General features: G+C 39.1%; 2 protein-coding genes across 2 annotated transcripts; both read left to right on the top strand.

Moving 5' to 3' along the window:
- Window positions 1-29548: 29548 nt before the first annotated feature.
- LOC145097740 (protein GLUTAMINE DUMPER 6-like) lies at window positions 29549-30892 on the top strand. The gene is made up of 2 exons (XM_079035383.1): window positions 29549-29975; window positions 30701-30892. Exons 1-2 carry the CDS (start codon window positions 29625-29627, stop codon window positions 30707-30709), a joined length of 360 nt encoding a protein of 119 aa, XP_078891509.1. The 5' UTR covers window positions 29549-29624; the 3' UTR covers window positions 30710-30892.
- A 6608-nt stretch (window positions 30893-37500) lies between these two features.
- Window positions 37501-38274, top strand: LOC145099786 (uncharacterized). The gene has a single exon (XM_079037292.1). The coding sequence runs from the start codon at window positions 37501-37503 to the stop codon at window positions 38272-38274; it is 774 nt and encodes a 257-aa protein (XP_078893418.1).
- The last annotated feature ends 33815 nt before the right edge of the window (window positions 38275-72089 follow it).

Genomic DNA, 72089 nt, shown 5'->3' with positions numbered 1-72089 from the left:
AGCACTTCCTGAGCCAGGACTTAACCTCCTGCAGAGTCGGGACGTCGTTTCGTATGAGTAATATGTCATCGACATACAAAACGAGAAAGCTAACTATGCTCCCACTGGCTTTGACATTTACACACGATTCATTTTCGCTTCGTACAAATCCAAACTCTTTGACTTTCTCATCGAAGCAAAGATTCCATCTGCGAGACGCTTGTTTCAGTCCATAAATGGACTTCTCAAGCTTACACACTCTATTCGGATGCTTCGGATCCACAAACCCCTCTGGCTGAGCCATGTAAACATCCTCAGCCAACTTTCCGTTAAGGAAAGCGGTCTTGACATCCATTTGCCAAATCTCATAATCATGAAATGCGGCAATAGCTAGCATCACTCTAATAGACTTTATCTTCGCAACCGGTGAGAAGGTCTCATCATAGTCAACTCCGGGAGTTTGAGTAAAGCCCTTCACAACCAATCGCGCCTTATATGTATGTACGTTTCCATCCACGTCGGTCTTCTTCTTGAAGATCCATTTCCACCCAACGGTCTTACGTCCGGGCACATTATCAACCAAATTCCAAACTTGGTAATCATACATGGATTGGATCTCGCTATCCATTGCCTCTTTCCATTTCGCAGACTCCGGGCCTGCCATGGCTTCCTTATAGCTATTAGGTTCATCAAGGTTTATTAGTGTACCATCACTAATATACGTGTCCCCTTCGGTAGTAATATGAAAACCATAAAAGTGGGGTTGAACTCTAACACTTTCAGAACGTCTAAGAGGTAAGGATTCGTCAATCGGTTCAACCGGAGTTTCCTCCTCGGGTTGAGTGCCAGCGGTATAGGTTCCTTCATCTATCGACTCTTGAATCTCTTCAAGCTCGATTTGCCTCCCACTGTCTCCTTGGCTTATGAGTTCTCGCTCTCAGAAAACTCCTATCCTCGCAAAGAAGACAACATTGTCCTTCGGTCTATAGAAGAGATATCCAAAGGATTTTTGCGGGTAGCCGATGAAAATACATCGCTCACCACGAGGTTCGAGCTTGTCGTGAGTATCTCGTCTTACGAAAGCCTCGCAACCCCAAACCTTGATATGTGCCAACGAGGGAGCTTTCCCTGTCCACATCTCGTGAGGTGTTTTGGCAACCTTCTTAGTAGGGACTCGGTTAAGGATATGGGCGGCAGTCTCTAAGGCATACCCCCAAAAAGAGATAAGTAGTGAAGCACGACTCATCATAGAGCAAACCATGTCCAACAAGGTTCGATTACGCCTTTCTGCCACACCATTCAATTGTGGTGTCCTAGGTGGCGTAATTTTTGTGAAACTATTCCACACTCATTGAGGTAATCGTGGAATTCAAGACTTAGGTACTCTCCTCCTCGATCAGATCGAAGCATCTTGATTTTCCTGCCCAATTGATTATCTACTTCATTCTTGAACTCTTTGAATTTTTCAAAAGTTTCTGACTTTTGCTTGATTAAGTAGATATACCCATATCTACTATAGTCATCGGTAAAAGTCACATAGAAGCGGTTCCCATCCTTCATGGTAGATCTAAACGGTCCACATACATCGGTATGTATTAGGTCCAATAGACCCTCACCCCTTTCACACGTACTTGTGAAGGGTGACTTAGTCATCTTTCCAGGTAAACAAGATTCGCATGTGTCATCTTCCCTAAGGTCGAATGACTCCAACACTCCATCCTTTTGGAGTTGGGCTATGAGTTTCTTGTTGACATGTCCAAGACGACAATGCCACAAGGATGCTTTATCCATACTATTGGAAGAATCCATGCATAAAACATCATTTCCTAAGTTATCTACAATCATAATGGTTTCATAAATTCCGTTACATGGTATAGCTTCAAAATAAAAGACACCATTTAGATAAAGCCAAAATAGAACCATTCTCATTATTAAAAGAAAATCTAAAACCTTGTCTAAACAAACCATGAAATGAAATGATGTTTCTAGCCATTTCTGGCGAATAGCAACAATTGTTCAAATCTAAAGATAAACCATTCCTAAGCACTAAAGAATACACTCCAATCTTGGTCACAAGCGATGATCTTCTGTTCCCCATGATTAGATTTATTCTTCCATGCTCCACGTCTGTATTCCTTCTTAGTCCCTGCACATTAGAACAAATGTGGTAACCACAACCGGTATCAAGAACCCAAGAAATATCATGATATGAACCGTTAGATTTAATTGTGTATATACATGCGAAAGACGGCTTGATCTTTCCTTCCTTGATGACTTGCAGGTACCCTGGGCAGCTTCTCTTCCAATGTCCTATCTTGTGGCAGTGGTGGCACTCTGCCTCCTTCGGGTTAGGGCAGGATTTAGCAGGATCAACTTTGGTCCCACTAAAAGAGGCACCATCTTGGGGCTTAACCTTGCGATGGTTCTTAGACGAAGTCTTCCTCTTCTTTCCCCTTCCTTGTCCAATAGCCAAAACAGGAGCAGCGGGTGGATTGGGAGTTGGTGCAACAGACTTATCCTTGAAGTTGCTCTCAGCGACCCTCAAGAGACCTTGGAGCTTGCTCAGGGTGACCTCTTCTTTGTCCATGTGGTAGGTAATCCTAAATTGATTGTAACTTGGAGGCAAAAAGTGAAGCACCATGTCGATCGCCAAATCTTCCCCAAAGTCAACAATCAACTTGCGAAGACGGTCGACATACCTTTGCATCTTTTGCAGCTGCACGGTAAGAGACTCTCCATGACCCATTTTAGCGGAAATCATGTTAGTGAAAATCTCATAACGCTCTTGTCTCGCGTTTTGGTGGTATCTCTCTAACAAGTCTTGGTGCATCTCGTACGAGTACATGTCCTCATAGGACTTTTGGAATTCGGAGTTCATAGTGGCTATCATGATGCAATGTACCTTCGTTGCATCACGCTCGTGAGTTTCAAAAGCGTTCATCTCAGCCGAAGTAGCGATTTCAGGGTTGATTTTCTCGAGCTTCTCATTGAGGATATACTCCTTGTCCTCATAGCGAGCAATAGTGCGAATGTATCTTATCCATTCGCTAAAGTTCATCCCATCGAAAGTGACCTTTTGACAAAGGCCCATCAATGTGAATGAACTAGCAGCAGCGTTGTTTGCGTTTGACATCTACAAATAGAAAGGACAAAGATAGATTAGAATATGTATCCCTAATTATCACTCAATAAGAAAATTAGGGCTAGGATCCAACAACAATATTTACATATTAGAAAAGGGATGTCGTAATCTAACATGCAAACAATTTGAAGGTAAGTGAATGACGATTCACTAATTCTCCACCATGAAAACTTAACTTTAAGTTCTAAATGTATTTGAGAATTCCTAGGTTTAGATGAGATTCATTGAAACATTTCAATGGCATGTTTAAACCTCGATATGCCCCTCTTGTTTGTGACTGGGATACCGAGGATAACAAAGCGGGTGTGAATTACCATGCAAATTCACATGGTGCCTCCATTGTAACGATCACCTATTCGATGTGCCGGTAAACCACACACGCTCCATCGAACTATGATAAACAATGAATCACCCTTTGCCACCTTTGCTTAGAACCAATTAGTGTGCCGGTAAACCACACACGCTCCACTAACTTCTTAGCAATGGTGCAAAGTGTAATTTCATGGGATTGCATCAATTCACTTTTCCTAAAGTAACTAAGATTGGGAAAATTTTGAAAAAACATGTAGTTACTTTGTATTTCATATTATACTTTTAATGAGAGGATGAGGTTGCCATATCCCACCTGTTCGGCTAACGACCCTCCACCGATCAAGCAAGCGGTGGGTGTGAGTGTACACCCATTAAGCGGCATTTTGTAGGCCACAACCTTATACCCACCTTATAGATCGGCTTCGTGAATGAGGTCTACTAACGGTAAGACTAGCATTTTAGTTATACATATATATATATATATATATATATATATATATATATATATATATACATATTAATCTTGTAATATTATATTAGTATAGGGTTGAATTTTTAAACTTGTAAAATTCTAGGGTTTGAAATTTAAAATTGTCTAAATTAAACTTTTAATCACAAAACATAAATTTCAAAACTTGAGGGAAACTTTTAAACATTTAAAACATGGAGGATCAAATAACAAATAATCTTAATTAACAATTAATTCCATAATTATCCATATTTGTTTTGTTTAATGATTTCTTGCAAAATAATTTACCAATTTAATCAAAATAGTTAATTAATTATCACATAAGGAAATTAAATATTTTATTACTTGATAAATATCTTTAATTAGATCAAGATTATAGTCATATATATCAAAAAATCGGATTAGGGTTGATCTAATATGATAAAGGCAAGTTTCCATAAGATAAATATCAAAAAATCCCGATTTTGGCCCTTCCTGACACTCGGACTCGCTGAGTTCCCAATTGGACTCGCCGAGTCAGGCCAACTCGCCAAGTCCACAATGGGACTCGCCGAGTTCAAGACTCAGATACACAAAATTCGAAATTTGCAAGGAAGAAACAAACAATCATGCATCAATTTAATAGAAACCAATCTAGGCTCTGATACCACTGATGGGTTTTGGCCATATGAACATTCCTATGTGCACATACAAACCCTAATGCTTGGATCTAGGTTTCTCTAATTAAACATGCATTGGATCCAAGACTTCTAATAGCTAATAGAGCATAAGAACAATACAAAATCAGAGTTAGAAGCTTACCTTGAAACACTTGTTTGATAGGTTTTTTTGGGAAAACATACTTATATTTTCAAGGAACAAATGACAGATTTCCAGTACAAACATGGTTATAAACTCACCAACTTAAATGTTGATACACTTTAAAAACCACTTGTATTCTCAGGGAACCAGTAGACAGGCACACACATAGGTTTTGAGAATACAGAGCTTTATAAAATCACGTCTTTATACTTTTGCTATACACTTTTGATGTCATACAAACTATGTATTGAACAGATGTAAAAACTATACTTTATCAATGTAATGGTTGTATTTGCTTTGATTACTATTATACAATTGTTCTGATACTATACATGACATCCTCTGCCCCTGAACATTTTCCCCGTTCCGGTTTGGGGGTGTGACAGACATTTACGGATTTAAGGAATCGGGTTTGCCAGCTGATGCTTGATTTATTAGTCATTGTGTTCATCGATGATATATTGGTGTATTCCAAGACCAAGGAGTTACATGAGGAGCATCCTCGAGAGCTTCTAGGGGCTTTGAGTCGAGAAAGGTTGTATACCAAGTTCTCGATGTGTGATTTTTGGTTAAGAGAGGTTCAGTTCTTAGGACATCTCGTTAAATGGGATTTTTGTTGACAAAGCCTAGATTGAGGCCATGATGTAGTGGGAAATTCCGAAGTCTCCCTTGGAGATCAGGATTTTCCTGGGTTTAGAAAAGTATTATTGGAGATTTATTTAGGACTTCCCCAAGATTGTGTGCGACATCCCAATTTTCTTGGCCAGAAAAAACCAATTCTATTTATGCATTATAAAAATCAGAGTACTTCTTTTCATAAAAATGTTGTGGAATTTGTTCCCAGAAAAATACGATAAATACGTTATCAAAACATTTTTGAAGAAACGTATCTTATTTATTTTAAAACGTTTGGGATGTCATCGTCAATACAGGAACATAAGCATAAACGGAACTTACATTTATTTACACTAGTGATCTACATCTCTTTAATCTCGCAGTGTAATGTCACTTCATATCGACACCTGTGATATAAATCAACTGAGTGGGTTAGGTTGGGAAACCTAGTGAGTACATAGGGTTTTCAACCCACAACAATATAATTATTATGTTCAATCATCAAACAATTAACCCAATTACCCAACCCCATTCTCTTCTTTATTCCTAAGTACCCTCCCTAAGGATTTACCCTAAGGGTCGTCTCCTACATCATATTTTACCTCTCATCTTCTTACATTGCATCTCCTTATATGTTTGTTCCAAAGGACTTTCCTTAAGGATCATCGCCTACATCGCCTAGACAGTATTGATTCAGGGATTACTCCCTCAATACGTGCCCACCAAGGGTTAGGGTATCATCGCATGAATACGTAGTTACAACATCGCCTGAACTCGTAATTCATAGTAAGGGTTAGAGTATCATCGCATGAATACGTAGTTACAACATCGCCTGAACTCGTAATTCATCACCTACAGGTTATGAGCCTGCTGGTGTTTCCACAGGATTGTCTATAATAGTCTGTGGTCGCCATCTATACAAGGTTGTAGTATCCTACATCACCGATTCATCATCACCTATCTATCCTCACCTAATTATCATCACCTATCTCTCATTATTTTATTTCATCACACACCAACTATTTCATCTACCCATGTTTTATCCCAACATATTACTAGATATAAATATACAATTTAAATCATTTAAAACATGTATAAAATCATTCATCCAGCATAGACAATAAGTATTCAGATAATATGCACACATAGCACGTAATTTATGTAAAATACTTCATATCTATGTGTAAGATGAAAGGGACCATGCACTCACTTGATAAGGTGGTGATTCGGCACTCGGAAAGCACTTCGTTACTCTTAAAATAATTATCCCTTGACGAAACTTAATATCATTACCACTAGAGTTTCGTCTAACGCTTGACGAGACTAATTTAATAGTCTAGCTATTATTACTATTATATAAGCGTTAAACAATACTTATATAACCCATAATAATAGCTCAAATACTCCTTATAAGGTCCTAATAAAATTACTATATTGAAACATAAGCTATACTAAAGATAGGATAGGTACAACTCACTTACAACGGGTTTTCTCGAAAACCGGGCTTCGTTGGAGTAGCGTTCCCGAGCCGAAAGGCTCTTTTCTCGGGACTCTGGGAGCCTCGGGGCTTCCTTCGGGTGCTAGGGGGTTTAACTAGTGTAACATCCCAAAAATACGAGCCAAAAATTTCGTTTTTAAAACATGTACTTAGCAAAACATTTAGGAATAAATCATTCAATGATCATTTCATTTCACAAAAGATGTTGCACGAAGGAAAACATTGTCATAATCAGAAAAGTGTCAGAGTACAATTTCCCAGGAAAATATCAGAATTCGGAATACAAGCAGGTGTGTGATGTACCGCTACCGCGCCAGCTCCTTCCCCTTCAAAGAAGAGGTACCTGAAACCAAAACTAAAAACTGTAAGCACGAAGATTAGCAAGTTCCCCCAATATACCACATACCAGACAATCACATATCATACATACTGCCGGGCAGTTCTGGGGTGCCCGACGTACCCGATACGGCCATTCTGGGGTGCCGACCTACCCGTGTCAAGCCATTCTGGGGTGCTGACCTACCCGTCGGTCCTAACAACCAACGCTCGGGGACTATTCCCCTCCTACTACCACTATCACATATAACATACCATACCAGCATATATCATATCATCACATACTGTCAGACATATCTGGGGTGTCTGACCTACCCTTCGGTCCTAACAACCGAACTCTACTACTATCACATATAACATATCATGCAAGCATATAACATACCAGGTAGTAGCAAACCTAGATGATATCACAAAGACAATCATCCAACATACAAATCCTACTGGTGGGCCGGCATTATGGCCATAGACCCATCGGTACTGGAAGGTAACTCATCTCGAAATAGTTGCTGATCTATGTGGGAATTGACTCTCCGCTGTTGTTGCCGCTCTGTAAATCCTCCGGCTATAATTCCTACAAAATACTCAGTCAAATACTGCTAACCAATTTCAGGGTAAATTGACCATTTACCCTTAACAAATCAAGAGATAAATCACAGTCGACTGCCAGTTGACCAGACTCGCCGAGTTGGCTTGCCAACTCGCCGAGTCCCTATCCTCTTTGTCTGACCATGAGCCCGTCTCTACTCGTCGAGTTAGGCATTGACTCAACGGGTTTTTCCTTCTATCCAAATGACAATAGTCCTTCATCCTACTCGCCGACTTGTATGAACAATTCACCAAGTTCATCTTCATCCGAAGAACACTCTAAGCTGTGACTCGCCGAGTTGTATGAACAACTCGCCGAGTTGTTCGTGAGACAAGAAGATTGCCTTGAACTCGCTGAGTCATGGCATTGACTCGCCGAGTGACATCATGAGTGGGTCTGGCTTCCGACCCACTGAGTCACACCCAACGACTCACTACTCCCAACCCGCAAATGCGAAAAGGGGGAAACTCGGGGACTCGCGACTCAACTCGCCGAGTCAGATGAACAACTCACCGAGTCGGCCACATGCAAAAACTATACACGCGATTCTTCTTGGATCTAGCTCGTGTCATTCATAGATCTCGGTTTCTAGGGCATGAATAACACGTAAATTTTTCCAACTTTACGTGTAAATAATCACCAATAAAGGATTTAGGGCTCAAAATGCACCAAAAGAGTAGATCTAGGGCTTTCATGCAATATAGATCCATAAAGACAGTAGAGCTAAGCTCCTGGAGCTCAATCTCACCTAGATCTAGAGGCTAACCATTTATTACAACCCACAAAGCACAAACAAACTTGGGGAAAGGCTCAAGAAGAACTGCCATGGAGCTAAAAGGGACTATAAGCATGAAAACAGGGTGGAAATCAAGTTATAACTTAAGGAAAACACTGAGATAGCTCAAAGATGCCTGGCCTCCTCCTCTTCTTCTTCATCTACTCTCCTTCCCACTCCAAATCTTCAAGAAAACACACCAAATGCTTCAAACTCACAAGGAACAAGGCTTGAACGAGGTATAGAGCTCTGAGGGTGAATTGGGGCAAGCTTGGGGCTGAAAAAGGGATTTAAATAGGGTGTAAACCCTTGAAATGTAGGGTTTCATCAGACAACGGTGACTCGCCGAGTCCATAATATGGACTCGCTGAGTCGCCAACTTAAACGTGTTCTGGATCCCGTCCCTACTCGGCGAGTCAGACCTACGACTCACCGAGTCCAGGGCTAAAAAGAAAAACACTAAGATAAATTTTACGTATCAGGAACCAGGTGCTACAAATCTCCCCCACTTATTTTAGACTTCGTCCTCGAAGTCTGCTGCTCGATCCTGAAACAGCTCGGGGTAATGCTCCATCATTTCTTCCACCGGCTCCCAAGTCCACTCGGACCCCTTTCAGTGCTGCCCCTGCACCTTCACTAACTCCACCCTCTTGTTCTTTAGATCCTTCGACTTTCGGTCGAGGATCGCGACTGGGCGCTCAATGTAATTCAGGCTGTCATCAACCTGTATATCTTCTAACGGCACCACCGCTGAATCATCCACGAGACACTTCCGCAGCTGGGAGACATGGAAGGTGCTATGGATCTGGCAGAGCTCGGATGGCAGATCCAGCCTATATGCCACCTTGCCCACCTAGGCTACAACCCTGAACGGACCAATGTATCTCGGGCCCAACTTACCTCACTTCCTGAATCGAATGACGCCTTTCCAAGGAGACACTTTCAGGAGAACCATATCCCCGACCTGGAACTCTAGGTCTGATCGACGCCTGTCGGCATAACTTTTCTGCCGACTCTGCGCAGTCTGAAGCCTGCTCCGAACCTGCTGGATTTTCTCGGTCGTTTTGAGCACCACCTCGGTGCTCCCCATGACCCTCTGGCTAACTTCACGCCAACATATCGGGGTTCTGCACCTCCGTCCGTATAACATCTCAAATGGAGGGTGGTCAATACTTGCATGGTAGCTGTTGTTGTACGAGAACTCAGCCAACGGAAGATAGGTATCCCAGCTACCACCGAAGTCTAACACGCATGCCCGCAACATATCCTCTAAAGTCTGGATGGTTCGCTCACTCTGACCACCCGAATACGGGTGAAAGTCGGTGCTAAAGTGCAGACGAGTGCCCAACTCATCATGAAACTTCTTCCAAAACCTTGAAGTGAACCGCACATCTCGATCCGATATCAGTGACACTTGCACCCCATGCCGCGCCACTTTCTCCCTGATGTAAATATCGGCCAACTTTTCGGCCGAGATGCTTTCCTGAATCGGAATAAAAAGGGCGCTCTTGGTCAATCGATCCACGATGACCCAAATCAAATCTACTCCTCGCGCCGTTCGGGGCAGCTTTGTGATAAAATCCATCGATGACCCAAATCGAATCTACTCCTCCCATTTCCACAACGGGATATGCAACGGCTGCATCTTGTCGTGCGGTCTCTGATGCTCAGCCTTGACCTTCCTGCAGGTCAAACACCGCTCGACGTACTTTGCCACATCCCGCTTCATGCAGCGCCACCAATAGTCTAGGCGAAGATCCCTATACATCTTCGTCGCCCCTGGATGAATAGAGAATCGGGATTTGTGCGCTTCCTCCATCAAGATCTGGCGCACGCCTCCATGATACGGCACCCACACCCTACGGTGTAGTGTCAATAACCCCCGACTATCATAATCGAAGGAGGTGACTTGACCCACTATTTGCTCAGTCTTCCGATGTTCCTCCTTCATAACCTCCTATTGAGCCTCCGGAATCTGCTCCAACAGGGGAGTCACCACGGTCATTCTCATGCAAATATCCCTGATCGACGCTGCCTTGCGGCTAAGCGCATCGGCGACCACATTGGCCTTCCCTGGGTGGTAAAGGATCTCGCAATCATAATCCTTCACCACGTCCAACCACCGACGCTGCCTCATGTTCAGATTCGACTGATCCATGAGGTACCTCAAACTCTTGTGGTCCGTGTAAATGGTACATCGAACCCCGTAGAGGTAATGCCGCCAAATCTTGAGGGCGAAAACCACCGCCCCCAACTCCAAATCATGCGTCAGGTAGTTCGCCTCGTGAGGCTTCAGCTGCCTCGAGGCATAAGCAATGACATGCCCCCTCTGCATCAATACTGCGCCTAGGCCTGAGATCGACGCATCACAATATACCACAAAATCCTCTACGCCCTCGGGCAAGGCTAAGATCGGCTCCTCGCACAATCTCTACCTCAGAATCTCGAACGCTGCCTGCTGCTCAGGCCTCCAACGAAAGACCACGGCTTTCCTAGTCAACCGTGTCAGGGGTACAGCTATCTTGGAGAAATCCTGAATGAACCTCCGATAGTATCCTGCTAATCCTAGGAAACTCCGAATCTCAGATGGAGACTTCGGAACCTCCCACCTCATCACGGACTCCATCTTGGCCGGGTCTACTAAAATCCCGTTCTGGTTGACGAGGTGCCCAAGAAACTGCACCTCGCGCAACCAAAATTCACATTTGGAGAACTTGGCGTACAAGCTCTCCCTCCTCAGGGTCTCCAAAACCTTTCTCAGATGCTTCTCATGTTCCTCCTGTGTCTTGGAATAAACCAAGATGTCATCAATGAAAACTATCACAGACCGATCCAACATTGGTCTAAAAACGCGGTTCATGAGGTCCATGAATGCGGCAGGAGCATTAGTGAGCCCGAACGGCATCACCACGAACTCATAATGGCCGTAACGCGTCTGAAACGCGGTCTTCTGCACATCCTCCTCTCTGAACCTCATCTGATGATAACCTGAACGCAATTCTATCTTGGAGAACCAAGATGCTCCCTGCAACTGATCAAAGAGGTCATCAATCCTCGGGAGTGGGTAACGGTTCTTCACCATTACCTTATTCAGCACCCAGTAATCTATACACATCCGGTGCGACCCGTCCTTCTTCTTTACAAACAGGATCGGGGCTCCCCAGGGTGAACTGCTCAGTCGAATAAACCCCTTGTCTAGCAACTCTTGCAGCTGCGTAGACAACTCTTGCATCTCAGGAGGAGCCAACTGATAGGGTGCCTTGGCTATCGGATCCGTACCAGGAACTAGATCGATCCTGAACTCCACTTGGCGCTCCGGAGGTATTCCAGGAAGCTCCTCTGGGAACACATCCGTGTAGTCTCGCACCACTAGAACCTCGCTCACCATCGCCTTACCCGTCTCCCAGGTATCCATAACATACGCGACATACCCCGCGCATCCCTACTGAAGATAGCGCCTAGCTCTCGCTGCTGAACATACTACAGGCCCGCGCTGTGGCCTCTCGCCGTGAATCACTAACTCTCCCCCACTCGGGGTCCTGATCCGCACTAGCTGTTGTGCGCAATCTATCACCGCCCCCATTAGGGCTCAACCAATCCATGCCTATAATCACCTTGTTCCCGCGCAACGGGATAGGAACCAAATCCACCAGATAGCGCTCCTCAAATAACCTCATAACACAATCCCTGAACACTGGTGATGCACGCACCGACCGATCATCGGCAATCTCTACCTCTAAAGGGCAATCCAACATACCCGAAGACTCGGTAAACCTCTTGCTAAGCGCAAGGGAAACAAATGATCGGGTGGCACCCGAGTCGAACAACACCTGAACAAGAATACCGTTCACATGGAACGATCCTAATGCATATACACAGAGCACATATCAATAACATAACATCTTTAAAATAAATTAGAGAGAAAGAATCATACCCGTCACCACATCGGGTGCGGCGCGTGCCTCCTCTGCCGTCAGCTGAAACGCCCGGCTCCTCACCACTGGAGCCTCTACTTTGCCCTGCCGGCCATCAGTAATCCGCAGGGTAGCTGGAGTCAGCGCCTTAACCGGCGCTGATGCTGTCAACTTGGGGCAATTGGCCTTTTTGTGGTCCCTCTGGTTGTAGTGAAAACACAGCAACTCCGATGTCTGAATCACAGGTGCAGGGGCTGAACAATCCCTGCTGATATGCCCCAACTTGCCGTACCTGAAGCAGCCTGACGATCCCAGTCTACATGCCTCCTCATGAGGCCTGCCACATTTCCTGGAGCGGCTCGGTCCTGACTGGCCTTTCGGCCTACCATCGGATCCCTTGGGCTTCTTCCTCGAATCCCCTCCTGTCTGTCCCTCCTCTGACTTCCTCTTCCTGATGTGCTCCAGGTCTATCTCCCTCTCCCTTGCCGTGGCAATCATAGAGTCCAGGGTAGGGCAAGCTGAAAAACTGACATGCTCCCGAATATCAGCTCGTAGCATATCATGATAGTGGGTCCTCCTCATATCCTTGTCACCCGCATACTGCACCACCAGCAACGCCCTCTCCCGGAACGTGGCGGTGATCTCCGCCACAGTCTCGGTCGTCTGTCTCATATCTAGGAACTCCCTGGCCAGCTGCTGAAGCTCGACAGCCGGCGCAAACTCTGCCCTGAAGCTGGTCATGAAGTCTGACCAGGTCATAGCCTCGACAGCCGAGGCTCCCAACGCGTCACCGATGGAGTCCCACCAATCCCTAGCTCGATCTCTCAAACATCCTGCTGCATACCTCACCTTCGACCCCTCAGGTCAGAAGCTAGTCAACTGTGCAGACTCAATGTCTGCAATCCATCATCTGGCAGCTAAGGGGTCCTTCGCCCCATGAAAATCCGGCGCACCACTGCCCCGAAAGTCCTTGAAGGACAGCGTGCGAGATCCCGACCGGCCAGATGCCATGTCGCTCCTGAATGTCCGGAGGCGATCCTCCATCAACTCCAATATCCCTTCCTTGATCGACCCGAAGATGATCGGGGTCGACTCAAGGATGCCTCTGGTGATCTCAGACGCGATGAACTCGCGTAGCCCCTCATCTACTGGCTCGGAACCTAATCCCGAACCCGATCCCTCTCCTGTACTGCCTACTGCTGGCCTCGATCGTAGTACCACCATTCTGAAATACAAAAGAAATAACAACTGTTAGCGATACTGATACCTCTGGAGGGATCACACCTACTATAAGTTCCCCGGTCTTATCTTGGCATTCCTCAATTCGGGTACGGATCCTCTGTTTTCAGTAGTACGGGCCCATACTACCTTCCACATCTATCCGTACCTTCTCCAAGGACTGCCTTGACTCCACCAGGTCCCTTTCACTACCGCTGATCTCTGCTACTCTTATCCTAGGCTTACTCTAGGAAACCTCTGACTCCACCCAACCCAGTCCTCAGTTGCTGAAGGCCTCTTGGTGGCGCCAATTAGCTATTACCTGAATACAATCACGTGTGACGAGGCTCGGATAATCCTTCGAGTAAGAGACTCATCCCTACCACGGTTAGGACTCAAACAAAAGCTACGCAATAGGGTCAAATCCAACACTCTAAGATTATTCAACCCTTATCACATGTGACTTTAACGTATTCACCTAACAGCTAACTCCCATCACTTCAAAGCCCACATAGCACAAAGCAAACAACATTTGGACATAACGAAAACAATCTCAATCAACTCTATCCTCGTAGGGAAAAACTGAACTAGCATACAATGCTAAACTCGCACTATCAGGCATAACCTATACAAGCCATCCTACTGCTGTCTACTCAATTCTAGCATGCAACCTTTCACACACTGAAGCACATAAAGCAGGCACATAAGGCATCACTCCTAGATCCTTAGTCCTATTCTAGCATGCTGTTCTACTAAAACTGATAAGCATAACATAAGCTTGTATGGGTACTTTGGGGAATACTTACTTGAGCTTGGCCGGTCGCGCACATCACACACTTCGTTCTTTCTTAGAACCCTTTACAAGCTTTTTAGAAAACATTTTCTTTTTCCAAAATCTTTTAATCCCTCAATTTGAGTTCAAAAACCCCCAAAGGTGTGTTCGAATCCCTCAAACCAGGGCTCTGATACCAACTTCTAACATCCCAAAAATACGAGCCAAAAATTTCGTTTTTAAAACATGTACTTAGCAAAACATTTAGGAATAAATCATTCAATGATCATTTCATTTCACAAAAGATGTTGCACGATGGAAAACATTGTCATAATCATAAAAGTGTCAGAGTACAATTTCCCAGGAAAATATCAGAATGCAGAATACAAGCAGGTGTGTGATGTACCGCTACCGCGTCAGCTCCTTCCCCTTCAAAGAAGAGGTACCTGAAACCAAAACTGAAAACTATAAGGACGAAGCTTAGTGAGTTCCCCCAATATACCACATACCATACAATCACATATCGTACATACTGTCGGGCAATTCTGGGGTGCCCGACCTACCCGGTACGACCATTCTGGGGTGCCGACCTACCCATGTCAAGCCATTCTGGGGTGCTGACCTACTCGTCGGTCCTAACAACCGACCCTCGGGGACTATTCCCCTCCTACTACCACTATCACATATAACATACCATACCAGCATATATCATATCATCACATACTGTCAGACATATCTGGGGTGTCTGACCTACCCTTCGGTCCTAACAACCGAACTCTACTACTATCACATATAACATATCATGCCAGCGTATAACATATCAGGTAGTAGCAAACCTAGATGATATCACAAAGACAATCATCCAACATACAACTCCTACAGGTGGGCCGGCATTGTGGCCAGAGACCCACCGGTACTGGAAGGTAACTCACCTCGAAATAGCTGCTGATCTGTGTGGGAAATGACTGCCCGCTGCTGTTGCCGCTCCGGAAATCCTCCGGCTATAATTCCCACAAAATACTCACTCAAATACTGCTAACCAATTTCAGGGTAAATTGACCATTTACCCTTAACAAATCAAGAGTCAAATCACAGTCGACTGCCAGTTGACCAGACTCACCGAGTTGGCTTGCCAACTCACCGAGTCCCTATCCTCTTTGTCTGACCATGAGCCCGTCTCTACTCATCGAGTTAGGCATTGACTCGACGGGTTTTTCCTTCTATCCAAAGGCCAATAGTCCTTCATCCTACTCGCCGAGTTGTATGAACAACTCGCCATGTTCATCTTCATCCGAAGAACACTCTACGCTGTGACTCGCCGAGTTGTTCTTGAGACAAGAAGATTGCCTTGAACTCGCCGAGTCATGGCATTGACTCGCCGAGTGACTTCATGAGTGAGTCTGGCTTCCGAGCCACTGAGTCACACCCAATGACTCACTACTCCCAACCCGCAAATGCGAAAAGGGGGAAACTCGGGGACTCGCGACTCGACTCGCTGAGTCGGCCACATGCAAAAACTACACACGCGATTCTTCTTGGATCCAGCTCGTGTCATTCATAGATCTCGGTTTCTAGTGCATGAATAACACGTAAAGTTTCCAACTTTACGTGTAAATATTCACCAATAAAGGTTTTAGGGCTCAAAATGCACCAAAAGAGTATATCTAGGGCTTTCATGCAATATGGCTCCATAAAGACAATAGATCTAAGCTCCTGGAGCTCAATCTCACCTAGATCTAGAGGCTAACCATTTATTACAACCCACAAAGCACAAACAAACTTGGGGAAAGGCTCAAGAAGAACTTCCATGGAGCTAAAAGGGACTATAAGCATGAAAACAAAGGAGAAATCGAGTTATACCTTAAGGAAAACACTAAGATAGCTGAAAGATGCATGGCCTCCTCCTCTTCTTCTTGATCTACTCTCCTTCCCATTCCAAATCTTCAAGAAAACACACCAAATGCTTCAAACTCACAAGGAACAAGGCTTGAACCAGGTATAGAACTCTGAGGGTGAATGGGGGCGAGCTTGGGGCGGAAAAAGGGGTTTAAATAGGGTGCAAACCCTTGAAATTTAGGGTTTCATCAAACAGCTGTGACTCGCCGAGTCCAGAATATGGACTCGCCGAGTCGCCAACTTAAACGTGTTCCGGATCCCGTCCCTACTCGGCGAGTCGGACCTACGACTCGCCAAGTCCAAGGCTTAAAAGAAAAAAACTATGATAAATTTTACGTACCAGTAACCAGGTGCTACACCTAGACTTTAAGGGGCTTAAGGGGAGCTAGAGAGAGAGTTTAGAGAGAGAAAGTGGAAGAGGAAAGGTGTGAGAATGAATGGAACCCGACACATCTATTTATAGTGTGAAATCCTGATTGACTCGCCGAGTAGGAGGACCTACTCATCGAGTTGGGGCATGTGGTGGCCTGCTGGTGGTGCCACGTGTCCAATTCTGGTGGTGCCACGTCACCCCCTATCGCGTATTAGCCTTCAAACTTAGAAAAATCATAACTCTCGCATACAAGCTCCATTTTTTACGTTGTTTTTTTCAACGCGTAGGTAAAATCAAGATCTACAACTTTCATTTAGACTCCGTTGGCTAATTCTCGACCAATCTTAAATTTAACAGTAGGAGGCGTTTAGACTATTAAATGACCGCGAAGAATTCGTAACTCCTTCATACAGAATCCGTTTTCGTCTATCTTTTTACTATTGAGTTCCTTTTAATGAGATCTTCAACTCTCATTTAGGTCGCATAAGCCAAAAACTGCTCGAACTATAATTCGAGTTTCGGGTCATGCACTGCTAAGCCGAATCATAGAAAAATCATAACTTCCTCATACGATGTCAGATTTGGGTGTTCTTTTTATGGATTTTCTCGGTTTAACGTATACTACAACTTTCGTTTAGATCACTAAGGCTAAAAAGTCATCTATCTTAAATTCACTATTTACGTCTCCAGGTGTCGTGCCGGTTTTGCCGTAAAACTTCGACGAGCCATAACTTCTTCGTTATAACTCGGATTTAGGCGTTCTTTATATGTATGGAAACCTTGTGAAATATTCTACAACTTGGTTAATATTATTTATTCTAAATAATCTTTTGTTGAAAAGATGTTTTCGACCCCTATTGCCTCTAAATTGACTAGCCCAGATCTGTGGGCGTTACAATTCTCACCCCCTCAGGATGATTACGTCCCGAAATCATCAACGAAACAGGGCAGTATAATGACTCCATACGTTATCTCTTCATCCTAGGTAATAACTGTAACTTCTATGTTGCTTCGAACGAGTATCTAACTCTTGGACTCCTTGACTGCAGGCGGTGCTCGGTCTTGCACCTGCTCGTTAGACTTTCAATCATGAACTTCGTGTCACAACCTCATTCTTTATCAGAGACTCCTTCTTCTTCTTAACAAACTTAGGATAAGTTAATCTGATTACTACAATTGATCGATGTGTCATATTCTAATGACCTATCATCGTATATAGCAATGCTTAGACTCAGGTCTCTTAGAGTCAAATTCCGGAATGGAATATGCCTTCCTTCATGGTCTAATGTGATAGAATCACATTTTAACATGTAGCATTTCTAGCTACCAACTTCTGTAACAACGAGCGTGATACTTCTATTGATCGCTTTGATTTCAATCGTTTGGTTTAAGTCGGACGTTACATCAAACTTGGTTCTCTGAACCATGTAACCTACTCATCGTAATCGGACTCAATGTGATATGACGACTACGGTCGGGATAACAACAATCTTCTTAGTCATTACCTTAACAATGGTAACGACATACTTGAATAAAATGAAATCAATTACTAGCTTCTTGGTAACCTTGTGACCTTCCCTGATCCAAGTGTGAGTCATGTGCTTCCGGTAGTATAGGCATCTACTACCATTCACACCTACTCATACTCATCCCACGTATTGCTCGCAGTTCTCCAAGTCACCATACAAGAAAATCACATAACAGTTTAACACATCAGATAACAAAACGAGGGCTCTATTATTTCTCGAAATTATTACATAAGTGTTCAAGTTCGCCCTAGACTATGCCTTTAATAGGCTACATAATACGATACTATGGCTACTACATAACTTGATCTTCGGATATGAAGTCCTCATCCTTGATTCCTCGCATGTTTTTCTGCTTTGTCGGGGATCATGTGGAATGCCCTTGGTTTTGGCGGTGCATTTGGTCTTGCTGCTACGTTTTTCTTTGGACAGTCCTTTGAAATATGCCCATTACTTCCACATTCGTAGCTCTTCTTGCTATCGAATGTACAATCTCTAGAATAGTGACCGGTCCTATCACACTTATAGCATGTCACTTTTCCATCGCATCTTCCGAAGTGCTTCTTCTTGCACTTCTCACACCACTTGGCTCCATTCCTTCGGTCGTCCAGGTTAGACTTCGAGAACTTTCCCTTATTATCAGGTCTTGAGGATCCTTCAAACTTCCTCTTTTCACCAACTTCAGCTTTCTCCAGACCCTTTTCCCTTATTTGGGTCACAACATTCTTGGCTGCCCAGATGGCGGCTTTCAAAGTGGTTGCTTGTTTGACCATTGGACCAAAGTCCGCTGGTAATCCATTGGCAAACCTGTTGACCTCGGAAAGTTCCGTTGGAACTAGGTAAGGATCAAGCTTCATCTTCTCCGTAAAACGTGCAGCGTACTCGGTGACACTCATTTTTCCTTTCTTTAGGTTCTGAAACTCGTTGATGATCTCTAGTAGATCCTGCTCAGAGCAGTACTGCATTTTCAGTTGCTTTAGGAAATCTTCCTAAGGCATCTTGCTTGCTTCTCCTTTGGGCATCGTATCTGCCAATAGCTTCCGCCAGCTCAAAACTCCGGTCTTTAGTTGTCTGACCGCAAAGACGGTTTTCTGTTTGTTGCTACAGTTGCAACTCTCAAACACCATCTCCATCTCGGAGATCCAGTCCATAATTTCCACAGGCTTCGGGCTCCCTGAGAGACTTGGTGGTCTTGCACTTAAGAAATTCTTGTACATTCGCCCATCCTTTTCGTTTCTCCTCTCCGGGCCATCCCTTCGTTCACCTTGAGTCCCTAGTTGACTCACTTGGCGGCTGTAGTTCCCTTCCTCAGATTGCTCGGGAATTGGCTCAGTCGGCTCAGCATGTATGGTAGGTTCGTCCCTATTTTCGTGGAACATCTGTCTCATTTCTTCCCTTTGTTCAGCTAGCATAGCCCGAATCATGGCTTGAACTCCAGCCATGATGATTGGCTCGGGTACATCTTCTACTATGACAGGTATTTGTTTAATCACCGGGGGTTGATTCCTATTCTCATTTGCATTCACGTTTCTGCTACGGGTCCTTGCCATCTTGATCTATACACCGAACAAGGCGAATCTAGATCTTTATTAAGGATTGACGTTTAAATCATCCTTATCACTCCGAAACATTTACATGCTAGTTCTAATATCGTAGTCGTACGTTTAGAATCCTAAACACATAAGGTTTCCAGATCCGGTCGGCAACAGACCATAGATCCGAATAAATAACAGCATATTAGGCATAAAGCATTTAGCACATAAAAGCATTTTAGGCGTAATTCCTAAAATAAGCTAGTGCTCACACCTCACAATCATCGCTTAGCATTCTAAGTTTAAGTCTAGAAATAAATCCATATTCCTAGCTAGTTCGCTTAAACTAATGCTCTGATACCAACTGTGACATCCCCATTTTCTCGGCCAGAAAAGACCAATTTTATTTATGCCTTATAAAAATCAAAGTACTTCTTTTCATAAAAATGTTGCGGAATTTGTTTCTAGAAAAATACGATAAATACGTTATCAAAACATTTTCGAAGAAACGTATTTTATTCATTTAAAAACGTTTAGGATGTCATCGTCAATACAGGAACATAAGCATAAACGGAACTTACATTTATTTACACTAGTGATCTACATCTCTTTAATCTCTCAGTGTAATGTCACTTCATATCAACACCTGTGATATAAATAAACTGAGTGGGTCAGGTTGGGAAACCTTGTGAGTACATAGGGTTTTCAACCCACAACAATATAATTATTATGCTCAATCGTCAAACAATTAACCCAATTACCCATCCCCATTATCTTCTTTATTCCTAAGTACCCTCCCTAAGGATTTATCCTAAGGGTCCTCTCCTACATCATATTTTACCTCTCATCTTCTTACATCACATTTCCTTATATGTTTGTTCCTAAGGACTTTCCCTAAGGATCATCGCCTACATCGCGTAGACAGTGTTGATTTAGGGATTACTCCCTCAATACGTGCCCACCAAGGGTTAGGGTATCATCGCATGAATGCGTAGTTACAACATCGCCTGAACTCATAATTCATAGTAAGGGGGTTAGAGTATCATCGCATGAATACGTAGTTATAACATCGCCTGAACTCGTAATTCATCACCTACAGGTTATGAGCCTGCTGGTGTTTCCATGGGGTTGTCTATAATAGTCTGTGGTCACCAACTATACTCTGGTAGATGACTACATCTCCAAATTGTCGGACAAGGTTGTAGTATCCTACATCACCGATTCATCATCACTTATCTATCCTCACCTAATTATCATCACTTATCTCTCATTATTTTATTTCATCACACACCAACTATTTCATCTACCCATGTTTCATCCCAACATATTAGTAGATATAAATATATAGTTTAAATCATTTAAAACATGTATAAAATCATTCATCCAGCATAGACAACAAGTATTCAGATAATATGCACACCTAGCACGTAATTTATGTAAAATACTTCATATCTATGTGTAAGATGAAAGGGACCATGCACTCACTTGATAAGGTGGTGATTCGGCACTCGGACAGCACTTCGTTACTCTTAAAACAATTATCCCTTGATGAAACCTAGTATCATTACCACTAGAGTTTAGTCTAACGCTTGACGAGACTAATTTAATAGTCTAGCTTTTATTACTATTATATAAGCGTTAAACAATACTTATATAACCCATAATAATAGCTCAAATACTCCTTATAAGGTCCTAATAACAATACTATATTGAAACATAAGCTATACTAAAGATAGGATATGTACAACTCACTTACAATGGGTTTTCTCGAAAACCGGTCTTCGCTGGAGAAGCGTTCCCAAGCCGAAAGGCTCTTTTCTCGGGACTCTAGGAGCCTTGGGGCTTCCTTCGGGTGCTAGGGGGTTTACCTAGACTTTAGGGGGCTTAAGGGGAGCTAGAGAGAGTTTAGAGAGAGAAAGTGGAAGAGGAAAGGTGTGAGAATGAATGGAACCCGACACGTCTATTTATAGTGTGAAATCCTGATTGACTCACCAATTAGCAGGACCTACTCATCGATTTGGGGCATGCGGTGGCCTTCTGGTGGTGCCGCGTGTCCAATTCTGGTGGTACCACGTCACCCCTATCGTGTATCAGCCTTCAAACTTAGAAAAATCATAAATCTCGCATACGAGCTCCGTTTTCGACGTTCTTTGTTTCAACGCGTAGGTAAAATCAAGATCTACAACTTTCATTTAGACTCTGTCGGCTAATTCTCGACCGATCTTAAATTTAATAGTAGGAGGCGTTTAGACTGTTAAATGATCACGAAGAATCCGTAACCCCTTCATACGGACTCCATTTTCATCTATATTTTTACCTTTGAGTTCCTTTTAGTGAGATCTTCAAATCTCATTTAGGTCGCGTAAGCCAAAAACCGCTCGAACTAAAATTCAAGTTTCGGGCCGTGCACTGCTATGCCGAATCTTAGAAAAATCATAACATCCTCATACGAAGTCAGATTTGGGCATTCTTTTTATGGATTTTCTCGGTTTAACGTATAATAAAACTTTGGTTTAGATCACTACGGATAAAAAGTCCTCTATCTTAAATTCACTATTTACGTCTCCCGGTGTCGTGCTGGTTTTGCCGTAAAACTTCGACGGGCCATAACTTCTTCGTTATAACTCGGATTTCGGCGTTCTTTATATGTATGGAAACCTTGTGACATATTCTACAACTTGGTTAAGATTATTTATTCTAAATAATCTTTTGTCGAAAAGTCGTTTTCGACCCCTATTGCCTCTAAATTGACTAGCCCGAATCTGCGGGCGTTACATTGTGGTACCCCTTACTCTTATGACGAGGAAGGGCGTGGATTTCCGCTAGAGACTGGATCAGTAGAATGCATTCGAGACATTGATGCGAAAGTTGTGTGATGCCCTAGTGTTGACCTTCCCTGGGGATATTAAGGATTTTGTGGTATTTTATGATGCATCCATCATTAGTTTGGGTACAGTGCTTATGCAGCGTGGGAGAGTTATTGCTTATTCTTATCGGCAGCTGAAACCATACGAGGTTCACTATCCGACTTATGACTATGAGTTGGGAGTAGTGGTGTTCGCTCTCAAGATTTGGTGGCATTATCTATATAGGGTTCTGTGTACTATCTACACAGATCACAAGAGTCTGAGGTGACTCACGGATCAGTTGAATCTGAAAATGAGGCGGCGCATGTGGCTTGACGTAGTCACAGATTATAAGTGCAAGATTTTGTATCATCCCAGGAAAGCCATTGTGGTGGCTGATGCTTTGAGTCGCAAGATGGCTAATTCTGCTATTGGGGGCCTATGTATGAGGATTTCGATTGATTCACCATTGTTGGATTTGATTACGGAGGCTCAGGGAATGGGAGTCAAGAAGGAAAATTGGAAGCAGGAGAGACTCAGGGGTGATATTGACAGTTTTGCTACTCATAATCATGGATTATTAACCCAATATGGACGAGTTTGGGTGTCAGATTTTGGAGGGGCCAAGCAGGTTGTGCTAAAGGAGGTGAACAAGGCTAGATTTTTTATACAACCTTGAGCCACCAATATGTATTGGGATTTAAGACTTAGTTATTGGAGGTCGTGCATGAAGACAGATATAGCTTGGTATGTTAATATGTGCTTGACGTATCGGATGGTCAAAGCGGAGCACCAGAGGCTACATGGCAAGTTGCAGCCATTGGAGGTTCCCATGTGAAAATGGGAACATATTACTATGGATTTCATCACTAAGTTACCATAGACGGCTAATGGCCATGACACAATTTGGGTGATAGTGGATCGGTTGACCAAGAGTGCCCATTTCTCAGCTATCTGGGAGAGCTCATCGGCCGAGAAATTGGCCGATTTATATGTGTACTAGATTGTTGCTCGACATGGTATTCCAATCCCCATTGTATCTAATCAATATGTTAGGTTCACATTTCGTTGCTGGCAGAAGTTTCACGAGGAACTGGGTGTAAGGTTGCATCTTAACACTACTTATCATCTGCAAACGGATGGTCATAGTGAACGTACCATTCAGACACTTAAGGACATGCTGAGAGCTTGTGTCATTGATTTTGGTGGGAGTTGGGACTCCTACCCTCCCTTAGTTGACTTTTCATACAACAATAACTACCACTCTAGTATCGGTGCGTCACCTTTCAAACTCCTCTATGGGAGGAAGTGTCACACCACAGTGTGTTGGGGAGAGGTTGGTCATAGATTCATGGGAAGGAATGAGGTAGTCCTTCAGATGATAGAGCTCATCCAGCAGATCAGGTAAAGACTTTAGACAGCTCAGAGTTGGCAGAAGAGTTATACCGACAAGTGTCGATCCGAGTTGGAGTTTCAGGTCGGGGACATGGTCTTATTAAAGGTATCACACTGGAAGGGTGTAATACGCTTTAGGGAGAGGGGAAAGTTGGGTTCCCGGTATATTGGGCCATTTCGAGTGATAGCCAGGGTTGGCAAGGTAGCGTACAGATTGGATTTTCCTGAGGAGCTTAGTGAGATCCACGACACCTTCTATGTGTCTCAGCTTCAGAAGTTTGTGGATGATGATTTGATGGTGGTTCATTTGGACGATGTTCAAGTTGATGATCTCCTGAATTACATTGAGATGCCCATGACGATCTTGGATCGGTAGAAAAGGCTCTACGAAACAAGGTGGTGACTTTGGTCAAGGTTTAGTGGTGGCATCGGAAGGGTACCGAATGTACTTGGGAACTCGAGTCTGAGATGTGGGAGCATTATCCGGAGTTGTTCACAGAAGCGGAGTTCGACGACGAAGTCTAGATCAAGTGGGGGAGAATTATAACATTCCGATGATGATGTATTTTCAATTTTAACCCTAAGTATGAATATTAATTTCATTTTAGCCCTTATGCAAGGAAAATGTTGCAAAATGGGCCATAATGGAATTTTTGAAAATTTAGGGACGAGATAACGTACGTTGGGCATACGTTCCTAATCCACAAACCCTAATTTTTAGGGTTTAGACCCTATATAAACATCATTCATTCTTTAATGCTCACTCCCTCACCAACCTCCAACCCTCATTTCGTCCATTGCAATCCTAATCTCTTGTATGTGTTCATTTGAGCTTGAAAGTATGTGTTTTTGGTGCCTTTGAAGCACGGAGAAGAGAGAAGCACCAACTTGGAAGATCAATACCACATAGATCAAGGAACACCTTACCTCCAAGCTTCATTTTAAGGTATAAAGTTCTAAACTTGATGATCATATCACTAGATCTTGTTTATGTTAAAATTTTATACTTATTAGCCCCATATTCTTAGTTCTTTTGGGTATGAGCTACCCTAGACCAAATGAGTTGTTCTTATGGATGTTTTAGGGTAGTTTGAGTGATAAAAAATGTGATCTTGGACCTTCCTTTCACTCTATGCAAGTGTTGAGGCATCTTGGGCATTTACTAGCCATGCAACACCATAAAGTTGGAAACTTTATGGTGAAGGACGTTAGTTTAGGGCCAGATATGCGAAAAGGGCAAAAAAAGGTTAAATGAATAAGCTTTTAATAGAAGGATCACTCGAAGGCTTCGTATGTTGGGCATACAGATTGGTACGCTGAGTGTACTAGGTCAACCTTGCGATTCCGGTCAAGGGCTGAGTACACCCCGCGTTCAGGCTGGGTATGCCCAACGTACTTAGTTGTGTTGACCAAAGTTTGGCTTTTCACTTTTTGAGTTTGACCAAGGTTGACTAAAGGGTATTTTTGGTAATTTGAGTGGTATTTGAGATTTGTCATTATTTTGGTGTTTAGGTGACCAGTTGAGCTGTCATTCGGAGTTGTTTTTTGTAAGAGATCTTTTCAAAATGAGATGTGAATTTTCCTCACTGTACTTGCATTTCGTAGGCACCAAGGCCGACCCATTGGTTTGATAACCTATTTCATACTATTTGTTGAGATGCTGAGAATGAGGTACCCCTATATGACTATATGATAACTGCTAATAGATGTTAGACTGGTAGACCTATAGGACTACCTGTGATTACTTGTTGTATGATTATCTGTTTGTTAAGTATGCTTGTTGTATATTATATGTCGACATGTTATATAGGTTGAGACTACTGCTTTGTGCTGTCAGTCAACAGATCGGGGCATTCAAATCCAGAGGCTATGGGCCGGGGCATTCCAACCGGGAGGTTGTAAGCCAGGGTAATTCAACCGGGAGGTTGCAGACCCAGTATGTGGTATGCAGGGCAATCCAATCGGGAGGTTGTAGGCCAGGTTAATCCAACTGGGAGGTTGTAGACCCAACATGCTAAATCTATGTATATTATATGTTGTGTGATGGTGCTTTTGGGGAACTCACTAAGCTTTGGCTTACAATTTCAATTTATTGTTTCAAGTACTTCAGAGGATCGTGGGAAAGAGAAGGCCTGATCGTGCACATCTTCCTATTTTTATAATATTGATTTTTGGGACACTCTAATATGACTTTACTCTTGAAACAATGGTCTTTTTGTAAACAATTATGGATATTGGTTGTTATTGGAAAATTTTAAATTTCTATGATTTTTGGAGTGTTACAACAACATAGAGCATCATGTTACGCCATGTAGAAGGATGTTATGGCATCATTAGGGATGTTGTGCCATGCATAAAGAAGTTGTGCCATTCTGAGGGATGTTACGCGAAAAGATAGCATGATGTGCCATCATGTATGAAGTTGCGCCAATATGATGTTGAGCCAAGGTGATGCTAAGCCAAGGAGATATTAAGCCAAGTGGAGATGTTGAGTCAAGGAGATGTTGAGCCATGAAGATGTTGTTGCACCATGAAGGAGATGTTACACTATCATGGACCATCTTGGTAAATGATGCGTCATCTTGATTACTTTGATGTGCCATGTTGATCCACGTATGCTTAGAAGATGATTATTCTCAAGAAATACACCTTGTTGTACCACCATGTTGGATGTTGGACCATTAGTGTTCATGATGCGCCACATGTGCATGATGATTCTCTATTATGGTCAAGGGTGTCCATCATGTGTGTTGTTGATGCTTATGGGTTATATGACAAGGAAGAATATTCCAGAAGATGCTGCATAGCGGAATATGATTAGTTGTCACCATTTATGGGCCTATTGCCCAATGGGCTTGGCCTATTAGGGTTTTAAGTTTGATCCCTCAAGCATAAATAGACTCATATCCCATCATTTTAAATTACTAGATTTTTGTAAGAGCTCAAAGCGAGATACAATTTTGAGTTCTTATAATAGTTCTAGAAAATTAATAAAACCATCTCTCTTGTTCGTCCGTGGACGTACGCCACCTTGACCGAACCACATTAAATATTGTGTTCTATTGATTTACGTTTTTCAGAAGTTTTGTGAGTTCATCAAAGTTTGGTTTTTTTTTTTTTTTTTTTTTTTTGAAATGCTTAACTTGTTTTGTTGTCAGGCAACACTATGTTACTCCTTTGTACCTGCTTGTCTTCTCCTTTCACTTTTGAGTCCATGATCAGTTGAGTTTATTGTCTTTTTCTCAGGGTCTGATGTGTACTATTGGTTCTAGGAGAAAAGTTGGGTGAAACTCGTCGTGTCATCAATCAAGCGCAAGGTACTTTATTAGATGTTGTTGGAAAGATATGGGATTGTACGATGTTTTGTACATGTTAATAAGAACTTCAAACCGAATAGTACTTATTTATGGTTTAGGTTGGGCTTTAAAACTCTTAATATTTTTGTAGGCCTAACGAGAATCAATTTAAGAAAAAAAAAATTCTTAGTAAGGTATTGCTAATATGTTGCTATTGTTTCTTGTTTTTTTATTCCAGTGCAACCAGATTTTATAGTCATTCTTTATGGGAAACTTATTTATATAAGTATACTAACCTTGTTTTTGTGTTGAGATGCTTTGCTTTCATCATTATTGTCATAGAATTGAGACACATGTCTACAGCCTTGTGTGTTGCATAGTTTGCATGAATGTGTGTATTTGGGTATTTTGGCGTTCTGTGTAAGACTTATATCTACTTAAGCTACCATTAAACTTAATAATGATGACAAGAGTTTCACGGTTACTCAAGTTACCATTTCAACTAACGGATAATGAATTTATAGATATACAATCATTCTCTTTATTAACAAAAATAATGGATTTATAACTAATGGTGATTAACTTTAATGTGTTTAGTAGTTACTAATGATTCATTATTTGTGATAACAATCAAAAAGTACAAAATAAGTAGCAATGTTCACTCCACCTAGATTGTGTAAGGGCACATTGTTGGTGTTGTTGTATGCTAAAAAAACTCTATTATTTAAAATCAACAAATTATATGAATAACTTTATAAAATACTTTACAAAGATAAAAGTAATTATTTAGTTTTATAAAAAGCTTTTAAAATGACTAGTAATTGAAGATAATTTATAACTGATAATATCTTGTTTAATAAAGTTGAATGAAAAATAATCTTAAAAAAAATGCTCTTACAAAGGATTACTTCATTTTGTGCATTTATAAAAATATTTTAAAGATATGGCATGTTCTCTGAAAAGTAAAGTGGGAAAGTGACAAGTGAGTTAGTTTTGGGGCTTATGGGCAAATTTGGAAACACATAGATACTTGTACCCAAGCTATACGATAACGTGGGTCCCTTACGTACAACTTCACAATCGATCTATTTCTTATTTTCATTTGTTTACTTCTTGCTAAAAATCATAATTTATGGTGACGTTACCTAATAATCGTATATGTTTCTTTCTTAATTCATTTAAATTTAATTTTAGTCTTTCTACATACTTTACAAAAGTTTTTCCAAAATATAAAGTGAGCCCAGACTAAAACGAGTAATATCGAAACCTAATGGTGTGCATGTTGCATTTTTTTATTTGGGTAGACTCTAATTACAAAACCAATTTTGACTATGCATTAATCATTATAGAAACTTTAATTTTGAATAATGTATTTATATAGAGGTTTGTTTGATAGTTGTTGATTGAGTTAGATTCAATTGAAAAAATGTCTAACTAGGTCATACACAACTTTGAATCTGATCGAATAAGACAAATATAATAAGAGTTTGAACGAGAATCATTATATTTCAAAGTGTGATATCAAGTAATATGAATATAATCGAGTTAGACACAATCTCTTTTTAGTCTCAATAAAAAACATACCAAACAACCCATGAACCCACAGACCACAGTTTTATTGCATATTATTTTTAACGGGTCATAGAAATAAATAAATTTAACTAAAAGGAAAAGGATCCCAACTAGTATTTTAAATCCATATGACATGTTAATACTCTTTTTTTAGTTTCAAATTATAATTACAACAATATAATTTTACAATCGTTTTAACTACTAATTATTTATAAACAAATTCAAACAAAAAGCGTTCACTATCAACCTAATTAACTTGCTTGACCCATACTAAAATATATATGTTTTGAACCATTTTGAATATTTTAGCTATATATGTTATTAATTTTTACACTATTACAAAATTTAAAATATATACATACATATCGACTCAAAAGACATATTTATCCCTGAGTGAGTAACTCATAAATTTATAACCTCAAACCAGATATTCATGGTTAAAATGTGAAAGCAAATTATGGCATAATGTAAGCTGAAATTATGAATCAACTTCCCAAAGTAGTGCTTTATGAGCAAAGCAAAGAAATCGTAAAGCAAAAGAAAAGAAAAAGAAGAAAAAAATTCCTTCCTTTCAAATTTCAATCAATAGAGTCTAGGGGCAAATTAGTCATTTCTCACTTGATCCCAATCCATGCACTGTTGCGAAGTTGGTTTCTACAGCACTTCTTCTCTTGGTATAAATACAAACATAATTCAATCTTCTTATTGCACACAAAAACAAAGCGAAAATAGAAAAAAAGAAAACAAGAAAAAAAAAACTTCAAACTCAAAATGACACCACCAACAAACACCACCACCTACGCCGTGTCGGCCACTTCAGCCGCCACCGGATTCCGGTGGAGCTCTCCAATACCATACCTGTTCGGAGGTTTGGCTTTGATGCTAATCCTAATAGCGTGTGCATTGATCATCTTAGTGTGCTCTTACAAGAGACCATATTCTTCTTCAAACTCATCGGAAAACGTCACCGGTGATCAGGAAAAGACATCCACGCCGGAGTTTCGTATGGAGTTGTCGCCGGAAATGGAGCCGAAAATCGTCATAGTCATGCCCGGAGATATTAACCCCACCTACCTTTTAAAGCCTGCTCCACCCGCCGGCGTCTATGATCATCTTGATCAAGTTTGAGTTTTTTTTTAGCTTTTCTAAAATATTCGATTTACATTATTTTTATTTTTCCTTCTCTTTCTCCCTTCAAATTTTGCTCCAATTGATGCCGGAGGCTATAATTTTGATAGAACAACGAATGTATAATAGAGGTTTTGCGTAGTGTAATTCATTTTCACAGTTGCAATTAATTTAAAACGATAAAAAAAAAATTACGACTGTATAGTTGGTGTGTTTGACAACAAAGCTTCTATCTTTTAACTTGTAACAAAAAAATGTCGATTAAAAAAAAAAAACATAAATTGAAAGTATGATCTTTTAACATTTACTTGAAACAAAAAGCTTAAAATTTAAAAATAATTTCATATTTTAAGAAAAATCTTTTCGGTTTTTTAATCAATTTCTATGATTGTTCTATTTTAAATAATTGTCTTTTTACACAATTTTACACATTTGAAATTTTTATAATTATTATTGATAGAACAAATAGTAAAAAACTATATTTTTCAACTATTAGTCTATCTAATACCAACTAGTTTTACCAAATAAGCCTTAATTTTATGAATAAGTTTAGCAATTATGAAATGTTTAATTAACAATCACTATTGATTTCAAAAAAAATTGCAACACAAGACAGGTAACTTAAAACGTTTTTATAACGATATACCATTAAAATAAAAGCATAATTTATTATCCATCTACGAGCTTAACCCTTTATTATATTCCAATATTTGTTTCAGGAAACATGAAAGTATTTGTTCACAAAACTAATTCGAGAAAGGTGTAACGTTTTGGTTCTAGCAAGTAGCCATGTAGCAACACGTAACTTTGTAATTTTAGTCGAACATATGCGTAATGGTATGATGTAACCTTACTTGTATAAACACCTCATCATCATGTAGTTTCTGTGATATTTTAAAATTATTTCTTTATATTGTTTTTAACTAATATATATATATATATATATATATATATATATATATATATATATATATATATATATATATATATATATCTATCAATTTTACAGTTGATCCAATTTTACTGATGAAATAAAGGTATAAATACTAAAATACAAAAAATAAAAACATATTTTCTCTTCTTAGTTATTATATAACTTTATTTTCTTATTTTCTCTTTGAAATACGTTTTAACATTATCTATAGGCTAAATACATAAATGTATAACATTTCTCTTGCAATACAAAATACAATGTTCTAATAAAAAAATATGTTTAGTTTTTTTATTTGGCTATAGATAAACTTCATAACTTCATAAGGTTGTCAAAAAAGCATGGTGGCGATTTGGCAACCTAGCACAACGTGCATATCAACCCACCTCTAACATTTTGAGGTGGAGCCACAATGTGTGACAATATGTGGTTTCACTCAACGAATCGTTTGGCGGTTAGTTCGTTTATTTATTAAATGAATGAACATGAACACAAAATTTCGTTTTGTTTAGTTAAACGAACGAATATAAACAATGATTTCGTTCGTTTATTTATATTTGTGAAATTTCATTTATGTTGTTTGATTACGTTTATTTATGTTCATTTGTTTACGTTTATTTATGTTCATTTTTTTTATTATATTACAATATATTATATGGTTGTTTATGTTTGTCTACGTTTCAGTTTTGTTTTTTATATCTCCGTTTGTATATGTTCGTTTAACATGTTCACAAATATAAACAAACGAATATGAACAAGTTAATTTGTTAAATAAACGAATATAAACAAGAAAACATGTTCGTCTATCCGTTTGTGTTGTTCGGGTAACTTAAACAAACGAACATGAACAAATCCTTGTTCGTATTCGTTTGCATGTCATACAGATTCGATGGCCTAAAAGTAAGAAAAACTTATAACGGACTCACTAATTTTTATTTATTTATTTATTGTTTTATTATTTATACAAATTAATTATTTATAATTAGTTAAAAGCTAATGAGACCTACATAATGATTACATATGTTTTCTGAAAAAAGCGTATGAACTTTGTAAGTTTACAAGCTCCTCCAAAAAACTTATTTTATATTTCTAAAAGTTTAATGGTTTGAAAAAACTCCTAAAAGCACTTCTAGACTATAGGGTATAGTAAAGAGTCATCTTTTCTTTTTTAAATGTTACAGTCAGTTTTTTTTTTAATTTTTTTTATTAATGTTTACTCACCAAAAAAGACAAGAAATTGATATATTTTGTTATCTTAATTTTTTATTTAAAAAAATCTTTTATATAAATATTACTCATTTTGTAAGGAATTAGAAACCATGAATTTTAATATTTTTTATAATTTTTTTTAGTATATATATATATATATATATATATATATATATATATATATATATATATATATATATATATATAATTTAACAACAATTAAAAACATTAGTTTTTTAAAGATAACCAATCACACCAAAAGAGAGGTTTCCCTCACATTAGTTTTTATAATTCTAAAAGTTTAATGGTGAAATAACTTCCAAAAACACTTCTATTATAGATATTTAAAATACACGGGTTGCTCATTTAATTTTCTTTGTAAACCGTATAGATTTTATTGATAAACGAAAAGGAAAACATGAATTGGGTGTTCTATTATTGCCCATGACCTTTTCTTTTTCCGGGCCCCTAAGCATATGTGTGATGACATAATAAAATGTACTTTTTTCTTTTATCTTTATAATAAATATTGGCTATTATGTTCTTTTAGTTTCAAAGTTTCATTCTTAGAAAAAAAACACGGTAAAATCCTTATATTTTATGTTTTTATGTAGAAAAAGTCATTAACCATTGTTGTTAATGTTTTTCTTCATTATAAAAAACACAAATAAAATAACGTTTGGCTATAATAAAATCAAATTTCCGATATCCATTGTTTACCTATTGAACTCGGTGGCATGTTACAATTACACATATTTATAGACATGAGATAATTGTGTAGTGGTTGATAAATGAAATTGTATGCTTTAGCACATTCAAAATATTATTAGTGTTTTATGATTAATCTCTGATTTCGACCGTGAGACGAGTTGACATGAACAGTTTGGATTTTTCGATTTACCATATATATATATATATATATATATATATATATATATATATATATATATATATAGACACACACAGAAAGAGAGAAGTTCAACAACAAACTATTTATACAGGAGCGAACCAACCACCCAAGAAATCCATTGCTTTTTATGATGAATTTTTTTGTTCCCTGCAATTAAAGGAAGGAACCAACAGATTAATTACTAAATCGTTATTCGATTACAGAGATTAAGAACTTTTAATTTGAATTAAAAAATTTTAAAAAAAATCTTATACATTTCGTTAATGCATTGCATTCTTTAAAAAAAAGGATCTAAAACACGATATTATGTTTTTTTTTTGTTTTCTCAAGTAGGATAATATTGATGCCAACAAAATTAATCGTAAGATTCAAAGACTAGTCGATCCTGAAGATTTTGAAGAAGGAGACCTGAAAATGGATTTAGAATCTCTTTTTCGTTGGCGTAACTCATAGTATAGAACTCCTGTGTGTGTTTATCTCCTTGGTGCACAGGTTCATGGTATGTTTGGTATGCACGTGCATATCCTTTAAAATAAAAATCTAGTGTAAGTAAAGTAAAAAATAAAAAATTATTACTCTACACCATGTGCAGACAATAGAATAATATGCCATTATTGGTTTTGCCCTATTATGGGATTGAGTATGCTTAAAAGTAATGAGTTTTGAGCATAACAACAATTCATATGTGTATATAAAACCTTATTGCTTTGGATCTAGGTTTTCTGTAATTGAACATGCAAAATTAAGCATAAAAAGAGAAACCCTAGGTAGTGTCTACAATTTTTTGAAATTTATATAAAACTAGGGTTTAGTTACATACCTTGATTGTTATAATGTAATAACAATGATTCCCTTGTAGATCTTAAAGTTTGAGAACTTAGTGTCACAAGTGTAACACCTCTGATGGCCTACAAACTATAATAACTCACAAAAAAATATATATATGTAATATATATAATCTGATTATATCAATCTAAAAGAAAGAGGATTAGTTCACAATTAATGGGTTAATTATATACAAATTATGAGGCTTAATGATCAAAACCGTCACCTTGATTAGGCTAGTTAAATACGAGCAAATAAAAGGGTTTCGCCGGTTATAGACTTAGGCATTATATAAAGCTTGAGAAATCAAGTGAAAACCCACTGGAATTGTGAAAAGAGACGAAGAATCAAGGGAGAAATCGGGTGTGGAGGTTGTTGAAGATTTTCAGAGTTTTCTAGGAATTAAGGTATGTATATTCGATTTAAGCGTGATTAAGTTGCTTGATTAGGTTTGTCTGATTCGATTATGTCTTTTGGTTCCATACCACGTTTTGTTTTGGGCCACTAGTGATGCAACTGATAAAAAAATTGAAATGTTAATTCTTGAAAATAAAAAATAAATATTGCTTACCTGTATGATTACTGAAAATTGCTTATGGGTATATTTTCGTATGATGTGGGGACGATTAGAAGTGATTTTTACATATTTATTTGTCATTATATTGAGTTAAGTCAAAGCTTCAGTTTCCTTTAAAAATGGCAGCTGAGAAATAAGTTACGGGTAAAGAAGAGAATATGTCGGACTATTCGTTATTGAATGGTTGGACATAATACTTTATTTAAAAAAATAATATAATGCAAGTACAAAGGGTAACTAGTCAAAGTCTTGTGGCAAGTTCACGGTATGATTTACCTTTTTGAAACTACATTTTACATATTCGACCTCTTTGGTTTTTATGACTTGCTGGTTTCTTTTTATAAGATACGAATTTAACAACTTCTTTGGTTTTAGTCCATACAATTTTTACATTTTGCTATGGATCTTTTCATTATGAAACATACAGCCGTTTTTTTTAAACACCTTATAAATATTAGAGGTACCATTGTAGGCTGAAATACATTATTTAATTGATTATTTCATTGATTTTCTTTTATTAATGCTAAAGGTGAAACTTTGTCATTTAATTATATTGGTATAATTAAAAAGGAAAAATATATTTTTCAAAAGGTTATTATGAATGTCACGATTAACGTCATTAAGTATTAACCACTATGTTGGCCGAATGAAACACGAGGATATCGGAACCAAAATGACCGCATAGAGTGTTATGTAGAAGGGAGCCTTAGAAATATGTTGGTTAAATGTAGGGAGCATGCAGTGTGACAAGCTTTGGTTAAGACCTAAAGCCAACAAGGTGAGTTTCGTGTGAATTTTGTGGTTGTTTGCATGAAAAGTTGATTCTAAATTATTTGTATTTATATGTTACTGTTGTTATTGCTATGAATATTTGTGTGAAATTTTGTGAATTATTTCATATAAAAGGGTGAAAGTGGTGGGTGACATATAGGGAACAGGTGTATTTACACGGTCTTATTATTAGTCGTCGTACGGGGTGTTAGTACGCGGCGGAGAGCTTACGCTCTGTTTATCTAGCCGTAAGCATATTTGTTGTGCCCGGCGGAGGGACTCGTTCGCTGGAAGTGACAGTAGTTCCCTAATGTGTCACCAAGGGTGGAAAGAAATGAAAAGATTTATATTGATAAATTGTTGCATTATTTAATTTTATTGACGTCAATATGCATGAAAACCACGAACTCACTAGGCCCTAGGCTTACCCATTAGAATTTTTAAATGCACGCAACCCAGGAAATAACGTAGCAAGTGGCAGTGGGAATGGAAAGGATAAAGTTCAGACTTGAAGAAGGCGACAAGTTTTGAGGAAGACGTAGCGCACCAAGTGTTTAATTAAATTTCTATTTGCTTCCGCTATTATTATTATTATTAATAATTACGTTAGTATTTAAATCTTGAATTTTGGAAGTTTTGGGACTATGTTAAGTTATTTTGGTATTTGAAATTTGGGGCGTTACAAGTTGGTATCAGAGCGTGGTTTAAGCAGATTAGTCGTTGTTTAAACGCCTAAGCTTAAACGGGAGGAGCGGTACATCGCCTAATCTGGAATGCGTATCGTTTGTAGGTACGATGGATCATGGAAAGGCAATCGTCGATGGTGGGGTGTCAGTTGAGGGTACTAGTGGGTTACTTCCCCACGAGAAGTTGAAGGCCGAGTTAGAGCTCTCTGACTCGGAAGGCAATCTGGAACCAACGACCCCACTCAGCCTCTCTGAACGGGATGAAGAAGACGAGTATGTGGAATCCGAGGTGGAGCCCAAAGAAGATCCTGAGGAGGAGCCCGAAGAAGATCCTGAGGAGGAGCCCGAAGAAGACCCCGAGGAGGAATTCGAGGGAAATCACGTGGAGTACCATGCGGAGCAAAGATACGAAACGTTCCATATGCCTTATGTGGAGTACATGCCAACTAGTCCTGGTACCTACTGGGAGCGACTTTATAAAGATGAAATGCCACAGGCACAGCTCGAGATTCACAGTTTGAAAAGAAAGATTGAAGAGATAGATGAACATAGGTCAAGGCTCGTACAGGAGAACCAAATAAGGGTTGATGCTGCTATGAAAAGTAAACGCAAGATACGAAGGTTGGAACAGGAGGTGTCAGAGCTAAGGAAACTGACTATCACTAAGTTGTGGGAAGGGTTTGTGGCTTGGGCAAAACAAGCCAAGGCCACAACTTACGGATTCCTAGATAAGGTGGTTGGAAGAGAACCACCTCAGGCCGAGGTGTTGGTCATTCAAAGTGGTCCCGGAGATCGAAAAGCTAAAAAGATAAGGAAGTACTTGAAGGAGGGAAAGAGAATATTGAAATATGATGACATCGTTTTTAAAAATTAGAAAGTAGGAGTGCAATGATTTGTCTTTTTTTTTTTTTATTATTTCTCTTGGTTGTTGGCTTGAGTGACTTGATGTGAACAAGACGTATGCCTATTTTTGAAGTTTTAATAATTTGGAATAAAATTTATGTTTGTTATACTTATTGTGTTATAAACATAAATATGTAGTTGATATGTCTTCACGAAGGTCTGGGAGGTTCACTAGGGTCACTCCGGAGGAAGAGCGTATCCCAATTGGAGCTTATGTTAGAGCACTAGGAGATGTTCCAGAAACCCCACTGAACCCGAACGCTAGTCGTGGACGGGGCCAAGGAAGAGGTAGGGGTGGAGGAAGAGGCCGAGGTGCTGTTACAGCACCGATACATGTACAATCGGCCCATGGTAGCTCTGGATCCCACCGCGGTCGAGGTCGAGGTCGTGGAAGGGGTCGTGCGGCAAACACGATCACTAGAGAGGAGTTGGCTGATGAGATTGCTCGAGCAATTCGAGACACCTTACCAGTTGTAATTGCTCAGGCACGAGAAGCAATAATGGGTGAGTATGAAGGTAACTTGGGTGGAGGTGAAGAGGACTACGATTACAGTACACCAAATATGAGTCGTGAACCAAGTATTGCACAACCCACAAGGCATCATGGCAACCACGATCGGTGAGGTTATAGTTACAAGACGTTCAGGAACTGCAAGCCACCCATTTTTAACGGAGAGATTGATCCCATTTTGTCATCAACATGGATCATGGAGATTGAGGGAACATTCGATACTAGCAAGTGTGCGGATGAGGACAAGGTGATTTATGCTGCGACAATGCTAAAAGGGGAGGCAATACATTGGTGGGGCATGGTGAAGGAGGTTAGGGGGCGTGAGGCAGCCAAGAATATGTCATGGGATGAGTTCCTAAGAATTTTTAAAGAAAAGTTTTGCCCTCGTATAGCGGTTAAACAGTTGGAGGAGGAATTTTTAAGGTTGGAGCAGGGGAATATGACTGTGAGGGAGTACACCACAAAGTTCACGGAGAAGGCTAGGTTTGCCGAATTTTACGTATCTAGGGAAGAAAGAAGGGTGGAACGCTATATTTGGGGATTGAGAACAGCTATCCGTGAATTTGTGCAAATTCAGAAACCGGGTACTTTCCAGTCTGCTGTTGATGCTGCAGAAGGTCGCGAACGTGAGAAGAATCGTCAAGGTGAAGACAAGGCTTTGGGGAAAAGAAAATGGGAGGGTACAAATAATGATTCGAAGAAAGGCAAGACTTCAGGGCAAGAACGTAAGGTTGATCAAAGCTCTGGAGTAAAGCAATGTCCGAAATGTAACCGTTATCATAAGGGGGAGCGTAACATGAATCAGAAAGTTTGCTACAAGTGTGGTAAGCCAGGGCACATAGCTACAGAATGTAAGACAGGAAGGGTATGTTACGGGTGTGGTTCCCCTAACCACATTAAGTCGGAATGTCCCCAGGGTAAAGGTAACAACAATCAAGGCAGGATAAACAGACAATCGGTCGATGGATAAAAAGGCTGACACTGGTAGACCAAAAGCTAGAGCTTTTCGCATGACGGCTCAGGAGGCTCAGGAGACCCTGGATGTGGTGACAGGTACTTTCCTAGTAAACTCAATTCATGCTAGGGTGTTATTTGATTCTGGTGCAAATAGATCTTTTGTGTCTTCTACTTTTTGCAAAAACCTGGGTAGAAATGCAAAGACTCTAGAACATGCCTTAGAAATTGAAACTGCTGACGATCATTGGGTAGTAGTAAGAGAGGAATATGATGATTGCTCTATCAAAATCGAAGGTAGTGTGCTACCATTAAAATTATTACCTATAGCCCTAGGTGATTTTGATATTGTTATAGGGATGGATTGGTTGTCGAAAAACCAAGCGATTATAGATTGTGAAAATAGGATTGTTCAAGTTTGGGTGCCAGAAAAAGGAATGGTAAAAATTTACGGTGATCGGCGAATTAAGGACTCTATTATGATATCAGTGACTAAGGCAACTCGTTATCTAAAGAAAGGGTGTCAAAGTTATTGGGCATATGTTCTCGATTCCAAGAAGGACAAGCCTGGAATAACACATATACCAGTTGTACGCGAGTTCCAAGATGTGTTCCCTGATGACCTAACTAGCTTGCCACCGGATAGGCAAGTGGAGTTTCGAATCGATCTTACCCCAGGAGTAGCACCGATAGCTCGTGCGCCCTATCGGTTAGCACCAACCGAAATGAAGGAGTTGATGACTCAGTTGCAAGATTTGCTCGACAAGGGTTTTATTCGGCCCAGTACCTCACCGTGGGGTGCACCAGTACTATTCGTCAAGAAGAAGGATGGGACAATGCGAATGTGCATTGACTATAGGGAGTTAAACAAGGTGACTATAAAGAACCGATATCCATTACCGAGAATTGATGACCTATTCGATCAACTCCAGGGGGCAAGTTACTTCTCAAAGATCGATTTACGGTCGGGGTATCACCAGCTGAAAGTCAGAGAAGAAGATGTGTCGAAGACAGCCTTTCGAACTAGGTATGGTCATTACGAGTTTTTAGTAATGCCATTTGGTTTGACCAATGCACCAGCTGCATTCATGGATCTGATGAACCAGGTGTGCAAGCCATACCTAGACAAGTTTGTAATCGTCTTTATCGATGACATATTGATATACTCTAAAAGTAAGGCAGACCATGAGCAACATCTGCGGCTAACACTTAGTTTATTGAGGAAAGAAAAATTATTTGCCAAATTTTCGAAGTGCGAGTTTTGGCTTCGGGAAGTCCAGTTTTTGGGACATGTTGTAAACGAACAAGGTATCAAGGTGGACCCAGCAAAGATTGAGGCGATTGAAAAGTGGGAACCACCAAGGACCCCATTAGAAGTTCGAAGTTTTCTTGGGTTGGCAGGATACTATAGACGGTTTATACAAGACTTCTCGCGCATAGCTGCACCGCTAACTACCCTGACAAGGAAAAATGTGAAGTTCGAATGGAAGCCAGAGCAAGATAATGCCTTTAACGTCTTAAAGGAAAAGCTTAGCAGTGCACCAGTATTATCTTTACCAGAAGGCAATGATGGCTTTGTTGTTTATAGTGATGCATCCAAGTTAGGTTTGGGGTGTGTTTTGATGCAAAACGGTAAGGTGATTGCTTATGCCTCACGATAATTAAAGGTTCACGAGCGTAAATACCCAACACATGATATGGAGTTGGCTGCAGTAGTGTTCGCTTTAAAGATTTGGAGACACTATTTGTATGGGACAAGGTGTCAGATCTTCACTGATCACAAGAGTTTGAAATACTTGTTCGATCAGAAAGATCTGAACATGAGACAGCAACGGTGGATGGAACTATTAAAAGATTACGATTGTGAGATATTATATCATCCGGGGAAGGCAAATGTGGTAGCTGATGCACTAAGTCGTAAGGAAAGAAGAGAACCACCTAAGATTCGAATGATGAAGATTAGCATAACCACCAGCTTACTAGATGATTTGAGAAAGAATCAAGAGGAGGCCTCGAAGGAAGAGAAATGGAAAAGTGAAAGGGTGGCGGGAGTAATACAATCATTGGAAAAGGATAGTCGTGGCTTGAAGTGTTTCCAAGGAAGGGTTTGGGTACCACGAGTGGGTGAAGTGCGTAACTTACTTCTCAAGGAAGCGCACATGTCAAAGTACTCAATCCATCCGGGAACAAACAAGATGTATCAAGACTTACGAAAATCTTACTGGTGGCCTGGTATGAAAAAGGATATAGCCTATTTTGTTGAAAGGTGTTTGACGTGCTTGAAGGTGAAGGCTGAACACCAAAGGCCATACGGTCAGTTACAGTCAATGGAGATTCCAATGTGGAAATGGGATCACATCACAATGGACTTTGTGACTAAGTTACCAAAGACACCAAAAGGTTATGACGCGATTTGGGTAGTTGTGGATAGATTAACCAAATCGGCACACTTCCTTCCGATTAAGGAGACGTACCCGTTAGAAAGGCTAGCTAAATTATACGTTGACGAGATAGTGAAACTGCATGGAGTTCCATTATCTATTATTTCGGATCGGGATAGTCGTTTTACGTCGACATTTTGGGGTAGCTTCCAACGAGAAATGGGTACTCGAGTAAAATTGAGCACGACATACCACCCGCAAACAGATGGACAAAGTGAACGGACAATACAGACCTTGGAAGACATGTTAAGGTCTTGTGTTATTGATTTTGGAGGGTCGTGGGAAACTCATTTGCCGTTAATAGAGTTTTCTTACAACAATAGCTATCATGCAAGTATAAAAGTCACACCATATGAGGCTCTATATGGCAGGAAATGTAGAACTCCATTATGTTGGAATGAGGTGGGGGAGAAATAGTTGGTTGGACCTGAACATCTTCAGCAAACTACCGACAAAATCCAGGTGATTAGGGATAACATTAAGGTTGCTAAGGATCGGCAGAAAAGTTATGCAGATAAGCGGAGAAAGCCAATAATGTTTCAAGTCGGTGATAAAGTTATGTTAAAGGTGTCCCCATGGAAGGGCGTTGTTCGTTTTGGTAGGCGGGGGAAGTTAAGTCCTCGCTACGTTGGACCCTTTATAATTAAGGAACAAGTTGGAGAGGTGGCCTATCGATTGGAGCTACCAAGGGAAATGCAGGGCATTCATAGCACATTCCATGTCTCTAATCTAAAGAAGTGTCTAGCGGATACCGCCATGGAAGTGCCACTTCAAGAAATTAAGGTTGATGAGAAGCTACGATATACAGAAGAACCCGTTGCGATTATAGATCGAAAGGTCAGAAAGTTAAGGAATGTGGAGATACCACTGGTGAAAGTTCAGTGGAAGTATCATAAAGGTTCGGATGCAACATGGGAGACCGAGCGAGATATGAAGGCTAAATACCCTCATTTATTTGATTAATTTAAATTCCGAGGATGGAATTTTTCTAAGGGGGGAAGTTTGTAATAACTCACAAAAAAATATATATATGTAATATATATAATCTGATTATATCAATCTAAAAGAAAGGGGATTAGTTCACAATTAATGGGTTAATTATATACAAATTATGAGGCTTAATGATCAAAACCGTCACCTTGATTAGGCTAGTTAAATACGAGCAAATGAAAGGGTTTCGCCGGTTATAGACTTAGGCATTATATAAAGCTTGAGAAATCAAGTGAAAACCCACTGGAATTGTGAAAAGAGACGAAGAATCAAGGGAGAAATCGGGTGTGGAGGTTGTTGAAGATTTTCAGAGTTTTCTAGGAATTAAGGTATGTATATTCGATTTAAGCGTGATTAAGTTGCTTGATTAGGTTTGTCTGATTCGATTATGTCTTTTGGTTCCATACCACGTTTTGTTTCGGGCCACTAGTGATGCAACTGATAAAAAAATTGAAATGTTAATTCTTGAAAATAAAAAATAAATATTGCTTACCTGTATGATTACTGAAAATTGCTTATGGGTATATTTTCGTATGATGTGGGGACGATTAGAAGTGATTTTTACATATTTATTTGTCATTATATTGAGTTAAGTCAAAGCTTCAGTTTCCTTTAAAAATGGCAGCTGAGAAATAAGTTACGGGTAAAGAAGAGAATATGTCGGACTATTCGTTATTGAATGGTTGGACATAATACTTTATTTAAAAAAATAATATAATGCAAGTACAAAGGGTAACTAGTCAAAGTCTTGTGGCAAGTTCACGGTATGATTTACCTTTTTGAAACTACATTTTACATATTCGACCTCTTTGGTTTTTATGACTTGCTGGTTTCTTTTTATAAGATACGAATTTAACAACTTCTTTGGTTTTAGTCCATACAATTTTTACATTTTGCTATGGATCTTTTCATTATGAAACATACAACCGTTTTTTTTAAACACCTTATAAATATTAGAGGTACCATTGTAGGCTGAAATACATTATTTAATTGATTATTTCATTGATTTTCTTTTATTAATGCTAAAGGTGAAACTTTGTCATTTAATTATATTGGTATAATTAAAAAGGAAAAATATATTTTTCAAAAGGTTACTATGAATGTCACGATTAACGTCATTAAGTATTAATCACTATGTTGGCCGAATGAAAAACGAGGATATCGGAACCAAAATGACTGCATAGAGTGTTATGTAGAAGGGAGCCTTAGAAATATGTTGGTTAAATGTAGGGAGCGTGCAACGTGACAAGCTTTGGTTAAGACCTAAATCCAACAAGGTGAGTTTCGTGTGAATTTTGTGGTTGTTTGCATGAAAAGTTGATTCTAAATTATTTGTATTTATATGTTACTGTTGTTATTGCTATGAATATTTGTGTGAAATTTTGTGAATTATTTCATATAAAAGGGTGAAAGTGGTGGGTGACATATAGGGAATAGGTGTATTTACACGGTCCTATTATTAGTCGTCGTACGGGGTCTTAGTACGCGGCGGAGAGCTTACGCTCTATTTATCTAGCCGTAAGCATATTTGTTGTGCCCGGCGGAGGGACTCGTTCCTTGGAAGTGACAGTAGTTCCCTAATGTGTCACCAAGGGTGGAAAGAAATGAAAAGATTTATATTGATAAATTGTTGCATTATTTTATTTTATTGACGTCAATATGCATGAAAACCACGAACTCACTAGGCCCTAGGCTTACCCATTAGAATTTTTAAATGCACGCAACCCAGGAAATAACGTAGCAAGTGGCAGCGGGAATGGAAAGGATAAAGTTCAGACTTGAAGAAGGCGACAAGTTTTGAGGAAGACGTAGCGCACCAAGTGTTTAATTAAAAATCTATTTGCTTCCGCTATTATTATTATTATTAATAATTACGTTAGTATTTAAATCTTGAATTTTGGAAGTTTTGGGACTATGTTAAGTTATTTTGGTATTTGAAATTTGGGGCGTTACACAAACACACAATGCAATAAAATGATATGAGAGAGGAGGAAGGTATCAAAATTTCGGTTTCTTCTTCTAAGAAAGAGTGGTCAAAATTCTCATTCTCAAGGACTCTATTTATAGTGCACCATGCATGCTATGGATAACCCTAATCTGAATATGGTAATTATTCACCTCCTTTAATTATATATATATATATATATATATATATATATATATATATATATGATAAGATATTCTAGAAACTCTAGAATAATCTTTCATATATCATTAAGAAACCATCTACCCTTCCCCTAGGAAGCTTCTGGGCCCCTTTGCTCAACCATTGAACAGTTGCACTTTAAGTCCCTCACTACTACAAAAACACCCTTTTACGACATGCAAATACGTGTCAAGGAAGGCCCTTTCATAATGAAAGACGACACGCTTTTGCGCGTCGTTTATTTACGACACGCATTTACGACACACAGTCACGACACGCTTTTACGACGCTCATTTATGACACACAATGTGTATCAAGGAAGGCCCTGTCATGAAGGAAGACGACACACATTTGCGTGTCGTAACCCTACGACGCGTGTTTAGGTCACGATTGTGTATCATTAAATCCCCTATTATAAATGAAGATGACACACATTTGCGTGTCATATTTTTAAATGTTTTAAAAATTTTATATTTTTGACAGAATTACTAATTTTCAAATAAAACAACATATTGAAATTATCATAATACAAAATAAAATAACATACATAAGAATGATAATTCATTTCAAAAAAATATCATATGCCAAATACAAATAATCATTCCAATACTATTTATTATAAAAAAACAAAACACAACATTAAAAGGAACTCATAAATAACTTCGCATTTAGTAGTCTCCATGGAAGTGTTATGCCTTGCAACGTCACCCATCAAATAAGGAGCATCAACTCCATGGACACGTTCAAGTATCTCTTTAGAGCATCGATAAGAAAAACGGTGAGTTTTGGGTGATGATTCATCAGAATCTTCTGGTGTACTGGATAAAGATACTCTCCCAATATCCGGACATCCAACAACAATATTTGCACTTTTGGGTGTGCATGAATCATTGATCCTTTCAAGAGTTTTTGAAACTCTATAGAATCTTTCATTTGCTGTTAAAAACAAATGTGTATTGTATATATTGGTAAAAAGAGTAAATTACAACCATGTCCCACACCGAGAAGTATCATAAACAAATAGCGAAATAACAGTTGTGATAGAAAAGATTCATATCTTGCCTTTGAGGTGGTTACTAAGAGTTGCAGGTATAACTTCAAATGGATGCACGCCATTTGCTTTTTCATTTGCCTTCTCTCCTTTCTTGCGTCTCATTGGCTTATGACTGCCCATGCCCATAATCAAATAAGTTAAATCAATAAATATTAAAAAAATAAAACATATATTGGACTTACCAAAAGCAAATTGACTGTTGTCTAGGATCAACAATGTTGCCAAAAATCTGAAAATTATGTATTCCAGGAGAAAAATAGTGTTTGTTATAAAATACAAATATAAAAAATCTATAACTCCTAGATAAGGGATAAGCCATGAGCTACTTTTACTTTAGAGTGTAAATTAAACAAACAATATTATTTCTAACATCAAAACTGCATGTATCGTACTTCATAGAGACAATCACTACCTGATAATCTTCATTTACCTGTGCAACAAACAGTAATAATATAAATATACTAAAGATAAAAAATAAACAAGTGAAAACAAAAGGTGGAAGATTCATGAAATTTACCAACCCAGAACTCAAAGCAAAACAGATCGTGTGATGAGATTAAGTGAAGCCTTAGACCCTGATAAAACAAAAATCAACATAATCATCATACCCTACGTGAGTCTCTTGCTACCCAAGACATATAATGGATTGATATGGACACTATCCTACCAACACTTTTCTTCCTCTTTCCTATCTACTGCTAGATAGATCATATTTTAACCTACTAAAATGGATTCATAAAATTCATAAGCAATATAAACATGTCAGCCTTTATATATTAGCAAAACTTGTTGCTTTATATATTATTAAATCTCATAAACTGTTTAAAGAATACTTTCTGTCCAAAAAGATAGCTTGAAATGAAAGATTACATACTTGACTTCATAAGAAACTAAAGGTATGTCAGGCATCCTTGTTAGATAATGCCAAATCGCAAACTCATAGTTATCGACACCTCTTCGTATGTTAATTATGGTGTTAAAGAGTTAAGAAAACTAAAGTGAGATCACAATGTCAAATCTGAGAGAATACCTGGTAATGACAACAGGGATGCCAGCTTGTGAAGCATAAACTGCAACTTTTACTTTAGTAGTCATACCACCTCTTCCTAACCTAGTCTTATCACCAAAGGTAATTGTATTCTCCATTTTTTCCTTGATGTATGTATAAATTAGCTTGGATGGAGGATCACTAAGAGGCCCATTATAAAGCCCATCTACATCACTTAATAGCACAAGAAGATCAGCTTCAACTCCAAAGCCAGTAAGGCTGCCAGGCTGTCATTATCCCAAAATTTTCCAGAAGAATCCTGTAAAAGTTTGGAGTGAATAAGGCAATAAGTAAGAAATACAAATTTATTATGTATATACATATATATAAGTCAAACAAGATGTACCTCATATGGAACTCTGCGGGTACTAATGGAATCATTCTAATTGAGTACATGAATATCTTTTAAAGATAACAAAGAATCCAACAGCTGCACATGTCTTCCAATCAAGCTCAGCTTGTGGTTTCTGCAGATCCACAATGCTTCAAAATAAGAAAAAATCATCAGTCATCAAAAATCTATCTAGATTAACAAAAACTATGAGTTAGTTACAGCTTACCTGCTGTTGATTATTTCTGTTCAACAAACCCTGTCTCATTTTTAATGAAGATTTTCATAACTTCTAGCAACAATAACATATCCTTATGGGTCTAATGGTTAGATTCTTCGTAAGCTTTGGTAGTATTATCCTTCAAAAAACCAAGATCTAAACCAGCAACACTTGCTCTTTTGCTCCTACAATCCAGGCATAATAGTATCTCAACCACTTTGAGGCCCTGATAATTGATAATACTGAGAGATATAGAGCCATAATTGCATCAATTTTCAGAGAGAAACCTATGAATTTTATTGGTCAAACCAGAGCTTTCAACACTATTGGTAGACAATTATGGGTTTGTATCTGATGCTTTTATCTTACACGTGGGTTTATAAAACTGGAAAAATCGATCAGTAAATTGCAAGCATATTGCAGGTACACGTAGTTCTTCCTTAAAACTCTTGACGAGATACAAGCCCACAAGATCATGGTGATGCGTTTTGCTTACCTGATCAAAATTGGGCGTTTGGGTTTTCACGATATATGAGGATTTATATTTCAATTTGGAATCCTTGTGTTCTTGCTTAATTAGACGCAAATTGATGTGACGATGAGAGAACCAAGTCGATTTTGGTGTTTCATTGACCCAATCAAGTGATGAGTCGAATCACGCGGTAGGTCTAGGCTATAGTCCAAAATTAAATCGGATCCATAAACAAAGGTCGATGTCTTACCATTTACGACTGGATTTTCTTTTGGAACGATGATGACGGTGGCTACATAACAGGAAAGCGCGTGTAACATCCTAAAAATCATGACCAAAAATTTCTTTTTAAAACATTAATAAAAACATAAGTAATCAAATCATTTCATCCATAAAAAAAGGTTTATAAATCAAAATCAAAGTGTCGTATCAAACATGACCTTTTATCAGACTAAAAACATCCCAGGCTAAAATTCTTGGTGTGTGCCATACGATCATCCCGAGCTCTTCCCTCCGCTACCGGAAGTACCGAAAACCAAAACTGAAAATCGTAAGCACGAAGCTTAGTGAGTTCACCATCCTACCGCATATCACACATGCATAGCCACATACTCATAACCACATTTGGGCCCCCGCCCGCTGCATCGGGACTTACCCGACATCGGACTCTCTCCACCATCGAGCCCCACCCGACATCAGGCCCCGCCTGGCATCGATCCCCGCTTAGTATACATATCTATCTCTCTTAGGCCCCGCCTGTCTTTGGGCGTCGCCCGCTATACACTTACTGAAGGGTTTTGAGCATTCTAACACTCTTATGGTGTACACGCAACCCTAGAAACCTTGGATCTATGTTTTGTTTATTATACATGCAAAATTGATTTTTCAAGGTTCTCAACCTAACTAGCATGTTATGGGGTACTTGTAATATAAAAACTTTAGTAGAATAACATACCTTTACTTGTGGTTGATTGCTTGGAGTCTTGAGAGCCTAGCACCAATAATGTTCATGCCTCAAGTGGAATCATAAATCACCAAAACCCCTTGGAAGACTTGAGAGAATAGTATGCACTAAGTAGAAATCGGCCCACCTTGTTCTAACACACATTAGTGCCATTTCATGTGCCAAAGACCTCTTTATATAGTATGGTGGATTAGGGTTACATCCATGTAAACCCTAATACCTATGACCTTTCATTTGCATAGGATCCATGGGTTAAAAACTCCATGGACTATTCATGCAAGCTTAGCCCATCCTAAATGAACTTGGCCCATTATATATATATATATATATATATATATATATATATATATATATATATAAGAGTCCGTATTTAATTAGTTCCTTTTAATCACTAAATTAATTCTAAATTAATTCTTGATCAATACTAATTAAATAATATGATTTCATATTAATATATTATAACTAATAATATATTAATAAATCATAACTATACTATTCTCAAAAGATTATCCATATAAATTGCTTTGGTGAAGTGCAACCCAAATGGACCATGCTGGGTCGGGTCAAGTACATACCAAATATAGTTAAAGACTTAGACACTTTATCCAACAGTCTCCCACTTGGGTAAGTCTGATAATTATACTTGCAAGTATGACTTCAGGAACCAACCAACAACTGTAGCTCTTAAAACTCTGTTGAACTATGAAGTACCATTTTAGATAAGTGATCATATAATCCTTTGTTCTAGATATCAGCCGGACAAATACATGGAACAATGTCGTACTTATTTTCTAGCAGTTTGTTTCCTGATCTCCGATTTTTTCGACATAGAACTAAACTGAACACATCAATTTGGTTCTGACCAGGCCCGACACATAGGTAAAAAAAAATCATCGAGGGGCCCAAATATCGCATTTAATCCACCAAGGACTAAATGGAACAGATAAACTTCAACTCATATGCTTGTTCTACTACTTGTTGAATCATAAAAAAGGCACTCATTTTATAACATCAAGTTAATGATGCGTTTTCGTACAATCAATGCACAAGCAACTCATAGGCAACAACTCATATCTCTAGGTTTGAAGAGTTATATGATATTACCATCTCACGATCACTTGAGATAAATTCCATGAAGTGATACAAGTGAGCATGGGTTTAATCCAATACTCAAAACTTATGAGCACTCATGAGTGTTGTAGCAACTTTTGCTATGTCTAACACCTTAAAAATCTACAAGCTCAATTCATGACAGTCTTGATTCATACCTACTTCCAACATATGACTGACTGTGGAGAGTTTGAATAAAGTAATTATTTTGGAAGTCAAAACATGCAAAATTGAAACAATAGTAAACAATTGACACAAGATAGCAACACCTTACTTATAAATAAACAACAACTTTTAGTTAGTCATCAAATGTCAATTACATTTTACGCATTTCAGAAATAGCTATCTAATCTGTAAAACTAATATCATCCTTCAACACTTTGTCCACATAGGTGCTTTGATAAAGTCCAATTAGTCTTTTACTCCTTTCTCTCAATATCCTTATACCTAGGATATAGGCAGCTACTCCAAGGTCCATCATAGTGAAACACTTCCCAAGCCAGGACTTAACCTCCTACAAAGTTGGGATGTCATTTCCTATGAGTAGTATGTCATCCACATACAATACCAAAAAGCTAACTATACTCCCACTAGCTCTGACATATACATAGGACTCATCTTCGCTTCTCGAAAAGCCAAACTATTTGATTTTCTCATCAAAACAAAGATTCCAGCTGCAAGATGCTTGTTTCAATCCATAAATGTATTTCTCAAGCTTGCACACTTTATAAGGGTACTCTGCACTGACAAACCCTCTGGCTGATTCATGTAAACATCCTCAGCCAACTTTCCATTAAGGAAAGCGGTTTTGACATCCATTTGCCATATTTCATAATCATGAAATGCAGCAATGGCAAACATGACCCTAATAGACTTAACCGTCGCTACTGATCAGAAGGTTTCATCATAGTTAACTCCCTGAGTTTGAGTGAAACCCTTCGCAATTAGTCGCGCCTTATAAGTGTGCATTTTCCCATCCATGTCGGTCTTCTTCTTGAAGATCCGTTTGCACTCGACCGTCTTACGACCTGATACATTGTCAACCAAGTTCCAAACTTGATTATCATACATGGACTGTATCACGCTATTCATAGCCCCTTTCCATTTAGCAGACTCAGGGCCTGCCATGGCTTCTCTATAGCTATTAGGTTCATCCAAATTTATCAGTGTACTATCATTGATAAATGTATCACCTTCCGCAGTAATATGGAAACCATAGTAATGCTCAGCAGGGTTCCTAACTCTAGTGGAATGCCTCAGAGGTACAGACTCTTCAGATGGTTCAACATGAGTTTCCTCCTTAGGTTGATTGCTAGGGTTTGAGGTTCCTTCACCACTTGACTCTTGAAGCTCTTCGAGGTCAATTTTCCTCCCACTGTTTCCTTTACTTATAAATTCTCTCTCGCGAAAGATCCCTCTCCTTCCTACAAAGACCACATTCTCATTGGGTCTGTAGAAAAGGTAACCAAAGGATTTCTATAGGTAGCCGCTGAAAATACACCGCTCAATATGAGGTTCGAGCTTGTCCTGAGTCTCACTTCTCACGAGAGCCTCGCAACGCCAAATCTTGATGTGGTCTAGATTGGAAACTTTCCCAGTCCACATCTTGTGAGGTCTTTTGGCAACCTTCTTGGTAGGGACTAGATTAAGGATATGGGTGACAATATCTAAGGCATACCCCCAAAATGAGATTGGTAACGAAGCTCATCATGGAAAAAACCATGCCCAAGAAGGTTTGATTGCACCTCTCAGCCACACCATTAAGTTGTGGTGTTCTGGGAGGTATCAATTGTGAAACAATTCCACATTCCTTAAGATAGTTAAGGAACCCTGTACTAAGATACTCTCCTCTTTGATCGGATCAAAGCATCTTAATGTTCCTGCCCAGTTGATTCTCGACTTCCTGTTTAAACTCTTTGAACTTTTCAAAGGTTTCCGACTTATGCTTGATTAAGTATACATAACCATATCTACTATAATCATCAGTAAAAGTCATATAGAAGCGGTAAGCATCCCTAGTGGCAGTTGTTAAGGGTCCACACACATCCATATGTATGAGGTCCAACAAACCTTCACCCCTAGCACAAGTACCAGTGAAGGGTGACTTTGTCATTTTTCCATGCAAACAAGACTCGCAACTATCATCCGACCTTAAGTCAAATGACTCCAAGACTCCAACCTTTTGGAGTTGGCCTATACGCTTCTTGTTGACATCATTCCTATGGTGCACATGCAAACCCTAATAAATTTTGGATCTAGTTTGTCTAATGAACATGTAACTGATTATCCAAAGCCGAAAACCCTAGATCTAATAAACTATAAATGAAATTACGGTTTAGATCTTACCATTGATTGTTATATAGCAATAACAATCAATTCCTTGGCTTCAAAAAGCTTAGTGCCTCAAGTGTTGCACCTCTAATGGAGTCACAAACACCACTAAGCAACAAGGATGAAGAGGGAGGAGAGAGGAGGCAGCAAAAAGGCTGGAAACCCTAATCAAAGTGTTAGCCACGTTTTTGGTGCCTAAGGGTTCCTTATATACTTAGGCTATTAGGGTTTTGCACTTAGGAAACCCTAATTTGACTGCTTAGGCCCTAAGCAGCCCGTGGACCCCTTTAGAATATCCCTTGGATGAATTCCTAGTGGGCTTCCCGTAGAATTCTTCCAACCTACTATTATTAGGTGATCCATAGCCCAATTGTAATTATCTTATAATTACAATTCTAGTCCCTTTAAGTTTAATTAATCTCTTTTAGCCACAAAATTAATTCTTAATTAATTCTTCACTAATATTAATTAAAAAATATGATTTCTCCTTTAATATATTATTCTCATAATATATTAATAAATCATAATTGATCCTTTCTCTCCTTAATTCATCCTACAAATCGCTATGGTGAAGGCAACCCAAAAGGACCATGCTCATAATCGGGTCAAGTACATACCAAAATAGTTAGGGACTTAGACACTAATCCAACAGTCTCCCACTTGGATAAGTCTAATAACTATTTTACATGACTTCAGAACCTAATCAACAATCGTAGCTTTCAAAAGCCGCTGTCAACTCTGATCTTATCAGATAACGTGTCCTTTGGATAGGGGATCATATATTCCTCCATTCTCAAGATATCGTATAGACATGAATTTCGATCATTCTCTCTATACTATTTCCCGACTTCCGATTTATAACGACTGACAACAGACTACAATTGAACACATCAACTTAGTCCCGACTTGGCAAAGCGCTTAGGGTGTCATCACTAAATCATCAAGGGGCCCACAGATATCGCTTTTTATTGTACTTTGGGTAGATGGAATGGATAAACTTTGACTCAAATGATCGCTTGCTCTTACTCATCAAATCACACACAACAATATGTTTTATAACACCAAGTTACTAGTGCGTTTACATATTATCAATGTGCAACCGAATTGTAATTACAACTCACACGTCTCGGTTTCTAGAATATACAATATTATCGTCTCACAATCACTCGTGACAAAAAACCATGAAGTGATTCAAGTGAGAATGGGTTTAATCCAATACTCTAATCTTATTAACGTACTCATGAACTCTGCAAAAACTTGTGCTATGTCTAAACACTTTAGACAATCTACAAACAGATTCTTGATAGTCTTCCTTCATACCTACTTCCAACGTATGACCGACTGTGGAGGTTTGAATAACCCAGTTATTCTGGAAGTCAAAACATGCAAAATTTAAACACAACAATAATAATACTCAATCCTATATGACCCCGAAACTTTTGAGTGTAAATAAAACACTTCTATTTAAACACCATATTGATTACTCATTATTAATTGTTTAATGTTTCAGCTAATCAACTTATTACTTGAATTACAACAATAGCTGTCCCATGCTCCGAGCATGCACACCATGTTTACCTATGGTCCATACTTTGTGAATTAGATAAATTGAAAACTTTTCCAATGATGCTCATTTCACAATTCCTAATCCTCATCGCTAGTGTAAGAACACAAGGTCCTTGCCACTACTAGAATACGTTAGATTCTAACATTTTATGCAACGATCCTTTCGTAAAGTCATAGCACAAAAGTCACCAAGACTTGGCCAATGAAATCACAAGGTTCTCTATCAGAAATGGTTACAAAACAATTCTATGGATGTGATGTCTCTCACTCAAAGTACATTCCTTTGAACATCCTTTTTGCATAAAATTTTCTACTCTATACATAAATTCTTAATTGCCAACTCCCAATATGGAAACATTTCCATATTTTCCATACGACAACTCATTCTTAATAAAATCTTATCTATTCATAATAATGTCGATATGGTCCATCCAATATTATACTTCCAGCTACTCACAAGCGACCAATCCTCAACGAACTTTGGATCATCCTTTGATAGTTGTTTAATTATTTTAGTCAAAACCAATTCTAATCCCTTTTCCCTCTTAATGCATTGGGCATTTGGAAAATTTTAGAACGATCAAACATTATAGCATATGCAATCGATCCTATACCCGAAGCGTATGGGACACGATTCATAATGTCTTACATAAAGACGCGATACTTTACCAGTCTTTTGCTATAATATTTCTAATTTCCATGTTCTCACAACTTTTTGATTATGAAAAGGGATGTCGTAATCTTAACCAAATTTTTGAGAATGCAATTATCCTTTCCATATATAGAATTTCCTCATGTTGAACCATTCCAACACAACATTCATATATATTTGACTAAATTTGATTAAAATTCCACAATCTAAGCCTTTAGATTTGAAATAAAGTATAATATTTCTCTCTTAATTATAGCAAAACAACTTTTCAACCCTTGTAACTTTGCAAATTGAATCCTTGTTGTTCTATAATTAATATTTCTAACTAGCAATACTTAAAATAATAATCATGCTCCCACTAACACAATGATTATTTCCTTCTTAGCATAACACTTATGCTCCCACTAGCTTTGACATGAATTTAGAAAATAATTGAACTTCCAGAAGACAATGCTTATTGAATTCCTTAAGTTCATATTTCTAATAGCTAATGCTTTGATAAGCCTTTAACTAAGTTTCTTAAACTCATACACCTTTGTCTTAGAAAGCTCACATGTGTGTCTAAACAAATTCAGAACTTATGTTACTAAGTCCCAAAAGTTCAGACTAATTGCCAAATCTCACAATTCGAACTATGAAGAGGAATGCCGTAATCAAAATCGAATTTGAGAATACAATTTACACAACTACTATCTCCATAAAATCTCTCTTAGTGAAAGCATTTCCTCACAATCATTTTCATGAAGGAGGGAAGCCTTATGTCACTTAGATTCTATAGTGTATGTGTTCCTATCCATATGAATTTTGCCAAAACCAAGGTTTGCGACAAATTCAAGCTCGTATGGACTGAACTTGTTTAATTTTGATTCCTTGCCTCATGGTAGCATGAATGCCCACCATGCCTTCCAAGAAACTCACCCCTACATATCAATGCAATTTCCATTGATCAAGGTGCATTGTCTTTATGCCTTCAAATGAGAACTCATATAACTCACATGCATAATTAACTCAACTGGAATGGCATAGAAATAAAAGCGTGACAGGTTATAAACCTCAAGTCACGTGCTAGTGTTGAATTCCAGAAGACAATGCTTATTGAATTCCTTAAGTTCATATTTCTAATAGCTAATGCTTTGATAAGCCTTTAACTAAGCTTCTTAAACTCATACACCTTTGTCTTAGAAAGCTCACATGTGTGTCTAAACAAATTCAGAACTTATGTTACTAAGTCCCAAAAGTTCAGACTAATTGCCAAATCTCACAATTCGAACTATGAAGAGGAATGCCGTAATCAAAATCGAATTTGAGAATACAATTTACACAACTACTATCTCCATAAAATCTCTCTTAGTGAAAGCATTTCCTCACAATCATTTTCATGAAGGAGGGAAGCCTTATGTCACTTAGATTCTATAGTGTATGTGTTCCTATCCATATGAATTTTGCCAAAACCAAGGTTTGCGACAAATTCAAGCTCGTATGGACTGAACTTGTTTAATTTTGATTCCTTGCCTCATGGTAGCATGAATGCCCACCATGCCTTCCAAGAAACTCACCCCTACATATCAATGCAATTTCCATTGATCAAGGTGCATTGTCTTTATGCCTTCAAATGAGAACTCATATAACTCACATGCATAATTAACTCAACTGGAATGGCATAGAAATAAAAGCATGACAGGTTATAAACCTCAAGTCACGTGCTAGTGTTGATCAACTAGGTTTACTCTTGATTTGTTCCTGAACCTTTTCAAGACCATTAAGACTCCCACTGACTCCTTGACATATAATATTATCTTGTCAAGAAACATTCCTTGACAAAACAAATATTCAAGAGTTAGCGTAGCTTCTTATCAAGTTTAACCCTTTACTCAATTAGTCATAGTTGGTCTTTGTCTTATCCAAGACATCACAACTTACCAATTTCAAATGTACAAGAATAAGAAACTTTGTTATTCTACATTTGATAAGTGTTACAAACCTACTTAAGACTTGTCACTCAAATCACAATCTTGGAGTATGACTCTAAGACTTGATTTTGGAACGAAGTATGATTGACTTCTTGATTTTTAACCATTTCCATAATTCTCGATTCCTCTTCTCATGTATACAAATGTACTAAGACTCACTTAGAGGATCAATTGAGACATGGTTCTTAATCATTAAGACTTATCATAAAACACAATAAAAGATACTCTACCTTTTTCTTAGAATGGAGAAACTTTTATCTTTCTGCCTGCTTGATTCTTCTTATTCGTTCTGCTATTGATTGAAACTTTTTCAATCAACTCAGAATTACACTTAATCTTGTAGGTATAACCATATTTACTAACCTTTAGTAAATCATGACGAATATCTTTATCACTCTTGTGGTGGACTTAATCAACGCACAACCTAGTGTACTTGATCTCCTAGTCCTTCACTTGACACTTTGTCAAAGAATTAGTCTAATTTCCAAATATGAAAGTTTTTCATTCATCATACAATACATGTTGCATGATTCCAAGTTTTTGTCCAATTGAAACTCAAGCAATGAGAAACTCTCCCTATTTGGTAAATTCTCGACATTTCCAGAAATAGCAAAAAAAGAATCATATCCAATTCAACATTGCTAAAATACAAACATCCATTTTCACATATGCCATTGCAAGGATAAATAAATAATATAAAACTCAAAATTTATTTTATTGTGGAAAAACTTCTCCTTACAATGCAATTCAAATGAAAACTATGCTATTACATATTCCTAAGCAATTTATTCTAACTCTAGGTAGTGGCACAAAAATCCAACCTTCAAACAATGAGATCGAAATCCATTTCTTCACAATCACATTCAGCTCACTTCTTCCCTTAAGCTTCCTCTCTTTTCTTCGATCCTACAAAACATCAAAATGTAATCTTATCACATCATGTATTAAGAATCAAAAATAGGAACTTAAAAGAGTTAGATGGTGGATTTTACCTGAAACAGAGCCATACATCTTGACTCTCCCATCTCTTAGATCTCTCAGGTAGATAGGGCAGCTTCATCTCCAATACCCTTTCTCTTGGCAATAAAAGCAAATGGATTCCTTTGGCACATTACATGGGAGAATCTCATACTTAGTCCTTTCTGGACTTCCAATGTTGCCAGTGTCCATTAAAGTTTGGGAGTTTGATTCACCAGACAGATTTGCTTGACTAACATGCTAAATCATTGCTGATTCAGCAGCTATAAGCAAATAGGTCAAATCAATGAGGGTCATGTCGTGGTCCATCATATAGTACTCTCTTACGAACTTACTATATTATTTAGGAAGCGACTGAAGAACCCAGTCAACAACCAACTCACCTGAAATCCTGACACCCAACATCCTTAACCTGTAAATGTGTGACTTTATCTCTAAGACATGTGCACACACATGTTTCCCATCTTCGTGTTTAGTTGCCAAAAGGGCTTTGAGAGAGCTTGAACTTTTCAAGCCTTCGAACTTGTGGGCCAGGGAGAATAATTGGAGGAGGTGGAGGAAGTGAAGCATGGTTTCTTGTTCCTCGATCATATCGTGGAATATCATCTTTGTTTGGAAAGCTTGTTCCAAGGGATTTAGGAAAACCATAGTTGTTTGACATCTACAAAACGGGAGAAAAATTCAATTTAAGTTGATTGAGTACTTAATAAAACACCCAAATGAGTTATTAAGGCTAGGATCCAACACAATACTCTACAACCTAGAAGAGGGATTCCGTAATCTAGTTGCAGATTATTTGAAGGCAGGTAAATGACGATTTACCAATTTCCACCATGAAAAACGAAAAATAAGTTTAAGTTTCAAATGATTTGAAATTCCTAGATATTTTGAGATTCATTGAACCTTTCAATGACATGTTTCATCTTGATTATGCCCTTCTATTTGTGACTAGGATGCCGAGGATCACAAATAAGGTGTGAATAACCATACGAATCTACATGGTGCACTCAATACTACTATCACCTAATCAATGTGCCAGTTAGCTATACACGCTCCATTGATCTATGATAAACATCAAGCCACCCTTAGCTACTAATGCCAAACCCAATTAGTGTGCCGGTTAACCACACATGCTCCAGTAATGTGTCGGCAAGGGTACAAAGTGTTATTCCATGGATTAGCATACAATTTCACATTTTGCCTAAAGTAACTATGATTTGGGAATTTGAAAAAACATTTAGTTACTTTGTACTTCATTATACTTATAATCGAAGGTTTCATCATATCCAACCCGTTCGGATAATGACCCTCCACTAGTCAAGAGTGCGGTGGGTAAGAGTGGATGCCCATTCAATCACCATTTTATAGGCAATTTTCTTAAACACTCCTTATAGACCAGCTTCGTGAATGAGGCCTACTAACGGTAAGAATGAGTTTTTACTCATACATATATATATATATATATATATATATATATATATATATATATATATACACACACACACAATATTAGACTTTTAATGTTATGTATAGTATAGGGTGTATTTTACACTTTTAAAATACTAGGTGGTCTAATTTAACAAATTACAGTTTTAATTCAAATGTAAACCAAAATTTTTGGGTTTTTTAAATCTCCTTTAATTATACACTTCAATTAATTAATAAAAACCATAAGGGTGTAATTTGAATTTTTCAAATTACTTGGGTTTTAGAATTTAAAATTTCAAATTAAGACTTTTAATTAAATTTTAAAATCCAAAATTAAGGGCAAGTTTTGAAACTTTTTCAAACTTAGGGTTTAGAATTTAAACATTTCAAAATTAACATTTTAATCAAAATTTAAATTCCAAAACTTGAGGACAAGTTTTGAAACTTTTCAAAACATTTGGGTTTTACTATTTAAATTTCAAAAACAAAACTTTTAAGTTCAAATTTAAACTATAAAAACTAAAGGGGGAAATTGAAATTTTTTCACAAGATAATGTAAATTTAATTACAAATAATCAATCTTTATCTAATAAAACAAAAGATTATCTAAATTTTGACAATTATCTGCTATTTTGGCAAGGATAATATCCAAATATTGATAAAAATCGATTTTTATTAATAAAAAACGTTTTAGGTAATTATCCACAGCCAAAACAGGTCAAAATCTTGCGAAATCAGGTGTCTGCGATTCTGACTCATCGAGTCGGCACTGGACTCGTCGAGTTCCCAGTGGACTCGGGGAGTTCAGCTATGGACTCGGCGAGTCTAACCCCCAGAAACCAAAAAAATTTCAATTTTAAGCATGAATAATCAACTATAGCATCAAATACATCAAACAAACAGCCCTAGGCTCTGATACCACTGATGGGTTTTGAGCACTACATCATTCCTATGGTGCACATGCAAACCCTAATAGCTTTTGGATCTAGTTTGTCTAATGAACATGTAATTGATTATCCAAACCCGAAAACCCTAGATCTAATAAACTATATCTAAAATTAGGGTTTAGATCTTACCATTGATTGTTATATTGCAATAACAATCAATTCCTTGGCTTCAGAAAGCTTAGTGCCTCAAGTGTTGCACCTCTAATGGAGTCACAAACACCACTAAGCAACAAGTATGAAGAGGGAGGAGAAAGGAGGCAGCAAAAAGGCTGGAAACCCTAATCAAAGTGTTATCCACGTTTTTGGTGCCTAAGGGTTCCTTATTTACATAGGCTATTAGGCTTTTGCACTTAGGAAACCCTAATTTGACTGCTTAGGCCCTATGCAGCCCATGGACCCCTTTAGAATATCCCTTGGATGAATTCCTAATGGGCTTCCCATAGAATTAGTCCAACCTATTATTATTAGGTGATCCATAGCCCAATTGTAATTATCTTATAATTACAATTCTAGTCCTCTTAAGTTTAATTAATCTCTTTTATTCACAAAATTAATTGTTAATTAATTCTTGACTAATATTAATTAAACAATATGATTTCTCCTTTAATATATTATTCTCATAATATATTAATAAATCATAATTGATCCTTTCTCTCCTTAATTCATCCTAGAAATTGCTATGGTGAAGGCAACCTAAAATGCCCATGCTCATAATCGAGTCAAGTACATACCAAAATAGTTATGGACTTAGACACTAATCCAACAAAGTTCACATTCAGTTTCAGCAAACGGTCCACAAACTTTTGCATCTTCTGCATATGGGCCGTGATGGGTTCACCATCCTTCATTCGGGTTGTTATCATGGAAGAGATGATTTCATTCCTCTCTTGACAAGCACTCTGATGGTAGCGGTCCATTAGGTCCATGTGCATCTCAAAAGGGTAAAAGTCCTCATATGACTTTTGGAGTTCAGCTGTCATTGTGGCCAACATGATACATGCCACCTTGGTGGCATCTCTCTCATGTGCCCCAAAGTCAATGATCTCATGTGGAGTAGCATTAGACTCATCAATTTCTTTCAGCTCCTTATTGAGGACATATTCCTTGTCCTCGTAACGCATGACCATCCTGATGCTCCTGATCCAATCATTAAAGTTTGAACCATCAAAGATGACTCTCCCACAAAGGTTCATGAGAGAGAAGGAGCTGGTAGGGTTTGAGCCAGAAGCAACATTGTTGGAAGACATCTGAAAAGAACAAATACAAGTTTAGATTAGATATAGAATCCTTAATAAGACACCCAAATGTAATATTAAGGCTAGGAACCAACACAATACTTTATAACTTAGACGAGGGATGTCGTAATCCAAGCTATAAAATATTTGAAGGTAGGCGAATGACGATTCATGAATTTGCACCATGAAAAACGAAATAAATTATTAGGTTTTAACTAGATTGAAACTCCTAGATCTTTTGAGATTCATTGAACTATTCAATGGCATGTTTAAATCTCGATTGTGCCCTCTCAAGTTTGTGATTGGGATGCCGAGGATCACAAACAAGGTGTGAATAACCATGCAAATTAAATTGGTACCCTTAATTTTTATCACCTAATCGATGTGTCGGTTACCCACACGCACTCCACCGATCTATGATAACAGTAAGTCACCCTTTTCCACTCTTATTAGTCCATGTTAGTGTGCCGGTTACCTACACACGCTCCACCAACGACTTGGTAAGGTACAAAGTCTAATTTCATGGGTTAGCACCAATTTCACATTTTCCTAAAGTAACTTAGATTGGGAATTTATAAAAGGTTTAGTTACTTTGTATTTGTCATTATACTTTTAATGAGAATTATAGTCCTTGACCTACCGGTTCGGCTAACGACCCTCCCCCAGTCAAGGAAGCGGTGGCTGAGAGTGAACACCCATTAAACTGCCATTTTATAGGCAACAACCTTATACCCCCTTATAGACCGGCTTCGTGAATGAGGCCTACTAACGGTAAGACTGACTTGATCTTATATATATATATATATATATATATATATATATATATATATTATTAACTTATAATACTATAAAGTATAAGGATTGAATTTGAAGTTTTAAAACTCTAGGGTTTGGAATTAAAGTGTGTGTGAGACTTTACAAATTCCAAGACTTGAGGGCTAGTTTTGAAACTATTCAAGACTTTTCATTTCTATAACTTATGACTTTTAATGGTTTTAAAGAAAAGACTTTTGGAATTCCATAACTTGAGGACAAGTTATGGAGTCCATTAATTGGCATTCATAGCAAGAACTACACCAACGAACAATTTGCAAATAATTCCTATGATCTACTAAAACTCATAAGTATGAACATTCATATCAACAATTTCAAGAATCATATAAACATATATAAAACTTGAAAATTTGATAATAATCATTGAAAATGTATGAGCATAATCATTAACACATCAAAAAACAAGTTTTATAAGTCCAAAACAGTTTAGGGTAATGAATCTAGTGCATTTCCAGCAACAAAAGTCGAAAATCTGCACACAGGGCCTCCTACTCGCCGAGTTCAAAAGCCTACTCGACGAGTAGGATGAGATTTGACTTGGGCTCATCGAGTCCCCCCATGGACTCGGCGAGTCCACTGAACAGTGAACAAATTATTCGACTTTTAGAAGCATTTAACATCAAGTATAAGGAAAACAAGCCTAGGCTCTAATACCACTAAAGGGTTTTGAGCATTCTAATACTCCTAAGGTGTACATGCAACCCTAGAAACCTTGGATTTATGTTTTCTCTATTATACATGCAAAATTGATTTTCCAAGGTTCTAAACCTAACTAGCATGTTATGGGGTACTTGTAATATAAAAACTTTAGTAGAATAACATACCTTTTTTTGTGGTTGATTGCTTGGAGTCTTGAGAGCCTAGAACCAATAATGTGGATGCTACAAGTGGAATCACAAATCACCATAACACCTTGGAAGACTTGAGAAAATAGTATGCACTAAGTAGAAATCGGCCCACCTTGTTCTCACACACACTAGTGCCATTTCATGTGCCAAAGACCTCTTTATATAGTATGGTGGATTAGGGTTACATCCATGTAAACCCTAATACCCATGACCTTTCATTTCCATAAGAACCATGGGTTAAAAGCTCCATGGACTATCCATGCAAGCTTAGCCCATCCTAAATGAACTTGGACCATTCTATATATATATATATATATATATATAAGAGTCCATATTTAATTAATTCCTTTTCATCACTAAATTAATTCTTGATCAATACTAACTAAATAATATGATTTCATATTAATATATTATAACTAATAATATATTAATAAATCTTAACTATACTATTCTCCAAAGATTATCCATATAAATTGCTTCGGTGAAGTGCAACCGAAATGGACCATGCCTTGTTGGGTCAAGTACACACCAAATATAGTTACGGACTTAGACACCTAATCAAACACATACATACAATCAAATAACATAGCAGTACATGAATAAACAAACTCTAACTATACTCCTAATCTTTAGCCTCGCCTAACTTGGGCACCGCCCCTGGTATGCTACTGAGAAGTTGTGGAAGCCCGTCCATACTCCTACTAGTAGTGAGATACGGGCCCCTGCCCACACTCACTCCCTTCCTATCACGGGCCTCACCTCTACTCTGCTAATATTGAGATATGGAACCCCATCCATACTCAGCTAGTGATGAGATACGGGACCTCTCCTACACTCACCTCCCTACCAGGCATATACAAGTATCAAAGAGACAACAAGTATAATCTGACATGCTACGTATAAACCTTCCTCGGGATAGCCTCAACATCGGAACCCCAGTCTGAAAACATACTATCATCTAACCATACTTCGGGATTGCCCTGACATCCCCCCGGTCTGGAACCTATCATGTCGACACATGCAAGAATCACAAAGACCTCTAGTATCCTAACATTCCTCAGGCTTCGACCAACATGGAGTCGTAACCCAGATATATATATATATATATATATATATATATATATATATATATATGTATATATATATATATATATATATATATATATATATATATATATATATATATATATCAGTAAATGCCTTGGGATAACCTCCAGGTCTTCCTATTACATACAAACATAATAGGCCATCATTGTTTCCGTAGACCCATGCACACTGTGAGGAGACTCACCTCGCACTGCTGAAGATTAACTGAAACACTGTTGACTGCTAACCGGCAAATCCTGAACTGCTAATCCTTCAGCTCCCCAAACTATCAATACCCAAAATAACAATTAGACCACAATACCCTCAAAAGTCTAACCAGGTCAAAGTCAATGCTCTGAGTTAACTCAACTCGCCGAGGTTACCCACCAACTCGTCGAGTTGCACAATCTACATATCACTCCTGGACTTCGATCCTACTTGTCGAGTTCTCCTTGAACTTGTCGAGTTCTCCCCTACATATTCGGGACCCTTCACTCCCTACTCGTTGAATTCTCCTCGAACTCGTCGAGTTCTCCTTCATACAAATGGGGACCTTTTTCTCATGAATCGCTGAGTCCTTCCTTGAACTCATCGAGTCCATCTTCATCATAGTCGGGCCATTCATCCTCAATTCGCTGAGTCCAACCTTGAACTCGCCGAGCTCTTTGGTCTACAAGTCCAAATATCCATCCAACTTGCTAAGTCCTCTTCTAGACTCAACTACATTACACAGAAACAGGAAATATTAGGGAACCACGACCCGAGTAGCCGAGTCCTAAGAGAAAATCGTCTAGTCCTACTAGGTCGAATTCTATTCAGATGATTTCAGTCGAGCACAAAACATCCAGGACCCAGATCTAACCTTCTAGGGTCGATATAAAACTCAAAGCCTCTGCCTTTACATCCATGCCTGGCCCTTTTTGCTCAAAAGGCCATAAGAACTTCTTAAACCTTGCATGGGGGGTTCTAATGGCATAAAGCTTGCACCTTTATGCCTTAACCACCCTAAATACTTCCAGATCTGAAAGGATCTGGCTTGGGGTTGTCCAAATCCCAAAAATAACCATTCTTGGACCAAAACTTTCCTACAAGGGAGAAAGAATAAATCTAATGAACTAATGATGAGGTTAGAGACTTGATTACCAGAAAATGGTGAGCTTGAGAAGCTACTTTTAAATCCACAAGACTTTCCTTGAGCCTTCGAGTTTCCTCTTCTTCTTCTAGACATCAAGAACAGAAAATACTCTAAAAAATGGCTCACATGCATTATGGTTTCGAGATCTAGGGTTATGGTCTTGGAGGCTGGAGATGAGACCAAGAGAAGGGGAATAAGATCCTAAAATAGGGTACCACGTACCGAATTTAGGGTTTTCCAAACCTATATCAACTCGTCGAGTCGGTCCCCCGACTCGTCGAGTAGGTCACTTAACCCGCGGCCCAAATCACACTCCTACTCGTCGAGTAATCCCATCAACTCGACGAGTCGCTTCCTGATTTTGAGGTTTTTCTGTCCTTTCTAGGGCTTCTAAATTCTGGATGTTACAACTCCCCCCCCCCCCCCACTTAAACTAGATTCGTCCTCGAAGTCTGCTTCGGCTAACAACCCCGCAACCTCTCACGACATTTTTAATCGTCACATACCTTGCCTGCTCGGTTCAATCCTTGAAAAGATCATCTTGAGAACAATCCAATCACTACAACCCTCGAGTACAACACTCTTACTCAATCGGTAACCATTCTGGTACTCCTCGAGCACTTACACTTGACATCCAAGGGGTTTATCCGTTTACCCTGCGCTGTCACTGGCCTTCCCAAGACAACTTTCCATAAGCAACAAGCCTTTCCTATCTCCATAAAGAATAAACCTTCTGTTGAAACTGCAATCCCGACCACTACCGGTGCCAACCATCACACCATTACCCACTGAATGATTTCACTTACTATGCTCCAATGTTGAAAGCTCCACCCAGCTTGTGAATTAGATAATCCTTCGAGTAGAAGATTCCTCTCTGCAACAGTTAAGACTCAGACAAGAGCTGCACAATAGAGTCAAATCAATCACTTTGAGATTATTTAATCCCGCCTTGAGTGACTTAGTATCTCCTGATCAGTTCACTACTCTACGCGCGAATTCCCTTATCATCACTCCTGCATGAAATCTTGCTGACTCTTATCCGCCTTCCGGATAAACTTAGACCACCCTAGTCCCAGTTTATCTACCTTTACTCGAAATACCGGTCCCCCACCAGTTACCGAAAGTAAGAACAATCTCTCAGTCGCTCTCAATGACTTACGAATATACTTTGACTACCTAACTCACTCTACTTACCTAGCCACTCTGTCTCTAGAAGACCTGGGATCCTCGATCCCCTACCATGACCCTATGGTCTCTACCAGGTCTCACCTGCTGCTATAAGTACACATGCGTCTCCCATGGGTCTCACCCTAGCTGTAACTCGGAGTAGCCTCCCCCATAGGTCTCACCTATCTAGGTCTATACAGGACTAACTCAATCCTGAAACTCATCGAACTATCCTTTCTCAATCTCTATCATGCTATTTAGGAAATACGGGCCTTGCCCTCACTCCGCTAACTAAGATATATGGGTCCTCGCCCACACTCCTATAACTAGCTGCTAACGATATGTTACGACTATCCCACAACATTACTACTCTTCCCGATCTGCCTAATGTTGGGAATGCTATGGAGATCCCATTGTCTTACATCCTGACTACACAAACCCAATGTTGGGAAGTTTCCCAAACTCCCAAATCATGTGCTCCTCTATCTAAACAACCACTCGAGCTGCTTTCCTTCCCAACAAAGTTGCGAACTCATTCCAATTATGCAGTTACTTCTGCTCCTGACCTCTGGGATAGTTCTCCCCCACTTCGATTTAACTAGATCCCTACAACTCCCAGCTTTGAAAGGATTCCCAATCCTTCTCCCCATCTAAAGGTTCGATCCGCTGACAACCAACAATTAGCACTGCTAGGGCTCCAACTAACCAATACCAAATCTAAACCACTCTTGAAGACTAACAGAACATTTCCCAAGCCCCACTCACACTTGCTATAGTGACTGCATCCTGAGAACCTAATATTAAGGGAAACATCTTCGAACTACTACTCTAACCTCCATGGTATTCAAATGGCATATAACTCAATCACAAGCAGGCCAAAATTTTTTGAAATGACCTTACCAATATCGATACAGTACCATAACAATGAAATCATAAACAAAAGCTAAATTTGAAATACATACCAACGGTCTATTGAGGCTCGATCTTGACTTCTTGCAGAACCATTGGCGTTGGAGCCTAAACACTCTCCAACTCCAAAATAGGACAACAGGACTTGAAATGACCTGGTTGGTGACAATGAAAACATATCTGATCCTTCTTGCAATCCCAATGTACATGCCCTCTTTCTTTGAATTTGTAACACCTAAACTTGTGACAAGAAAACCCATGGGTTCCCCCACACTTGCCACACACCTCATGATCTCCTTAACTTCCAACAGTCAAGTCAGCCGAGTTGGACCCTCCACCTTCTTTCAATCGTCTTGATGTTGGCGTCCGCTTCCTGTTCCCTAACTGCACACCTAACCTAATCTCTTGCTCCCAAGTTACCCCGACTACCCTATCAACGGTCTGTACAATCACTATCTGACCCTGAAACCTAGCGGTTACCCTGCCAGTAACACGCTCAAAAATTTCGGGTACTCCTCGCGTACGGCACACGAAACCTCCACAACAATCCAATCCTGTAGTTGATTCTCCTGGAGACAAGGTGCGTAACCCACCTCCGATCCCAGATGACAAGAGCTAATAATGGGATCCTCCCTTCTGAGGGATCCCAATGATCCATAAACATTGGGCCCTAAAGGAGTGACTAACTGCCCCGTAGCGATCTCGGCCCAAAAGGCCTCGAGGCGGCTATCCAAAATCCCCTCCTTGACTGAACCAAAGATCAAGGAGTCTGGTCCAAAATCCTTGTGTAATCTCAGCTGAAATAAACTTTCTCATCTGTTCCCCAAACTGACTGGCTCCTGAACCCGAGCTTGATCCCTCCCCAGCACCTAAATTGCCCACTGGTCTACCTTGTAGTGTCACCATTCTACAAACATACCATAATAACCATCTGAATACTCATCACAATCGAAGGATCACATACACACACACACACACTACAAGTTTCCTGGTTTTATCTCAGCCCTTCTTGAATCGAGTCAGATCCTTTTCTTTCAGTAGTATGGGCCCCTACTACCTTCCACATCAATCCATACTTTCCTCAAGAATTGCCTCGACTCCACCAAGTCCCTTATACTTACACAACTCCCAACACTAATCCCATCCTAGGCTTGCCCTAGGGTATCCTCCGACTCACTTTCTGCCAACAACTGCATAAGAAGTCCCTGTCATCTCCCCTACCTAGCTTGTGAATACCATTAGATATCGCTAAGACTAAATAATTCTTCGAATGAGATGTTCTACCCTACAACGGTTGGACTCAGACAAGAGCTACAAAAAATAGGGCTAGACCTAACCTTCTGAAATTATTTAGTCCTTGCAATATATAACTTGAGATATTCGTTTACTAGTTAGTTAGAGATAACTAGAACTCCTAATAGCACAAAGCAAGCATCATTTGGGCATTGGGAAAACTAACCACATAATCCAATCAAACCGTTCTATCCTCTAATCAGTTATCTGTACTATCAAGCGACTCAAAAAGCTTATACACATATAACAGACACATAAGGCATCCTCCTAGATCGTTAGTCCTAATCTAGAATGCCGTTCTAATATACATATGATAACATAAACAAACATGTATGGGTAATTTGGGAGAACTTACCTGAGCTCGGCTGATTGCATGCACCACACCCCTTTTTCACTTTTCAAAGTCCTTTTTCCTTTTTCCTTTTTTGAAATCCTTTCTCTTTTCAAAATTCTTTTTATAAAACCTTTTTCTTTTGAAATTTTTCTTACCAAGTCCTCAGTTTGAGTTCAGTTACACCCGAGATTGTGCCCGAATCCCTCAAACCAAGGCTCTGATACCAACTTGTAACATCCTAAAAATCATGACCAAATTTTTTTTAAAACATTAATAAAAACATAAGTAATCAAATAATTTCATCCATAACCAAAGGTTTATATATCAAATCAGAGTATCGTCTCAAACCTATTCTTTTTATCAGAGTAAAAGCACCCCAGGCTAAAATTTCTTGGTGTGTGCCACGCGATCATCCTGATCTCTTCCCTCCACTACCAGAAGTGCCTGAAACCAAAACTAAAAACCATAAGCACGAAGCTTAGTGAGTTCCCCATCCTACCACATACTACATATGCATAGCCACATACACATAACCACATACTGGGCCCCGCCCCTGGTCTGCTACTGAGAAGTTGTCGAACCCCATCCATACTCCTGCTGGAAGTGAGATACGGGCCCCCGCCCACACTCAATCCCTTCCTATCACGGGCCTCACCCCTACTCTGTTAATATTGAGCGACGTGACCTCGCTCACATTCACCTCCCTACCAGGCACATACAAGTATCACAAAGACAAATAGTATAATCTAACATGCAACGTGTAAACCTTCCTCGGGGTGGCCCCGACATCGGACCCCTCGTTCGGAAACATACTATCATCTAAAGATACTTCGGGATTGCCCCAACATTGAACCCCCAGTACGAAACCAATCGTACTGATACATGCAAGAATCACAAACACCTCTAGCATCCTAACATTCCTCGGGCCTTGCCCGACATCGAGTCGTAATTTGGAACATATATCAGTAAATGCCTAGGGCTATCTCCCGGGTCTTCCTACTACATACAAACATAATTTTGGGGAACCATGAACTGCTGATCCTTCGGCTCCCCAAACGATTAATACCTAAAACAACACTTAGACCACAATCACCTCAAAAGTCAAACCAGGTCAAAGTCAATGCACCGAGTTGACTCAACTTGCCGAGTCAACCCACCAACTCGTCGCGTTCCACAATGTACATATCACTTCTGGACTTCGATCCTACTCGTCAAGATCTCCCCTACATATTCATGACTTTTCACTCCCTCCTCACTGAGTTCTCCTCAAACTCGTCGAGTTCTCCTTCATACAAATGGGGACCTTTTGGTCATGACTCGCCGAGACCATCCTTTAACTCGTCGAGTCCATCTTCATCATAGTCGGGCCATTCATCCTCAACTCGCAGAGTTCAAGCTTGAACTCGCCGAGTTCTTTGGTCTACAAGTCCAACAATCCATCCAACTTGTTGAGTCCTCTTCTAGACTCAACCACATTACACAGTAACAGGAAATATTGGGGAACCATGACCTGACTTGTCGAGTCCTAAGAGCAACTCATCGAGTCCTCCTAGGTCAAATTCTATTCAGACGATTTCAGTCAAGCAAAAAGCATGCAGGACCAGATCTAACCTTCTAGGGCCGATATAACACTCAATGCCTCTGCCTTTACATCCATGCTTGGCCCTTTTTGCTCAAAAGGCCATAACAACTTCTTAAACCTTGCATGGGGGGTTCTAATGGCATAAAGCTTGAACCTTTATGCCTTAGCCACCCTAAATACTTCCAGAGCTGAAAGGATCTTGCTTGGGGACGTCCAAATCCGAAAATCAACCATTCTTGGACAAAAACTTTCATATAAGGGGGAAAGAATAGATCTAATGAACTAATGATCAAGTGAGATTCTTGATTACCAGAAAATGATGAGATTGAGAAGCTACTTCTGGATCCACAAGCCTTTCCTTGAGCCTTCAAGTTTCCTCTTCTTCTTCTTGACTTCAAGAACAAAAAATACTCTAAAAATGGCCCACAAGAATTAGGGTTTCGAGATCTAGGGTTCTAGTCGTGGAGGCTGGAGATAACACCAAGAGAAGGGGAATAAGATCCTTAAATAGGATACCAAGTCCCGAATTTATGGTTTTCCAAACCCATACCAACTCGCCGAGTCGGTCCCCCGACTCGTCGAGTAGGTCACTTAACCCACGTCGCAAATCATGCTCCTACTTGTCGATTCATCCCATCAACTCAACTTCCTGATTTTGAGTTTTTATGTCCTTTGTAGGTCTTCTGAATTCGGGGTGTTACAATGTGACTCATGATCGTTGAGTGATGATCTCCACAAGACCGTGTTCTTCCCCCATGAATTCCAGCAACGGTAATGGTGCCCTAGGGTTCCCGATGTCAATTTTATCAGTCTAATCAGAGAACTTTGTATGTGTCTCCCTTAGATCTACCAAAACCCTTGGGTTAGTGAGGAAGGGAATATAACATTGGGGTTGATCACCAAAGGAAACGTTGACGTCTGTAGTAGATCAATGGCAAAACTCTGATTTAGCCTCATGTTGGTGTTGGTTTCCTTGAGATTCCTAGGATCGTTGTATCATCTTCTCAATAGATTGAGGCATTTCATTAAGTAGCTCTTTCATGGCTTTCAAGAGGTCCTTCATGTGTTTATCTTGAGCATAATTTCATTACCGATATACATTTACACAACCCTAAACATTCGATGGATTTTTGGTGGTTTTGTGTTGTCTATAGCTACTACCAACTACGTCGGACGTTACAGAGAGCACTCGTGTGATAATACCCTAAATCGCCATCTCTCTAAGAGTTAATTAGCTCATGGAAAAGAGAAGGGGTTTTGGCTAGTAGATGATGAGAACAAGGCGGGGGTTTTAAGTTTTTGGGATACAGTTCCGTGATTTAAGATATCCAATCATAATTGTTTTCAAAACATATGTCAAATACAACTTTTATTCCAAATATCAGAGTGTCCATAAAAACGCCCGAGAAAGAGTGCTCGTCGCGCCATCACGCCTTGCCTTTGCCCTTGGGGTCAGAAGTACCTATAAGCTAAATGCTTAGTGAGTTTCCCAGAGCATACCACAAACAATACACATATTAGATATCTTGTTAGCTATAAAAGCTACATATAACACATAAGCCATGCATAAATAAAGCCTGTAAGGATGCCATGGGCTCCCCCAAGGTCTTACCTCTTCGTGCCACGGGCTACCCCATATGGTATTTACCTAGGAATGCCATGGGCTACCCCACATGATCTTACATCTAATACAATAGGCTACCCTACATGGTCTTTACTTAGGAATGCCATGGGCTACCCCACATGGTCTTACATCCAATGCCACGGGCTCCCGTAGGGTCTTCTATGTAGTAACACATAATCAATAGCATATCAAATCACACAAATGACTAACACATATATCACATAATGGGCCGGCCTTGGTGCCTTAGACTCATAAGTATGGTGAGAAAACTCACCTCTACCTGTTGAACGCGAAAGCTGCTCTCTTAACAGTCTGAAACCTGTCGTGCTGAATAATAATATTAATCAAAGTTAGGAAATTACTTAATTAAAGGAAACCGAAACCCTAAGTCCTTCCAAAAAGGCCCAATTATCCTTTCTTTGATAATATTATCCCTAAGTCCATGCCCAAAATCATTAATTGGCCCCTTGGCCCATTAAGGCCCAATCATAATACCAATGGCCCAAACAGTTAAAATGGCCCACTATTCTCATAATGCAATCAAGTCCAACATCCCAATGAGGCCCACTAGACCAAAAGCCCAAAACAAGTTCAAGCCTATCTGTGATGTGTATGCTTAGCGTACCATCCTGGTACGCGCAACATACTGGGGTTCCAGGACTTACGTGCATCATACACTGGTTTACGCCCAACGTACTAACATATTAAGCACTTTTTCCATTAAGTGCTTAATACTCGATTCTTTTACGTCCAAAAGTCGGATATAAGTTTATTTAGACGACCTAAGGCATAAAGTTGGCAACATTATGCCTTTGCATGCCTCATAAGCCCCCAACACCCTCATTAAGACCTTTTTAAAGCTCTTAACCCATGCATGAGGTCAAAACACCCACCAAGACTCTATTTTTATGTTGAAAAAGGGCTAAGGGACCTCAGATCTATCATTTCCATTCTCTGGAGTTGCTTAACTCACAAGAGGAGGTCCAAAATCAACCAAAGGAACCAAAACTAGAAAAGCCTAGCTATATCTAGTGATTAAGATGGAAAGGTACAAGCGTAATACCTCCCGAAGCTCCTCAAGGTTGACTATATGCAGATTCTTGAAGCCAAATGACACTCCAAGCTTCCATGACAAC

The sequence above is a fragment of the Lactuca serriola genome, chromosome 4, assembly GCF_051521515.1.
Source record: "Lactuca serriola cultivar US96UC23 chromosome 4, Lser_US96UC23_V15, whole genome shotgun sequence".
Classification (NCBI taxonomy): domain Eukaryota; kingdom Viridiplantae; phylum Streptophyta; class Magnoliopsida; order Asterales; family Asteraceae; genus Lactuca; species Lactuca serriola.
The sequence above is the reverse complement of the archived record's forward strand: the minus strand, read 5'-3'. Positions and strand labels throughout refer to the sequence as shown.

Bases quoted from the DNA above. Each gene is read 5' to 3' on its own strand.
- LOC145099786 (XM_079037292.1), top strand. From the start codon at position 37,501: ATGGAGATTGAGGGAACATTCGATACTAGCAAGTGTGCGGATGAGGAC.
- LOC145097740 (XM_079035383.1), top strand. From the start codon at position 29,625: ATGACACCACCAACAAACACCACCACCTACGCCGTGTCGGCCACTTCA.